Source organism: Pelophylax lessonae, assembly GCF_965119305.1.
Source record: "Pelophylax lessonae genome assembly, chromosome: 5".
NCBI classification, from domain to species: Eukaryota; Metazoa; Chordata; class Amphibia; order Anura; family Ranidae; genus Pelophylax; species Pelophylax lessonae.
The window spans coordinates 151,899,024-151,971,112 of record NC_138772.1 but is presented as its reverse complement, the minus strand read 5'-3'; the positions used below and the strand labels follow the sequence as shown (position 1 = coordinate 151,971,112).

Sequence of the window (72,089 nt, the reverse complement as noted above, 5' to 3'; positions counted from 1 at the left end):
GTGCAAACAAATGTAGGTCTTTAATGACCTCAAATTTGTTTGTGTTGGATGTAGGGCAGAAACTGAGGCCCATTTTAAGGATCTCATTTTCTGCTTGAGAGAGAGGATAATTGGAAAGATTAATAATAGAGAAATCCTGCACCAAAGAAGAAATGTGATCTAAGGTAGTGGTATTGGGTCTGGGGGTGAGGGTGTTGTGTTTGTCATGGGTGTGAGTTGAAATGCTCGTTGGTATATTAGGTCTAAAAAAGTGGAATCCTGTAGTTCAAGATTAGTTGAAGTAGTGATTGGAGGGGGTGGTGGAATAGTTGAGTCCTGGTTTAATTGTGATGGTGGCAATGAGGGTGTCTTTTGTGATGGGGTGTGTGCAGGAAATAAAGAAATATTGTCTTTTTTGGAAGAAGGTAAATTTGACTTCTTAGTTGTTTTTTGGGGTGCTAGATCCTCCTGATAGGGACGTTTTATGCGATCGTTGATTTTGATTATTTTGCCCTTGGGAATATCCCTTTGGACAGGGGCAGATGGATTGTCCCTTCTAAACATATTAATAGGGTTTTTATTCTGTGCCCATGAATACGCTTTACCCTGTTGGGTAACAATTCTACTTCTATTTAGGATTTTTTGTTTTTTCATTAGGATGTCTTTGTTGAAAGCATCCAAATGATCTTTAAGTTTTTTCTCGCGCTCAGTGTAAGTTTTGTGAGACTTGAATTTTTGAATTTTTTCACATATAAGGGCAATGTCCCTGTCCAGTTGTTTAGCTCTTAAAGAGTATTCCTCAATGAGAAGCCTCATGAGAGATCCTGAACAAGCCTGGAGGGCATTTTCCCATCCGGTCCTGAAGGCAGGCGTTATGTCCTCAATAGAGGGGAACACCTGTATTCTTAGGCCAAATGGGCTAATGCCCTCCAGGATGTGATCTTGAAAGGATTTGCAATGCCAAAATAGCGTTGACTTTTTTTCAAGTAACTTGGAGAGATGGAACAACAAAGAGGCCAATTCAGTTTCGATGAACTCCTTGTGTTCATATTCAGCTAAATAGTTTGACATGAGAGTGTTCCAATCATCCCCAACAAACCCAGACATTCTGTAGGATTGTGATAGTAAAGAAAACACTATATATCGAATGTCTATTTTCCACAATAAAAATTTTTTTTATATATGAAAAAGTTATTTAACAAAAATTTTTTACCATATAGTAACAATGGACAATAAAGTTAGAATTTACAAGGATGACTAGTCACGAGCTTCGGGGAAAGGTATTTTCTACCTAATTATACAAGAAAGGGTTTGCTCGTGGCTAGTGATCCAAAATCTGTGCCACATCCCTAATATAGATACACAGGAAGAGGTCCCCTGGATTCGGGATTTTTTAGGCACACAAATATGAATACAGAGGTTATGCAAAAATGATATAGTTTATTAATGTGCGAAACATATAAGTGTAAAAAAGGCATAAAAACATTACAGGCATTTGAATATTATCAAGAACATGACCGTAACCATGAGATGGCAGGAACCAATACCCAATATATTTCGGAAAGTCAGATTTCCTTCTTCAGGGGAGGTTCAAACAATAAGAAGTGTTCTAACAATAGAAAATAACAGGAATATAATTATATCTTTGCACAATGTAACAAAGTATATATATAGGTACACTATACAGTATTGTCATTAGTATAGCACTATACAGGTATATTAAATGTTGATTTATCTATTGAAACATAAGATGGAACACTTACATGGTTAGTCTTGAGATAGATATAAAGCCTGTAGGGTAGCTAAAAGCATAGCTGGTTCACCTCAGATGTGGATTCACTGTTATAGGCAGGTCTATCCCATAGGTTAAACCAAACCCGTATATTGGAGTAACAACGCAGGATGATTCTATATGTGGGCCCCCTATCCTCAAATACAGTGTAGCCACCTGAAGTCCCAATAGAGGCCGTGGTGCCAGGAGACTGACCGTGTGGACCAACTGGAGGGAGAGATATATAATGAATGAGGAATATATTGTTTGCCAAAACAGTTTTTAAAGACTCTAAGGTCAGACAATCGGATCATCAGAGGGATGAGTTCCAATATATCTTAGGGAAAAAAGTATGGAAAGATAATGGTTACCTGTGCGGTGATGGAATAGCGGATACCACACCTGGGGATCAGCCAGCACCATTCAAATGATAAAGAAATACAAAATGAAGTGGGTGGATTTAAATAGTACCTTCAATTAGATCCAGTTGTCATCAGCTGGCATCAGGCTGTGGGGCTTCCCGGATCGCGGACGCCAGGACCGCCCCGCCGTATGAATGGCGCATGATCAAAGCATCACAGCGCCGGCGGAACCGGAAATGGCGTCCGCGTTCCACCGGCACGGGTCACGAAACCGGAAGTGGAAGTCCACATCCGGTTTTCGCTTAGTTAGCCCAGCCTCGATCTGCAACAAGTTGCAGTGGGCAGGGCCAGCCAAAGACAGCAAGCGCCAATAAGGCGCCCTGTCTTCCCGTGCCGGGGGGGCCACAGGGGATAGGAAAGAAGGGGACGAAAATAGAAAAAACATCCAATATTGTGTACATTGTGGTCATAAAGTGTTGTCATGTTTGTTGAGTAAAAAACTTTTTGAAAAATGGTCCCAAGGTTATCTGGAACCACCAATAAATGAATGAATAAATATTCCAGTAAAAAGAACTGGCTAAGGATAATTAACAGTGAATACACATATGCAGTGAAAAACAGCCAGTGATTAGCCACTCCTTTGACAATATTAAGTAAGAAATTATACATACTAATTTATATGATTCATATAATAGACAATTCGATATTTAGAAACGGTATGAATGAAGACTATGAGGGAATAATGGAAGAGAAGAAATGACATAAAGAATACATTAAGGTGGAAATAGAGCTAAATCTCCATTCCCCCTGAGGCAAAACCCTCCAAGAATGGCTTGAAGGACATTGCTCCATTTAAGCCAGGGGGTTCAGTGGCTTTTAATGAATGTATCCATCTCAGCTCAAGCTGGAGGAGACTTTTGTTCCAGTCTCCTCCCCTGGAGCTGGGATGGACACGATCCAAAATAAGGAATTTAATTTTGGGGAATTTGCCCCCATGGACACATGCAACGTGACGTCCTAGTGGAAGCTCAGGGTCTGGTTTGCGCATACTGAGGATGTGACGGTATGCGCGTCGCCAGAACTCCTGTTTAGTTTTTCCTATGTAGAAGCATCCGCATGTACATAGGAGTAAATAGACAACACCGATCGTGCGACAGTTCGCAAAATGTCGTGCCTTGAAGATTTGGCCATTAGGTAGGTTAGGAAATTTTTTGGTTAGCATATAGCCACAATGGTGGCATGAACCACATATATAGGTGCCCTTGTATTTGCAACACATTAGCTCGCTGTTGTTGTATTCACTTCGGACAAGCTTATCACGGAGAGCTGGAGCTCTTTTATAGGTAAATTCTGGTGTGCTAGGTAAGTATTGTCCTAAAATAGGATCCGAGGTTAATAGGTGCCAATGTTTGGTCACCAATTTTTTTATTTTATTGTGTTGGTACATGTATGGAGTGATTATCCTAATGTAGTTGCTATCCTTGTTGTTATTGTGATTGGAAGGATTTAAGAGTTCCTGTCTATCACTGAGAAGGGCCCTTTTATATGCTTTTTTAAGAGACATTTTGGAGTATCCTCTTCGTGTTAATCTATCGCGCAAGTCATTAGCAGCGACTTGGCCAGTTCTTTTTACTGGAATATTTATTCATTCATTTATTGGTGGTTCCAGATAACCTTGGGACCATTTTTCAAAAAGTTTTTTACTCAACAAACATGACAACACTTTATGACCACAATGTACACAATATTGGATGTTTTTTCTATTTTCGTCCCCTTCTTTCCTATCCCCTGTGGCCCCCCCGGCACGGGAAGACAGGGCGCCTTATTGGCGCTTGCTGTCTTTGGCTGGCCCTGCCCACTGCAACTTGTTGCAGATCGAGGCTGGGCTAACTAAGCGAAAACCGGATGTGGACTTCCACTTCCGGTTTCGTGACCCGTGCCGGTGGAACGCGGACGCCATTTCCGGTTCCGCCGGCGCTGTGATGCTTTGATCATGCGCCATTCATACGGCGGGGCGGTCCTGGCGTCCGCGATCCGGGAAGCCCCACAGCCTGATGCCAGCTGATGACAACTGGATCTAATTGAAGGTACTATTTAAATCCACCCACTTCATTTTGTATTTCTTTATCATTTGAATGGTGCTGGCTGATCCCCAGGTGTGGTATCCGCTATTCCATCACCGCACAGGTAACCATTATCTTTCCATACTTTTTTCCCTAAGATATATTGGAACTCATCCCTCTGATGATCCGATTGTCTGACCTTAGAGTCTTCAAAAAAAAAAAAACTGTTTTGGCAAACAATATATTCCTCATTCATTATATATCTCTCCCTCCAGTTGGTCCACACGGTCAGTCTCCTGGCACCACGGCCTCTATTGGGACTTCAGGTGGCTACACTGTATTTGAGGATAGGGGGCCCACATATAGAATCATCCTGCGTTGTTACTCCAATATACGGGTTTGGTTTAACCTATGGGATAGACCTGCCTATAACAGTGAATCCACATCTGAGGTGAACCAGCTATGCTTTTAGCTACCCTACAGGCTTTATATCTATCTCAAGACTAACCATGTAAGTGTTCCATCTTATGTTTCAATAGATAAATCAACATTTAATATACCTGTATAGTGCTATACTAATGACAATACTGTATAGTGTACCTATATATATACTTTGTTACATTGTGCAAAGATATAATTATATTCCTGTTATTTTCTATTGTTAGAACACTTCTTATTGTTTGAACCTCCCCTGAAGAAGGAAATCTGACTTTCCGAAATATATTGGGTATTGGTTCCTGCCATCTCATGGTTACGGTCATGTTCTTGATAATATTCAAATGCCTGTAATGTTTTTATGCCTTTTTTACACTTATATGTTTCGCACATTAATAAACTATATCATTTTTGCATAACCTCTGTATTCATATTTGTGTGCCTAAAAAATCCCGAATCCAGGGGACCTCTTCCTGTGTATCTATATTAGGGATGTGGCACAGATTTTGGATCACTAGCCACGAGCAAACCCTTTCTTGTATAATTAGGTAGAAAATACCTTTCCCCGAAGCTCGTGACTAGTCATCCTTGTAAATTCTAACTTTATTGTCCATTGTTACTATATGGTAAAAAATTTTTGTTAAATAACTTTTTCATATATAAAAAAAATTTTTATTGTGGAAAATAGACATTCGATATATAGTGTTTTCTTTACTATCACAATCCTACAGAATGTCTGGGTTTGTTGGGGATGATTGGAACACTCTCATGTCAAACTATTTAGCTGAATATGAACACAAGGAGTTCATCGAAACTGAATTGGCCTCTTTGTTGTTCCATCTCTCCAAGTTACTTGAAAAAAAGTCAACGCTATTTTGGCATTGCAAATCCTTTCAAGATCACATCCTGGAGGGCATTAGCCCATTTGGCCTAAGAATACAGGTGTTCCCCTCTATTGAGGACATAACGCCTGCCTTCAGGACCGGATGGGAAAATGCCCTCCAGGCTTGTTCAGGATCTCTCATGAGGCTTCTCATTGAGGAATACTCTTTAAGAGCTAAACAACTGGACAGGGACATTGCCCTTATATGTGAAAAAATTCAAAAATTCAAGTCTCACAAAACTTACACTGAGCGCGAGAAAAAACTTAAAGATCATTTGGATGCTTTCAACAAAGACATCCTAATGAAAAAACAAAAAATCCTAAATAGAAGTAGAATTGTTACCCAACAGGGTAAAGCGTATTCATGGGCACAGAATAAAAACCCTATTAATATGTTTAGAAGGGACAATCCATCTGCCCCTGTCCAAAGGGATATTCCCAAGGGCAAAATAATCAAAATCAACGATCGCATAAAACGTCCCTATCAGGAGGATCTAGCACCCCAACAAACAACTAAGAAGTCAAATTTACCTTCTTCCAAAAAAGACAATATTTCTTTATTTCCTGCACACACCCCATCACAAAAGACACCCTCATTGCCACCATCACAATTAAACCAGGACTCAACTATTCCACCACCCCCTCCAATCACTACTTCAACTAATCTTGAACTACAGGATTCCACTTTTTTAGACCTAATATACCAACGAGCATTTCAACTCACACCCATGACAAACACAACACCCTCACCCCCAGACCCAATACCACTACCTTAGATCACATTTCTTCTTTGGTGCAGGATTTCTCTATTATTAATCTTTCCAATTATCCTCTCTCTCAAGCAGAAAATGAGATCCTTAAAATGGGCCTCAGTTTCTGCCCTACATCCAACACAAACAAATTTGAGGTCATTAAAGACCTACATTTGTTTGCACGAAAATTGAATTTAAAATGTATGTTCCACAAGGATAATACACAAGGCGTGAAAAAAGATCCTGCCCTAGATATCCTATTATCCCTCTTGGAGGAAAATGAGAATCTAATCGATCGCGTTGACATTGACTCTCTATTAGCAGGCGTAACGTCGGACAAAACTGAGGACAACAAAAATACCACAATACTTAAGAAGAAGTCTGATATGTATCCGCCCATTCAAAACCAAAACATCAGTACATTCTTAAGGATTGTTATTAGGGAAATTGAGAAGATGAAAATAGATTCCACTCCCCATGCAAACATCTCGGTCCAGCATCGAGAAGCTATAAACAAATTGTCCAACAACAAAAAAAACGGAATTTTTGTAAAATCTTACCTGTAAAATTCCTTTCTCTGAGTCCTCCGACAGTCGCCGCCTCTTCATATTCGTCACATATGGGGTATTAGACTTTGCTCCGAAGGAGTAGCTAGGCAACAGAATATGTTAACAATAAAGCTTTAACATATCCCACCCTCAAGGGGTGGTCCCCTCAGTCAATACCCTCCTACTTCCTGCAACCATATCTCAGTTTTAGTGGAATAGCAGTAGAGTATACATTCAAACCCCAAAAGAGGGGTGGGGGCGGCGACTGTCGGAGGACTCAGAGAAAGGAATTTTACAGGTAAGATTTTACAAAAATTCCGTTTTCTCTTACGTCCTCCGACAGTCGCCGCCTCTTCATATTCGTCACATATGGGGACGTCCCAAAGCAGTGCAAACATGAGGGGTGGGAAACGCATCCGCGCCGAAAGGCAACGCAGTCTCCACATCAAAGAAAGGAACCTTACCAAAGGAAGGAAACCAGCTGGGCAACGGCAAAAATAAGTGCTCAACAGGAGCAACAACCCAGGAAAAGACAAAAAAACCAGGGGATACAAAAAAACTATCCCAACAGCCAGGAGTCCCCAATAAGGGACCCTATGGAACAGCCGCACTAAGAACCTTGCGGCCAAAGGAAGCATCCGCCGATGCCTGAACATCTACTTTGTAGAATTTTGTGAAAGTGTGTACGGTCGACCAAGTCGCCGCCTTACACACCTGGGCTACAGAAGCCCCATGACGGCAGGCCCAAGACGTACTCAGTGATCTAGTAGAGTGCGCCTTCACAGGCACAGGGGGAACCTTCCCCTGCAAGGCATAGGCCTGTTCAATGGTCTGCCTGATCCATTTGGCAATGGTAGAGGCGGAAGCCGCCATGCCCTTCCGAGGACCCTCTGGAAGAACAAACAAGGAGTCAGTCTTACGAAAAGACTCAGTCGATTTAAGGTAAACCCTTATCGCCCGAACAACATCCAGAGAGTGCAATCTCACCCCTTTGGATGTTTAGGCTTCGTGCACAACGAAGGCAAAACAATATCCTCGTTAAGATGGAATTCCGAAACTCGTTTCGGTAGAAAAGAAGGATTAGGTCGCAAGACCACCTTATCCAAATGAACAACCAGGTACGGAGACTTGCAGGACAAAGCCGCCAGTTCCGACACTCTGCGAGCCGAAGTGATCGCCACCAAAAAGGCGACCTTTTTGGACAACATAGACAACGAGATCTCCCTGATCTGTTCAAAAGGAGCACGTTGTAACACAGACAGAACTAGATTCAAGTCCCAAGGGGGCAAAGGATCCCTCCTAGGAGGAACCAGATGCCGCACACCCTGAATAAAAGTGCCAACCAAGGAGTTGGAAGCCACGGGACGTTGAAATAGAACGGCCAGCGCCGACACCTGACCCTTAATCGTAGCCAGCGCCAAACGCTGATCGACACCCGTCTGAAGGAAAGACAGCACACGGGAAACCGAGTACGTGCGGGGTGAAAACCCCCTGGACTCACACCAGGCAAAATAGGCCTTCCAAGTACGGTAATAAACCTTCCCCGAGGAAGACTTCCTCGCGTTGATCAAAGTATGAACGACCTCTGGAGAGAGACCCTTCTCCTTCAGGACCTCGGTCTCAACAGCCAGGCCGTCAAAGCCAGCGACTGTAAAGCAGGATGGTAAATCGGTCCTTGAGACAGTAGATCGTCTCGAAGAGGCAGACGCCAAGGAGCGTCGACCGCCAGATTCACGAGGTCTGCGTACCAGGACCGGCGAGGCCAGTCCGGTGCCACAAGAATCACCGTGCTGCGTTCCGAGTGCAACCTGCGAAGGAACCTGGACAGCAACTGAATCGGTGGAAAAGCGTACATCAGCCTGTACTGATGCCACGGGGCCACTAACGCGTCCGACGCGTCTGCCCGAGGGTCGCGCGTCCTTGCCACGAACCTCTTCACCTTGTAGTTGAGGCGAGACGCGAACAGGTCCACATCTGGAAGACCCCACTTCGCGCACAACATCTGGAAGACAGCCGGGTGGAGAGACCATTCCCCATGATCCAGGGTCTGGCGACTCAGATAGTCCGCCTGCCAGTTCTCCACTCCCGGAATGTGAACCGCCGTTATCGCCGGGACATGAGTCTCGGCCCAAGACAGAATGTCGGCCACTTCTCGAGCCGCTCGGGCACTCCTGGTGCCCCCTTGGTGGTTGATGTAGGCCACCGCCGTGGCATTGTCCGTCTGCACCCGAACCGGGCAGCCCTGCAGCCGGTCCGTCCAGCGATGAAGACAGAGCCTTATCGCACGCAATTCCAGAATGTTGATCGGAAGGGAAGACTCCCCCTCCGACCAGGTCCCCTGGGCGGACAGAACGCCCAGAACACCACCCCAGCCCGACAGGCTGGCATCCGTGGTGATTATCGTCCACGAGATCGGACGAAACGACTTGCCCCCGGACACCAACGGGGACTGGAGCCACCACAGAAGGTTTTCCCTGGTGCGATGACTCAACGAGATCTGAAGATCCAGAGATTGAGGTCGCCCGTCCCACCTGGACAGGATCTCCGCTTGGAGACCCCGCGTGTGAAACTGCGCGAAAGGAATCGCCTCGAAGGCCGAGACCATCAATCCCAGACATCTCATACCCGTCCGCAGAGACGAGTGTGGAACGTCCCTGAGGGACCTGACTTCCTCCTGAAGAGTCCTGAGTTTGTCTTCCGGCAGGAAGACCTTCGCCTGCACCGAGTCCAGTATCATTCCCAGATAGGGGAGACGAACCGACGGACTCAGTGTCGACTTTGGAACATTTATCGTCCAACCGAACTCCTGCAGAGTTTGCATTGTGACAGACAGGTCCTTCTCCAGACCCTGTCTGGTCGCAGACCGAACCAGAATGTCGTCCAGATACCCCAGGACAGAAATGCCCTGGGCTCTCAATAATGCCAGAACCGGTGCAAGCACCTTGGTGAAGACCCGCGGAGCCGAGGCGAGCCCAAAGGGCAACGCCACAAACTGGTAGTGATCCTCCGCAATGGCAAATCGAAGGTACTTCTGATGACCCTCGAATATGGGGATGTGAAGGTACGCATCCTTCAAATCGATGGAGGCCATGAATTCCCCCGGAACCAGGGCAGCCACCACCGAGCGCAGGGATTCCATGCGGAACTTGCGAACTCGCACAGAGCGGTTCAGAGCTTTCAAGTCCAGAATCGGACGAACCTTGCCCTCCTTTCTGGGCACGGTGAACAGATTGGAATAAAACCCCCGAAATCTGTCCCGATGAGGCACCGGAACCACCACTCCCTGAGCCCTCAGGTCCCGCACCGCCAGGTGCAGATCCCGCAGGCGCTCTGGAGACAGTTGAAGATTTGAGGGAAAAAATCTGCTCTCCGGCCGAGAGAGAAACTCGATCTTGTAACCAGATCGAACGATTTCCAGAACCCATCTGTCCCTCACACGGGCCAACCAGGGCTGAAGAAAACCGAGCAAGCGTCCCCCCACCCCAAAACTGGGTGAGGGCGCCCCTTCAGGCCGAACTGTTATGGGCCGCAGGTCCGGATTGACCGGACTTCTGTTTCCCAGACCAGGGCTTCTTCTGAGAGCCTTGGCCCTTGAACGGTTTGCCCTTGTAGTGCGGCCGAAAGGCACGAAAGGACCCCTGAGGGGGCCGAAACTGAGCATGCTTCTTCCCAGAAGCCCCCTTAGCCTTGGGGAAATGGGGCAAGAGAGTGCTCTTACCCCCGGTAATCCCCTTAATCAACACATCCAGGGACTCCCCAAAAAGGCGAGACCCATCATAAGGCAGATTGGCTAAGGTTTTACGTGAAGATTGGTCCACCGACCAACATTTCAACCAAACCAGGCGGCGAGACAACACCGCCACGCTGTGCACACGCGCGGCCAACGGAATCAGGTCCAGGTCCGCATCACACAGATACATGACACCCTGGTGGATCTGATCCACCATATCCAGGGTCGCCGCCGAGGCCGAATCGGCCACTAGGACGCGCCTAAGCATCTGCGTCCAACTTGCGATCGCCTGGGCCGCCATGAGAGAAGCAAACAGAGCCTTAAGCATAGAACCCGTAACAGAATAAGTATGACGGGCAAGAGACTCCAGTCTCCTATCCGTGGCATCACGGAAAACAGGGGATCCCTCTGCAGGGATCGCAGTGGCTTTGTTCAAAACCGCAATAGCATGATCCACTGGCGGAGGCACACACCACCGTTCATCAGTGGCAGGCGAGAAAGGATAACGCAGCTTAAATTTACTTGGCACCGCAAAAGGCTTGCGCAAATCGCGCCATTGGTCCTTAACAGCGCGCTGAAAATCAGCATTGCAGGGAAAAACCTGCGGCGTCCTGCGTTTTCTCTGCGTCCCATAAGCCGCCAAGGCAGCTGGGGGACACACCTCGTCCTGCAAACGTAGCGTCTGCTTAATGGAAGCAATCAACTCATCCATGATTGCAAGCTCTTCAGGCGAGCCAGGGGGAGAATTATCAACCCCCTCAACTTCAGCCTCTACCTCAGACCCCACTAGATCAAGAGAGGAGCGGGACCCCGATAGGGAGGTCCCCGCCAGAACAGCCCCATCACCTTCACCCTCAGAATCAGAGGACAGAGCAACTCTGGGCCGTTTAGTAGATTGAGCAGCCACCAGCATTTGCACCTGTGCAGCAAGGCCAGCCACAATAGTGGCTAAATCCCCCCCTGGGGGGGAAACAGCGGTCCCCTGGCTTTCCACCAATACTGTGGGAAACTTGCCCTCCTGAGAATCCATTGCCCCTGTATGCCAGACAACCAAGGGTTAACTGCCCCCTTACAGCAAGCGCGGCAAGCGCAGCCCACCGCACCACACTCAGGCACAATGAGACCCCCACAGGGAATATACAGACTGAATACAGGCAATGGAACACAGGAATAGAAGGATAAAACCTGAGGAGACTCCGCTGCTGCTGCTGCCTCGATCGGTGCTTCCAGGAGAGAGGAAGTGATGCTGCCAGGGCGCTCTATGTAAGCCTATGGAGGCTACAAGAAAATGGCCGCCGTGCATGTAAACCATGCGGCCGGAGCGGGCGCCGGTAAAATGGCGTCGTTTGGCGCCGAAATCGCCGCTCCACAGTGCATAAAATCACACACAATATTAACCCATTATATGGATACATGTTAGATCGCCGCAGCGATCGCTGTATATGCCCCAACATGCCATTAAAAACATGCCCCACAGCACACAGCTCCTCACACTGCCCAGCCTGACATACTCAGTGTCATACAGCTCCCCCCCCCCCTTGCAGCCCACAGCATGCAGCCGAGAGATAGGGAGACAAGCAGTGTGATTAAAGGCAGGTTACACAGTCCCAGACTGAGACCCCCCCCAGACAGACAGGTCCCCACATAGATACACTTACCTCACATGGCGTGGGGAACCCGCACAGGCGAACAAGCCGCTGCACATGAGGCAGGGAGAGTCGCAATTCAAGACGCACACAATGGCGGTTCAGAAACCGCACAGCGTCCGGTGAGGTAGCCACCTCACCAATCATCCCTGCACCGAACAGGGATGGGTCGTTCACTGTGCCAGGAGCGATACCTGGCTGAACGCTCGATGGCAGACTGGGAAGCCACTGACCCACGACCTGCGACCAGGGGGATCAGCCCGAGACCCAGTCCGCATGATCCTCTTCGTCCGAAGAACTAACTAATGCTGACAAAAATAACAGCTAAGTAAAGGTAGAGAGAAAACTCAAACAAAATATCAAAAAGAAGAAAGAGTCTGGGACAAAAAGTCCCAGCACAGAGAGAGCCAGCCACTCCTGACAAGCTAGACATTAAAACTGAGATATGGTTGCAGGAAGTAGGAGGGTATTGACTGAGGGGACCACCCCTTGAGGGTGGGATATGTTAAAGCTTTATTGTTAACATATTCTGTTGCCTAGCTACTCCTTCGGAGCAAAGTCTAATACCCCATATGTGACGAATATGAAGAGGCGGCGACTGTCGGAGGACGTAAGAGAAATAGTTATTAAGCAAGCTGATAAGGGGGGCAATATCGTTATAATGGACAATACACAATATGTCCAGATGTGCACCCAGATTCTCAATAATATCAACTGGTACAGACGCATCACCCCAACGATCGTGGCCAAATTTGATCAGGAGTTTTACCATTTGATTGACCAAACTTACCTTAATAATATCATAACCAAGCAAACGTGGGAGTTCATTCGAATAAAATTTCCTAAAATTCCAACTTTTTATGGACTTCCAAAAGTCCACAAAAACCCCATCAACCCCCCTGGTAGACCCATCATATCAGGGAGAGGATCTATATCTGAAAATGCCAGCCGCCTGGTTGATAATTTCTTGCAACCCTTTGTACAGGAGTTACCCTCCTTTACAAAGGATACAATACATTTTTTAAACAAGGTTGAGGGCGTTCCGATTTCTTCCATGGCAATACTCGTGACAATTGACGTAGAAGCCTTATACAGCTCTATACCCCATGACAAAGGTATAGCTGCAATCCAACACATTATTTCACAAAAAGGACCAAACAATGCCTACAGTGAATTTATAGTTAGTCTCTTACGTTTCATTCTCACACACAATATCTTTATGTTCAATGGCTCCCACTACCTCCAGGTGCAAGGTGTAGCGATGGGCACATGTTGTGCCCCATCCTACGCCAACCTGTACCTGGGGGAGTGGGAGGCATCCTTCCTAGATGATGAGACCTTATCTTTGTACACGGACCACATTCATATGTGGACGCGTTACATCGATGACGTGTTCCTCATCTGGGAAGGCCCCCTCGAACTACTTTATACCTGCCTGGAAAGAATGAATAGGAACGATTTCAACCTATCGTTTACTATGAACTGGGATGCCAATCGCATCACGTTCCTAGATGTCGAGATCTTCAGAGGTGAGGATGGCACCCTACACAGTAGCCTGTATCGTAAGCCTACTGCGGGGAATACCATCCTCCATGGTTCAAGTTTTCATCCTGAACCACTAATCCGATCGATTCCCATCAGTCAATACTTGCGCTTAAGACGCAATTGCAGCGACTTGCAATCTTTCCAAGTCGCTGCTAATGACTTGCGCGATAGATTAACACGAAGAGGATACTCCAAAATGTCTCTTAAAAAAGCATATAAAAGGGCCCTTCTCAGTGATAGACAGGAACTCTTAAATCCTTCCAAACACAATAACAACAAGGATAGCAACTACATTAGGATAATCACTCCATACATGTACCAACACAATAAAATAAAAAAATTGGTGACCAAACATTGGCACCTATTAACCTCGGATCCTATTTTAGGACAATACTTACCTAGCACACCAGAATTTACCTATAAAAGAGCTCCAGCTCTCCGTGATAAGCTTGTCCGAAGTGAATACAACAACAGCGAGCTAATGTGTTGCAAATACAAGGGCACCTATATATGTGGTTCATGCCACTATTGTGGCTATATGCTAACCAAAAAATTTCCTAACCTACCTAATGGCCAAATCTTCAAGGCACGACATTTTGCGAACTGTCGCACGATCGGTGTTGTCTATTTACTCCTATGTACATGCGGATGCTTCTACATAGGAAAAACTAAACAGGAGTTCTGGCGACGCGCATACCGTCACATCCTCAGTATGCGCAAACCAGACCCTGAGCTTCCACTAGGACGTCACGTTGCATGTGTCCATGGGGGCAAATTCCCCAAAATTAAATTCCTTATTTTGGATCGTGTCCATCCCAGCTCCAGGGGAGGAGACTGGAACAAAAGTCTCCTCCAGCTTGAGCTGAGATGGATACATTCATTAAAAGCCACTGAACCCCCTGGCTTAAATGGAGCAATGTCCTTCAAGCCATTCTTGGAGGGTTTTGCCTCAGGGGGAATGGAGATTTAGCTCTATTTCCACCTTAATGTATTCTTTATGTCATTTCTTCTCTTCCATTATTCCCTCATAGTCTTCATTCATACCGTTTCTAAATATCGAATTGTCTATTATATGAATCATATAAATTAGTATGTATAATTTCTTACTTAATATTGTCAAAGGAGTGGCTAATCACTGGCTGTTTTTCGCTGCATATGTGTATTCACTGTTAATTATCCTTAGCCAGTTCTTTTTACTGGAATATTTATTCATTCATTTATTGGTGGTTCCAGATAACCTTGGGACCATTTTTCAAAAAGTTTTTTACTCAACAAACATGACAACACTTTATGACCACAATGTACACAATATTGGATGTTTTTTCTATTTTCGTCCCCTTCTTTCCTATCCCCTGTGGCCCCCCCGGCACGGGAAGACAGGGCGCCTTATTGGCGCTTGCTGTCTTTGGCTGGCCCTGCCCACTGCAACTTGTTGCAGATCGAGGCTGGGCTAACTAAGCGAAAACCGGATGTGGACTTCCACTTCCGGTTTCGTGACCCGTGCCGGTGGAACGCGGACGCCATTTCCGGTTCCGCCGGCGCTGTGATGCTTTGATCATGCGCCATTCATACGGCGGGGCGGTCCTGGCGTCCGCGATCCGGGAAGCCCCACAGCCTGATGCCAGCTGATGACAACTGGATCTAATTGAAGGTACTATTTAAATCCACCCACTTCATTTTGTATTTCTTTATCATTTGAATGGTGCTGGCTGATCCCCAGGTGTGGTATCCGCTATTCCATCACCGCACAGGTAACCATTATCTTTCCATACTTTTTTCCCTAAGATATATTGGAACTCATCCCTCTGATGATCCGATTGTCTGACCTTAGAGTCTTTAAAAACTGTTTTGGCAAACAATATATTCCTCATTCATTATATATCTCTCCCTCCAGTTGGTCCACACGGTCAGTCTCCTGGCACCACGGCCTCTATTGGGACTTCAGGTGGCTACACTGTATTTGAGGATAGGGGGCCCACATATAGAATCATCCTGCGTTGTTACTCCAATATACGGGTTTGGTTTAACCTATGGGATAGACCTGCCTATAACAGTGAATCCACATCTGAGGTGAACCAGCTATGCTTTTAGCTACCCTACAGGCTTTATATCTATCTCAAGACTAACCATGTAAGTGTTCCATCTTATGTTTCAATAGATAAATCAACATTTAATATACCTGTATAGTGCTATACTAATGACAATACTGTATAGTGTACCTATATATATACTTTGTTACATTGTGCAAAGATATAATTATATTCCTGTTATTTTCTATCGTTAGAACACTTCTTATTGTTTGAACCTCCCCTGAAGAAGGAAATCTGACTTTCCGAAATATATTGGGTATTGGTTCCTGCCATCTCATGGTTACGGTCATGTTCTTGATAATATTCAAATGCCTGTAATGTTTTTATGCCTTTTTTACACTTATATGTTTCGCACATTAATAAACTATATCATTTTTGCATAACCTCTGTATTCATATTTGTGTGCCTAAAAAATCCCGAATCCAGGGGACCTCTTCCTGTGTGGGCCTGCCTGATTGCATCCAAATTGAAAGTGTTGAGGTTTGAGCTTCTATTATATGGTTTGGTTAAGTCTACAGGAAAAAGTCTAGACAAATTGTTAGTGTATGGCCCATTAAGCTGCCAAGGCCGGAGTTTTGCACTTTGCATGCTGCTTGTACTGGTGATGTGAGGGGTTGTAATGTAGAGTAGGGATGTGACAGTGTTGTGTTGAGGTGTGAGGCAAATGTAGTGTTGGACTATGAGGGTCTGTGTTGTTGAAATATGGAGAGTGTCCAATATCAGACACCTATGTTTATTGGTCAAGAAATTGTAAGAACCATGGTAAATATGTAAAGAATTGCATCTCGATAAAACTAGGACCACACTCATAAAATCAAAATTGTGTTGTTTCCATTGATGTGCTTGAAATTTGGGTAGGACACCCCCCTCCCCCCCCAAATTCAAGATAGTTTAAAAAAACTGTTTAAAAAAATGAGAGTGAAAAGAGATCCCAAGTGTAGTGATGTGATTTGAACCCATGACGTTGTGAACTGCAGTGAAGTTGCAAAGCACTTAGCTATTGTGCAGAATAAAGCTGTATGGTGGAAAAAAAGGAGTGTGTTAAGGCTAAAAAGCACATATAGCTAAAGAACTAAACATTGTATGGAATGTGGGAAGAAGACCATGGTAAAATTGTGAGGTTTCATCTTGCCCTGAAGTAGGGTAGGGGTTTGGTCACTTGCCTTTGGTACTTTCCTTCATAAGATCGATTCGACACACAGACAAGATCAAAAAAACACTTAAAATGGTGTAAGCTTGCAAGCGCTTCTGAGTGTAACATTATTTAGCAATATATATGATGTAATCCGTTACATTTTAGCAATATAAACAAAAAAAGAAAATAAAAAAAGTAGGTGGAGATGGTAAGCCTCGAACCTACAGCAGAGGGAGATGAATTACAGACATGTGATGTGTGCACTAATCCACTAGCCCACATCACTATGTGAAACTGCTATAAGCACGAAGACATAAGTTTGCGAATTGGCGAAGCCGCGATCGTAAGTGAATCCCGCTGACGGCGGAATTCATTATTGCTGTTTTACTCGCCAATTCGCCGCAGCGCCAGTTAATTGATTTGAACGCGGCGAAACTGAAACACGTCATAGATGTTTGAAGCTGCAGTTTCTTTAAATCCGGCCCCCCATGTGGTGAATCCTTAAAAAGTGTAAATATGTCTAAAAGAAATTAATAAAAAATATATATATTATCGTGATAAGTGTGTAAATAAATTATTAAAAATCCATTCAGTGTGTGATCCTAAAGGTATAAATATGATTTCATACAAATTACATTAAATCAATAAATAAAGTGATATATTAGATAACCTCAATAAATAATTAAAGTGCTAATTAATCAAATGTAAATTGTGCTAGTGGACCAAGCAATATATAGCTATGTATAAATTTGTGCACAAAATCAATTCATAAATAGTGTCCCAGCAATTTAAATAACATAAATAAATAAATAAATGTAAAAAGAATATATAGAAAAATTGTCCATATAAATAACCAAAATTAACTGGTGCTACAAATATAATTAAGTCCCAAGATGTAACACGAAGCAGAGATTTAACAGGAAAAAAATGGATTCCAGGAGTTCCAGAATGATGGGGGTGCTCAATACAGGAATAAGTGCTCCCCTCCTATTACTCCTGCACTCACCAGATGGTGGTACCCCCACAGGGGTAATCAGCGTTTGGGGTGACTCTCAGAGGTCCCTCCGAAGGCTGGCTAGTTTTTTTTTTTTTTTTTTTTAAGCCCGTAGCGTGTGAAACACACTCAAAAGACTTCACCCGGTGCATAAAAAAGTGCACACACACAAACGTGAGGAACACAAAAAGTGCACAGGGTGTGCGAACAAATGGTCTTCCCTCCGAAGAGGTAGGACCCGAACCTCGATCCCCCGGGGCGCAAGACTCCTGACAGGGATTTGAGGTACTCATGGTCTGTCTGGCCGGAACCAGACTGACCCCGTTCTTCAGGGGGACTGCCGAAACAGCCCCCACCGAGTACTAAGTGGGGCTCCCCCGAAGGGAGACCCCATGAGAGAGGGCGGACCAAGCCAAAAGGCCATATCCACCCCCTCCCAAGACTCAAGGTAGGGCCCAAGGACCCACACCCTACAAGTCGTGCCAAGTGAAAAAAGGTGATAGAAAAGTGACAAACCACAAAGAAAAGGCACACACAAACAAAAAGGTGGGGGAGGGGAAGTGGAGAGGTGAATTAGTGCCTAAGTGAAAAACAAAGGCAGGCCTTCCGGCCGGAATAAAAATTCCTCTGGTCAAAGCCAAAAGGCCTTGCCCAAGAGGCAGGTGCTTAAAAAAGTGTGCGTAGGTGCAGTGACCATGGTGCCGAAAAACTCAAGGCGAGCTGCCCCTCACCAGTGAGAATTAAGGCACCCCTGGGCTGCCACCCCAGGGGCACATACACTACGGGCTTTTTCTACCCCGGCCCAAAGGCCAGACCAAGTGTAGCCCTATCCTACCAGGAGGCATCAGAACTTTGGACAGCTTAGGGAGAACCTGCCTTCAACTGGGGACAAGCCTTTTGCAAGGCCAGATTCAACCCAGGAGGAAAGGCTCCCCCACCGCCACCGCCGTTCCTTACTAATCACATCCAGGAGCAGTACTAACTGGCCGCAGATCCAGTTTTCTCACTCCCTTCAAACTGGTAGGGGCGGACCCATTCAAATCAGGAAGGCATTGGAACCCTCCGGCTTTCTCTGGGTTGGCCTACTCCGGTCCTCCAGTTACGCCCAGAGCGCCCCGGTATACTTCGGCCACCACCGATACTAACCTTCAGGTTCCATTCCAACACTGATAAGAACAGATACTACAGTTAGGGGGCGTGGCTTGGACATGGCGGTGTGAGGACGTTTTAACTTGGTGCTCCCGCTCTCCGGCCACCCTAGTCGACCATTACCTGCTTTTTTTCGCTGCTATGAGCGTCCGCAGGAAGAGGAGAACTAAGCCCGCTACAGCCTCTTCCTTGAGGACCCCCTCGGTAACCCCGATCCGAGCCTTCTTCCCGGAGTCCGCCAGCTCTACACCGCGGGTCCTGACTCTGACGCCACGTGGGGGACCTGGCCCGATGGCTGCATCCTCGCCTACACGCAGTTCCCCTGTGCTCCCTGCCGCCTCCCCCGTGGCTGCCTCCAACATGCCGTCTCAACTGGGGGATATACAGGACATCTGGACTCTCCTCAGGGCCCTTCCCACGAAGGCGGACATGGAGGCAATAGTGGCACAGGTGGCGGACCAACACCGGCGGGACTTCCAACAGCTGGGGGGCGAGGTGGCCTCCCTGGAGGGACGAGTGACGGCGGGAGAGTCTGTGATCGGCTCGCTGCAGACCAGGATATCCCGGCTGGAACAGACCCAGGTCGGACACACTGAAGTCCTTGCCGCTCATCAACTGAGGATGGAGGACATTGAGAACCGGAGCCGTCGCAACAACTTACGGCTTCGGGGCTTACCTGAAGCCACTGGCCCGGAAGACCTTGCAGAAACTGTGAGAGCTGTGCTGTCCCGTGTCCTCCCGCCGGATCCTCCGGTCACCCTGGAGTTTGATCGGGTCCATCGAGCCTTGGGAGCGCGACCCACTGATCCAGCTAGACCCAGGGACGTTATCTGCCGCCTGCATCGGTACTCATTGAAGGAACGGGTGCTCCGGGAGGCTTGGTCCAAGGGCCCCATTGACTTTGATGGCGCTACCATTCAGATATTCCCGGATGTGGCACGGGGCACACTGCAACGCCGAGCGATGCTTAAACCGCTGCTGGAGAGGCTCCGGGCGCCTGAGATCACCTATCGATGGGGATTCCCCCTACAGCTGACGGTGCGGAAGAATGGATCGATCTTTGTGCTTCGCAAGCACGCAGACCTGCCGTCTCTCTGTGACTTCCTCGGCATCGAACGGGTGGAGCTCCCGGACTGGCTGGCCCTGCTTCCGGACCGTGACCAACGCCGGGATCCCCGTGGCTTGGGCTCTCCGCTCCCCCGCAGGCAGCGTCGGCAGTATCGGGGTCCGCCTCCGCAAAGTTCGGGAGTCGCTGCACCGGAGACTTAGGACGAGGTGTGTGAGTATGGCCCCCTCCTTCCCTGATTCTTGCCCTTACCTTGGTCCCGATCCCTGACGTCTCCAGCTAGCCCATTATCCATCGCACCCCGCACGCTACTGTCTCTGGTGCGTACTCTGAGGTCCGGCACCCCATCGGCTTTGAATGGTCTGTTGAGGCATGGCCCCCCTTTCATCTCCCGCTGGACTGCTGCTTCCTTGGTGAACCTCACGCTCGCACCCCCTGCATGCTGCTGTCCCCCTTTCGCTGACTGCTTTTGCGGACTGCCCTGCTTGACTGTGCCTCCCGGCTGCCCTCTCCCTGTCCTGGGTTTCACCTGCTGGGGGTTTATCTGGCAGACTGGGAGAGCGGGGAGGGATATGCTGGGCCGGCTCTAGGGGTCTTGTGCTGGGATGGGATATGGCGACCTAGCACCTGCAGGCCCTGGACTGTGGCCTCATGCTGGCTGCATGTGGGGATATTTGTTGCGGGGGGTCATGGCAAGCATGTGGGGGGGGGGGGACCTGGCTCTCACAGGGGATCCTCTTCGGGGGTCCCGCGGGGCCCCGTGCTGCTCTGCCGGTGTTGCCACAGTCGGGGACATGCCTACCGCTTGGACAGACCTATATAGTAACTGGTATGGTAACTGTAAGGATCTTGTCGATCTCATGTGTTAGGGGTTTGTGTAGAAAGTCAGGCTGCCCTTCACCTCTGCTATCACTGACAGCTCCGTGTCTCTTTAACAGCCTTTTGATAGGTGTGCTGGGCTGGAGGCAGTGTTGGGGTTCCTCAATCCCCTCCCCCTCCCCCTCCCCCTCCCCTTTCCCCTCCCCCCTCCCCCCTCCCCCCTCCCCTCTCCCCTCTCCCCTCTCCCCTCCCCCTCCCCCTTTCCATCCCCCTTCCCTCCCCCTCCCCTTTCCCTCTCCCTTCCTTTCCCTCCCCCTCTCCCTCCATTCCTCCCCCTCTCTTCCTTCCTCCCTATCTTCCCCCTCCCCCCTCTTCCTTCCTTCCTTGCCCTTCCTTCTTGGCCACATTCCCCCTCCCACCTCGCCCCCTTCCCTTTTCCCCTCCTCCCCCCCGTTTTTTCCCTGCCCGGGGCCTTGCTATTTGCTGCGACCCTTGATATTTTTTGTCCTTTTTTGGGGGGGGGGTCCCTTGCGGGGGCTTGTGGGGCTGCGGTCCCTGGGGCCCTTGTGGTCTGTCGGGGGGTGCGGCCCTGGGAGCCGGCGCTCTGGACCGTCCTTCCTTGCTCTTGGCTGTTTAGTTAATTTCTGTTATTGTTTTTTTTTTTTTTTTTTTTTATGGCTCAATGTTCAGATCACTATGTTCCCCGCCTCGGACTGGCGGTGCTTCCTCCGATGTTCCTCAATGTTTATATTCCTTGTATGATGCTCACATATCACCTTTTCCTAGGTCGACATGGGATGGGAGGGGAGCGGTCACCATCCTCTTTTCGGTGTGGCCTTCCCCGTTCCCCCATAGGATTTTGTTTTTCCGGGGTTCCCCACGCCCCACTCGGTCTTTGGGTGGTGGGTCTGGAACCCTAGGCGATTTGAGACTAGCTCTCACTGTGCCGCTGGCACTGTAGTTTCGTGGTTCTTCGTTTCTCTCTGTGCTTTTCCCCTCCTACTCCCTCTTTCTTGCCCTTCTCTTCTCATTTCCCCCTCCCCCCCCCCTTTTTTTTTTTTTTTTTTTTTTTTTTCTTTTCTCCCCCCCCCTTTACCTCTTCCTCCCCCCTCCCCTTCGGTGGTGATGGCTGCCCGCCCGGCTGATCCCATCCGCCTGGCATCGCTCAACGTGAAGGGGCTCAATACCCCCGAAAAGCGCTCCATGGTTCTGACTGACCTTCATCGCCTTCGGGCCCACGTTGGCTTCCTGCAGGAGACCCATTTCAGAATTGCCAAAATCCCTTCATTGGGGGGCAGACGGTTTCCCACTGTCTACCACAGTTGCTCGCCTGATTCCAGATCAAGAGGGGTTAGCATTTTGATAGGTAGCCAAACCCCGTGGACGTGCTTAGACTCGTGGAGCGACGAGATGGGCAGAGCTCTATTTGTGAAGGGTCGTCTGGGCTCTGTATTGGTCACCCTGGTCAACTTATACCTGCCCAATACGGAACAGGTCCCGTTCCTAGAATCATTGCTCTCCAAACTCCACGATTTTATGGAAGGTCAGGTTCTCCTTGGAGGCGACCTCAATTTTGTCCTGGATCCGATCCTGGACGCTTCTCGCGGAACTTCCCACATATCCTACGCGGCGCTAAAGCGACTTAAGAAGGGCTTTCACGCCTTTCATCTAGTTGATGCGTGGAGGGTCCTCCATCCGACCACTAGAGACTACACTTTTTACTCTTCTCCCCATGACTCCTACTCGCGCATCGATTATTTTCTGGTTCCCCAAGCCCTGCTGGGACGTGTAGTGTCGGCGTCTATTGGCTCCATCACTGTCTCCGACCATGCGCCGGTGATCCTTGAGATGGACCTGCGCACCCCGGAGACACGTCAATGGCAGTGGCGGCTCAATGACGGTCTCCTCCAGGATCCTAGCCTCCTAGAAGAACTTAGGACCGAACTTAGGGGGTTCTTTGCGACTAATGCTCTTCCGGAAAGTTCGCCGCTAATGGTATGGGAGGCTCATAAGTCTTACATGCGGGGGGTCCTGATTAAATTAGGGTCTCAACGCAAACGTGCACGGACACAACAGGTACAGGATCTTCTGAAGCGTATAGCTTCGCTAGAGGCCACCCACAAGAGAACGCTGGCACAATCGGCCCTTCAGGAGCTGACTGTTCTTCGGGATCAACTGCGCTCCTCGGCCCTTTTCAAAGCGAAGGCTTTGTTAGCCAAATGCAGACGCGTGTTCTATGAGCATGGGAATAAATGTGGCAGGATCCTTGCACGAGCCTTACGAAAACAGCGGGCACAGACGTTTATCCCAGAAATTCTCTCCTCGTCGCGACGAAAGGTCCACACCACGGAGGATATTGCTGAGGCCTTCCGCAGGTACTATTCCTCATTATACAATCTGGCTCCAGATTCATCTTCGCCGGCCCGGGCAGCGCTCCGCTCTCGGATCAGGACGTACTTGCAGACCTCCGGGCTCCCCGGTCTTCCCACAGAGGCTCTAGAACGATTGGATGAGCCCCTCCTCTCGGCCGAACTCTCGGGGGCCGTGGCGGGAGCTCAGAGTGGCAAGGCGCCAGGGCCAGATGGCTTCTCTCTGGCCTACTATAAAAGTTTTGAGGACATTCTGGCTCCCCACTTTCTTGCCGCATACAACGCAGCGGGTTCAGGGGCGGAGTTCCCAGTGGACTCCCTCCGCGCTCACATCACGGTGATAGCGAAGGAGGGTAAGGACCCCCTCCTTTGCCAGAGCTACAGGCCTATTTCGCTCCTTAATGTGGACTTGAAATTGTTCACCAAGATCCTGGCCTCTCGTTTGGCCCCCCTGCTCCCGCAACTGGTGGACGATGATCAAGTGGGCTTTGTACCCTCCCGGGAAGCAAGGGACAACACCACGAAGGCTATTGATCTGCTGCACTTGGCGTGCGCCCGGAGGATCCCCATGCTGCTCCTCTCGACGGACGCCGAAAAGGCGTTTGATCGGGTGAATTGGGTCTTCCTTATGGAGACCATGAGACATATTGGGCTGGGACAACGCATGTTGTCCTGGATTGGTGCGATTTACTCTCGCCCGTCGGCCTGCGTTAAGATCAACGGCTTGCTCTCCGGCCCTTTGGAAATATCCAATGGGACAAGGCAGGGATGCCCTCTTTCCCCGCTGATTTTTGTTCTGACCCTTGAGCCTTTCTTGAGATTGGTTAGGGCGAATACTGATATAAGTGGAATCTGGGTCTCTACGTCGCTCGCCCCAAAGGTGGCGGCTTATGCAGACGACCTCCTCTTCTTCTTATCCAAGCCCCTTCTCTCCCTGCCTAATCTTATGAAGGAGTTCCGCAACTATGAAGAGCTATCTTCATATAAAATCAACCATCAGAAATCTGAAGCCCTCCCGGTCTCCGTGCCTCCGGCCTTACTGACCCTTCTCCAGAGGGATTTTCCCTTTAAATGGAGTTCTTCGCATATTAAATATCTGGGCGTTTTTCTCCCTAACCGTCCTGATCGCATCTTCGAATGCAACTTCCCTCCTCTACTAGTGCATATCCGGAAGGATTTGGAGGGCTGGCAGAAGGGAATGTTCTCATGGTTCGGGCGCTGTAACATCATAAAAATGAATGTCATGCCCCGTCTGCTTTATGTGTTGCAAGCCCTTCCTATCTCTGTCCCCCAGACCTTCCTTCGGAAGATCAATGAGGTGTTCCGCAGGTTTCTGTGGCTTCGGAGCTCCCCCCGCCTGGCGCTCAGGGTTCTTCGTATGCCCAAACTGAGTGGCGGCATGGCCTTCCCAGACGCATCGCTATATTATGCCTCGTGCCACCTAGCCAGGATTCTGGACTGGCATGTACATGGTTCACTGAAACAATGGGTGCGCATTGAACGGAGCTTTGGTGACTCTTCGCCGGAGTCTCTGTTCTGGGGAGCCTCTGCCCTACCGCGCGGGACCTCGGCTCACCCGACCATAGGGGCCACCCTGGCGGTGGGTCGCAGGCTGTGTAGAGAGGGCTCCATCGCGACCTTTCCTTCACCTCTGTTCCCGGTGCTCGATAACCAGGACTTCACCCCAGGCCTGACTGACCCAGGTTTTCGCGCCTTGAAGACCAACGGTCGTCACCAAGCTAGACACTTCATTGTCCGTGGTCGTTGGATCTCTCGGCAAACTCTCTTCTCGGATCACACCTATGCCACATTGTCGTTCTGGCAAAAGATACAGCTGGCTCACTTCCTGCAATCCCTGCCACCGGCAACCTCGTTCACGAGACGCCTTACTCCTTTTGAGGAACTTTGTGCATCGGACTCTCCCTTGCGCCATACTATATCTCTGCTCTACCGCCTTTTATCAGGCTCCGATCCATCCTTCAGACCCCTGTACCTGACTCACTGGGAAAGGGACCTAGGGCTCTCTCTCTCGGACCACCAGGTTGAGCGCATTTTCTTTTTCACCTATAAGACTTCCACGTGCTCCAAGTATCAGGAGGCGGGCTATAAGCTCTTAACCAGATGGTACTACACCCCAGCCAGACTGCATAAGATGTTCCCTTCATGTTCGAACCTCTGCTGGCGATGTGGGGAGGAGGTGGGATCCCTCCTCCACGTCTTCTGGTCTTGCAACAGACTGCAACCCTTCTGGCAGGAAGTGATGCGTATTTCGCAGAAGTTCACAGATCATACCCTCACTTTGAGCCCTGCTCTCTTCCTTCTCCACCACAATAGCTTTCCACGGTCTTCTTATCGGAAATCAATTTTGCCGCTCCTGCTTACGGCGGCAAAGAGCTGTATCCCTCTTCTCTGGAAACAGGCACAATCTCCCACGGTGGCGTTGTGGCTGCGTAAAGTGGCACATATCAATGAAATGGAGGACCTTGTTGCGACTGACAGGGGCATTAGGGAGAAATTTCTCAAACGATGGTACTATTGGCATGAATTCAGCTTCTCCGATGAATATAAAACTTTGATCGCCTAGCTGGCTGTCGGCGGACCGGGGGGCCGCCACCGCCCCCCCCCCCCTTTTTTTTTTTTTTTCTCTTCTCCTCCTTTCCATTTTTAGTCTCCTCCCTCCCTTCTCTGCTCTATGGCTTCCTTTTCTTTTGAGATTGTATTTTCTTTAGGCATACGTAACCTACCTGCCTCTCGGAATTTATAAGTGAGGCGGGCCGCCGGATCGGTCCCTCCCTGCCCCCATAGGCCGGCCATTTGATGGATGTCGGCGGGGATAGGGATTGAGACCTTTTCGGAGGGCCAACGCCCTGTTGTCGACTCTTGGTTCTTACCTCTCGCATTTATCTATGTTGGACCATATGTCCTGAGATGTGTTTTCACTTATTACCTTGTACATTTTCTTCTGTTTGCCTACTGTTTTTGGACATGTACCACTGCTCTTACATATGCTGTATGCCTATTCCTTTTTCAATAAACAGTGAATTTATAAAAAAAAGAACAGATACTACACTTGATCTTAGCCAAAAGGCCGAGAAGCTGGCTAGTAATCCACTTAATCCCGACTTCGTATACTGTATTTTTCTCCAGGGGAAAATTAATGGGAAATACCTCCTCTTTAAGTACTCCAATATAGGTTTGAGAGATCCGGATGAGGAAAGAAAAAAGGGGCTCCAATAGTGAAGTATTGCAATGAAAAAGTGCTTTATTCACATAAAATTACAATACTCACATTCATTAAAAGAGAAAAAGTGCACGTATGTCCTAGGGACCGCAACACCCTCGTGTAGCGGTAGTTCCGGGACGCGGTGCGTTCCACCGGCCGGATGTGCGTCTCAGTCAACAGGAAGCGGAACTGACGTAACCACGCTCAAGGGTACCTCCCTTTACCCCACACTATATGGAGAGAGGCCGCTGCCTGAATGAACTTTTCACGTTAACCAGTCCTAGCAACCAATCACCAGCTTGCTAATATGAAAAGTTAACCCTGCAGCTCCCACACCCCATCCAGTGCTGCTGTGCCTCTGCCTTCAGTTCAGGATTGTCCCACCTCCTGCTCTCTGCTCTTTGTAAGGTAGGAGAGTGAAGGTAAGAAAGGACATGACTGTGACCTTGTGACGGATGGGGAGCGGGGGTCATGTACAAGGGAGCAGTGCTGTGTGTAGGGATTCATGTAAAGGGGAGCAATGCTGTGGGGGTGATTTGAAGAGGGCAGTGCTGTGGGAGGGAGGTGAAGGGGGCAGTGCTTTGGGAGGGATGTCAAGGGGGCAGTGCTGTGGGGGGAGGTGAAGGGGGCAGTGCTATGAGGGTGATATGTTAAGAGGGCAGTGCTGTGTATGTGTGTGGGGGTGATGTAAGGGCGGACAGTGCTGTGGGGGGGATGTCAAGGGGGCAGTGCTGTGGGGGTGTGTGTTAAGAGGGCAGTGCTGTGTATGTGTGTGGGGTGATGTAAAGGGGGACAGTGCTGTAGGGGGGAGGGATGTGAAAGGGGCAGTGCTGTGGGGGTGATTTGTTAAGGGGACAGTGGTGCGTGTGTGTAAAATCCATTTCTCTTATGTTCATTGACAAACACAGCTCCTTAACTTCTTGACAGTTGGGTTATACCACCCCCTACAGGAGTAGGACACAAGCCAGGAAAAAACCTGACTACGCTTATGGGGCAGTCCCAGGGGGTATACTCCCACTCTCAGCTATAGGCATTCAGTTTAGTTTCAAGAATGGTCAGAAGATAAACCAACTCATCCAAGGGGTGGGTGCTGTCTCCGTCAATGAACATCAGAGAAATGGATTTAACGATAAGTCAAAAACCCCATTTTCTCTTTCGTTCATTGACAGACACAGCTCCTTAACTTCTTGACAGTTGGGATGTCCGAAAGCAGTGTCAAACATGAGGGGTAGGAACAGCAAGAAAAAATTCCCAAGGCTAAAAACCGTAGCCAACCAGGTAATATGAAGCTTAACCATAAACAACTGGGGCTCACCTGAAAAAAAAAAAAAAAAAACAATACACCCTCAAAGAGGACCAGGTCCTCTAAACAGCAGCCTGCAAAACCTTACGGCCAAAAGAAACATCCACAGATGCCAACACATCTACCTTCTAAAACTTTTTGAAAGTGTGCACAGACAACCAAGTGGCCACCTTGCAAACCTGCAGCACTGACGCCTGACGACAGAAGGCCCTGGAGGCACTAATCGCCAGAGTAGAGTGCCCCTTAACAGGGAAAGGAGAACCTGACCCTTAAGTAAATAGGACTCAATCACCGTCTGTCTGATCCATCTGGAAATGGTCGCAGCAGAAGCAGCCAACCCTTTTCAAGGTTCATCAGTGAGTACAAATAGTGAGTCTGACTTCTGAAAAGGCTCCGTAGCTGGCAGGTATACCCTGATTGCTCGAACCACATCTAAGGAATGCAAGGCAATTTCCTTAGGACGTTTAGGCCTGGGACATAGGGAAGGCAACACAATGTCATTATTTAAATGGAAATCAGAAACGACCTTTGGAAGGAACGATGGCCAGGAACAAAGAACCACCTCATCTCTGTGGACTACCAGGTAAGGTGAATGACAAGACAACACCGACAGCGCCGACACCCTGCACGCAGAAGTAATAGCCACCAAAAAGGCCACCTTCTGAGACAACGCAAGCAGGGGGAACCTCCCGAAAACTTTCAAAGGGAGGCTAAGAATAGACAGCAGCAAATTGAGGTCCCAAGGTGGCAATGGAGACCACACTGGAGAAGCCAAGTGTCAAACTCCCAAGATAAAGGTGCGCACCAAGGAATGTGTGGCCAATGGAAGTTGAAAGAAAACTGCTAAAGCGGAAACCTGGCTCTTGATGGTACTCAAGGCAAGATGCTGCTCAACCCCTCGTTGAAGGAAAGCCAATAGCCGAGCCACTGAAAAGGAGTGAGGGTGAACCCCAATAGACTCACACCACTCAATGTACGTCTTACAAGTATGATGGTAGATCTTCCTAGAGGTAGATTTTCTAGCATTTAACAGCGTAGGAATCACTGATTCAGACAAACCTCTATCCTTCAGAACCTGGCTTTCAACAGCCAAACTGTTAAAGCCATCGACCGTAAAGCAGGTTGGAAGATTGACCCTTCGGATAGCAGGTCTTCCCTGAGAGGAAGTCTCCAAGGAGCATCGGCGACCAGCCGTACCAGAGCGGCATACCAAGTCTGGTGAGGCTAATCTGGAGCCACTAGAATGCCTGGAATCACTTCTGCCTCAATCCTGCGCAGGAGTCTTGGCAGAAGTTTGGGAGCGAGGGGAGGGGGGAGGCGTAAATCAGACAATAATGGCTCCAGGGAGCCACTAAGGTGTCGGCTAGCGGATCCAGGGACTGTGCCACAAACCTCTTTACCTTCCTGTTGAGGTGAGAGGCCAACAGTTCCACCTCGGGAGTACCCAAACGGAAGCACAACTGATGAAACACCTCCGGTTTAAGGGAACATTCCCCTCGTTGACTGAGATAATCCGCTTGGCAGTTTTCCACCCCTGGAATGTGTACGACGGAGAGGGCTGGAACAAATCGTTATGCCCACCTTAGCATACCAGCTACCTCCCGAGCACTTTTTGGGCATTGTCTGATTGAATGCATACTGGACACCCCTGAAGACGAACTGTCCAATGATCCAGACAAAGTCTGATCGATCGGAGTTCCAGTACATTGATCGTCAGCCTGGACAGAAAACCTGCTTTGTGCGGAACTTCTGTACCCACACAAAGCAGTTCAGTGCCTTGAGGTCCAGAATTGGACGACTTTCCTTCGTTCCTGGGAACTGTAAACACGTTTGAGTAAAACCCCTGAAAACGTTGCGAAGTCGGAGCCAGGACAATCACCCCTTGAAGTAGCAAATATTGCACCGCCCCAAAGAGACCCTGTAAGCGATCTGGGGACAAGCTCAGGTTGGATGGGAAGAACCTTTTCGGAGGATAAGACCAAAACTCGATCTTGTAGCTGGACCGAATACTTAGTGGATCCACTTGTCTTTTACCAGGGAGGTCCAAGGAACCGGAAACCAGTGAAGACGTCCCCCCACCCCAGATACGGGTGAGGGTGCCCCTTCATGCAGAGGAAGCCTTGTCCACAGGTCTGGAAGAACCCGCTCGTGACTTGCCAGACCAGGTCCTCCTGGAACCTCCGGAGAAGGCTCTGAAGGGCTTAGAACCCTTGTCTTAAGACCCTGAGGAACGAAAAGGCCTCTTACGAGCCTAGAAGAATGCCCCCCGTCTAAGACAGGGCTCATTGCCCTTGGAAGCCTGCGGAAGAAGAGTACTCTTCCCCCCTGTGAGGCTCTTGCTGATGTCATCTAAGGAAGCTCCAAACAGGTGATCCCCACAAATGGGACATCAGCTAAGGCCTTTATAGAAGTATGATCTGCAGACCAGCATTTTAGCCAGATAATACCCTGTAGGACCACTGCTGAAATAGTATGGAAAACAAAGGAGCCGCATCCATAGAGGCATCACATAAACTGTAGCTCCTGGACCAATTGATCTGCCAGCTCCACAAAAGCAGGGGGAAGGTGTTCCCCCTCCAGGTCCCAGCGTAAAAGTTTAGCCCACTCGGTCAGTTTGCGACACCAGGGCAATAGTAAATACCGGCCCGAACCAGCCACAGTGAACATATGGCGGGTCAGAGCCTCCGACCTACTATCAGCCGGATCCTTAAAGGTCGGGGACTCCTCAACCGGAATTATGGTGGCTTTATTTAACCTGGAAACCGGCGAGTTCACTACAGGTGGAACCGTCACCTTTTTAAGCAAGGAATCCCCATAAGGATACCTCATAGCAAAACGCTTAAGGACAGCAAAGGTGCATTTTGGACAACCCCACTGTTTAGTGACAATATTATCGAAGTAAGCGGGAAAGGTGAACACCCTCACTGCCTTGGAGGGCCTATGGGTGCCAAAAGGGATCGGCGTCTCCGACGCAGTCAAGGTCGCATCCTCTATCTTTAAAGTTTCACACTGACACAATCAGCATGTAAACCAGTGCCTTTTCATGTGCGGCTAGAGGGGCAGAGGAATCATCTTCACTATCGGAGCACGCAGGGTGCGTGGTCGCAGACCCAGAGCGGTTACTCGCATCCGCATCGGCCAAATCAGATTCAGGATCTGATAAGACAGATGAAGCAGGGGAAACCTGGGGAACGCTTTTTGCTAGCCTGTTTCCCCAGAACCAAATCCACCTTGGACAATAAGGACTCTAGGACCGCCGTCAGTGCAGTCAGGGATTGGTGGGGCCCGGCAGTCTCTGAGAGGGGATCAGGTGGTGAAATGTGCTCCAGGGACTCCATTAGAGAAGATGGGGACCCACACAAAAAAAAGTGTATAACACTACTAGAGGCACCCCCACCGCACTGGCGGTATTACAGGGTCCAGCACAGAGCACTACTGCTGCTATAGCGGAGAGGGAGAGAAAACCCCACCAAGACTCACCACCACCGATCAGGCACTTACAGCACCAGACAAACTGCACACCATGCGGCGATCAGAAAGAAAAAATCCAGGAGTCAGCACTAGGGGATGAGGAGGGGCTCCCTCTACCAAAATCACCGCCCCTATAGCTTCAAACACATGGCCACCGCTCTTTCTAATGTGAAAATACATTAAAATGGCCACCGAGGCTACATAAACATGGCCACTGATCACAGCACATAAAGGCCCAAAGAAAATGGTGGCGCCACACGGCTCCCAGGAGCACCGAACACAAGCCCAGCAGGAAGGGGGGACCTGGCAGGAGCCCTCACCAGGTACAGCCCCCTCCCATATCGATCTTCCAGTCGCCGGTGGCGAGCTTCCCCCCATTCCCAGCTCAACACCCCAGACCGACCTAGAAGGTAAGTTCACCCCATTGGGGATGGAAAAGGGTGTAGGCAGATGGGGGGGGTGACAAGTCCACAGAGGTTAACCTAGAAGCGGGAGAAACACTGCATGGGAAGGAGAGGAACCCCGGGGTACGACCATCCCAGGGAGGGGCCCACGTCCACCCCAAAAACCTCCAGGGTTAGGAGGAGGGACAGCTACCTACCATACCAGGAACAGGGTGGGCGCTTCTCCAGACAGACCACCACTCCTTTGGAATAGGGGAGGCTGTCGGCCAGAAGGAACGCTGTGACTCAGGCCGAGGCCAGGTCGTATGTGCCCTCGCGAGACGTTTAACTTGCAGGCCAGCCCCCGTCCAGTGGGGCTATGTTGCGGCCAACCTAGTGCGGAGCTGCCGTCTGCGCTCACTTGCTGGCCAGACTGGGGGGACCCTCTGGATCTAGATTATCCAGTCCGTCGCCCAGTCCGACAGTTGATAGTAGATTCTCACAGGAACAAAACAAAGATAGGAAAAAAATTATATTTAAAAGTAAAAAAAGTGCCAGGACCAGAAATCCCAGCAAGGAACTAGGTCCTTACTCTTGACTAGGCAGAAAAAAAGCTGAATGCCTATAGCTGAGAGTGGGAGTATACCCCCTGGGACTGCCCTATAGGCGTAGTCAAGTTTTTTCCTGCCTAGTGTCCTACTCCTGGGGCAGTATAACCCAATGGTTAAGAAGATAAAGAGCTGTGTCTGTCATTGAACGAAAGAGAATTTTTTTTGATATTTTGCTTTTAAAGGGATGTTTACATTCGTTCTATTAGGAATAAAAGTGATCAAAAAAAAAATTGAAAGCAACCCAACACTTCCGTGCTCATGCACAGAAGCGAACGCATACGTAAGTCACGCACACATGAGAGGGAGGCTGAAGGAGCTCACTTTACACAACAATCTTCAATAATTAATGTCCCTTTAAAGCAGTTTAAAAAACCTAAATCAAAAAATGTGATGTACTGCAGCTTACCAATCTTTAGATTTGGTGGCTGCATTTGTTTTTTTTAGGCTTTGTCTCACCTCAGTTTTCACCTGGTGATCTGGCCAATAACACGCCACATGTACTAGAGTGTCTCCACTCTGAATGAAGGAGCACAGGGGGCAGCTTTGAACAGAAGCATAGTCAGTCAAGGGGGAGGGGAGTGTTAGATGTACTAGCAGATTTAGAGTAAAATTGAAGTTAAACTCCAGCTCACACTGCTGGGATAAAGGTTTCACAAGAATAAATAAAATGACAATTGTAGGCACCCGTCAGTGGAAAATGGTTTGTCGCAACGCTAACTGCTACATTTGCAAGAGAGTATTATTTTGTTGAGGAAAAAAAAACTATTAGCTGGATTCACCAGGTAAAAAGGAAAGCCTAAAACAGAAAAAAAAAACAATGCAGCAATCACATCTAAGAAATGGTAAGCTGCTATATATATATATATATATATAAACACACACAGTATTTCACAAAAGTAAGTACGCCCCTAACATTTTTGTAAATATTTTATTATATCTTTTCATGCGACACTGAAGAAATAACACTTTGCTAGAATGTAAAGTAGTCAGTGTACAGCTTGTTTACCAGCGTAAATTTGCTGTACCCTCAAAATTACTCAACACACCATTATTGTCTGAACCGCTGGCAACAAGTGAAAATTTCCAAATTGGACCCAAAGTGTCAATATTTTGTGTGGCCACCATTATTTTCCAGCACTGCCTTAACCCTCTTGGGCATGGAGTTTACCAGAGCTTTACAGTTTGCCACTGGAGTCCTCTTCCACTCCTTCATGACGACATCACGGAACGGGTGGATGTAAGAGACCTTTCACTCCTCCACCTTCCATTTGAGGATGCCCCACAGATGCTCAATAGGGTTTAGGCCTGGAGACAAGCTTGGCCAGTCCATCACCTTTATCCTCAGGTTCTTTAGAAAGGCAGTGGTCATCTTGGAGATGTGTTTGGGGTCGTTATGTTGGAGTACTGCCCTGCGGCCCAGTCTCCGAAGGGAGGGTACATGTTGGCATTCATGGTTCCTTCAATGAACTGTAGCTCCCCAGTGCTGGCAGCACTCATGCATCCCCAGACCATGACACTCCCACCACCATGCTTGACTGTAGGGAAGACACACTTGTCTTTGTATTCCTCACCTGGTTGCTGCCACACACGCTTGACACCATCTGAACCAAATAAGTTTATCTTGGTCTCATCAGACCACAGGACATGGTTCCAGTAATCCCATGTCCTTAGTCTGCTTGTCTTCAGCAAACTGTTTGCGGGCTTTTTTGTGCATTATATTTGGAAGAGGCTTCCTTCTGGGACAACAGCCATGCAGACTAATTTGATGCAGTGTGTGGCGTATGATCTGAGCACTGACAGGCTGACCCCCCACCCCTTCAACCTCTGCAGCAATGCTGGCAGCACTCATACGTCTATTTCCCAAAGACAACCGCTGGATATGACGCTGAGCAAATGCACTCAACGCCTTTGGTCGACCATGGCGAGGCCTGTTCCGAGTGGAACCTGTCCTGTTAAACCGCTGTATGGTCTTGGCCACCATGCTGAAGCTCAGTTTTAGGGTCTTGGCAATCTTCTTATAGCCTATGCCCTCTTTATGTAGAGCAAGAATTTTTTTTTTCAGATCCTCAGAGAGTTCTTTGCCATGTTGAACTTCCAGTGGCCAGTATGAGAGAGTGAGAGCGATAACACCAAATTTAACGCAACTGCTCCCCGTTCACACCTGGGACCTTGTAACACTAATGAGTCACATGACACCAGGGAGGGAAAATTGCTAATTGGGCCAAATTTAGACATTATCACTTAGGGGTGTACTCGCTTTTGTTGCCAGCAGTTTAGACATTAATGGTTGTGTTGAGTTATTTTGAAGGGACAGCAAATTTACACTGTTATACAAGCTGTACACTTACTACTTTACATAAGCTTTACAAGAAGCTTTATGAATGAATATAAGGCTTCCTCTGATTGGCTGAGGCGAAGCCAGGGATTGTGATATTATCTGCCAATTTTAGCCAATCACGGGAAGCCTTGCGTTCATTCGTAGACTATAAAGCTGTCAATGGCTGAGCAGCACTCAGCACAACTCAATATTGTTCCAGGAGTGGGACAGAAAATTCTGATCCCACTGCTGGAATACCACGGAGGCTACATACAGGTAATACAGCAAGCACCCCTGTTCCTGCAGTAAATAGCTCAGGCCAGTTTGGCACAAACTATTTAAGGAGGATATTAAAACATGGAGTTGGGTTTTAAGCAGATCAGAGTTCAGGACACATTATCTGGACTCACACTGATCAATAAATCTCATGCAGAAAAAAATGAACCTACAGTACAGAGTGCTTGTGTGTCAAGGATCAGTGTGCCAGCACAAGACCTACATCCTTTGACACTAAAGGTTACAGCAGGGGTTTGCCAACGTCTGAAGTAAAAATTTAACAGTAGCTCAAAGTTTTGAAGTAATCTTTGATGCATCTTTAAAGCCTGCATTATCAAAAAGGGTTTTGACCTATTTTCAGTATCATAGGGGGACATATCATGGTATATTGTTTACGTTCCTTGTCCTCCTGCTTGATTGGTCTGTTAGGTATCATACAATGGAGGATACATAGGTCATGGGACTTTATATGAGGCAACTCGCGAGGTAAGCATAATTGTACATTTATTACAAGATAGCAAAAATAAGTACAATGGTACAATAAAATGACAGGCATATGAGAAATAATAAGCTGATCCACAATCAATCCAGTATAAAAATAGAATTCATAATTGTCCCTATGTTGTAATCAATCATTCGCAGAAGGAAAAAATTGTATGATAGCATAATAAATATTTACCAGATTGATTCTGGTCATCCTAAAACTCTTCACATTTCATGGAACTGGTCCACTCATCAGGAGTAGATGACAGAATTTGTAGCTAAGCTCGAAGGAAAATGTAAGAAAGATGAAAATGAGTCCAGCAGCCGTGGAACAAGGGGTTCAGGGAGAACACCTATCCCGGGGGACTGTGGTGAAGTAACCCACCTGGACCTTGAAGCAAAGAGGGCAGACCAGGTGACATGGATAAAGAATATAGATGAGAATGTATGATAATACCTCCAGGTAGTATCGATCTGCAAAAAATATTCATATATATATATATATATATATATATATAAACCTCGCGATTTGCCTCATATAAAGTCCCACGACCTATGTATCCTCCATTGTATTGCATTTAGGGTTGGAGGCATCTCTGTTGATGCATCGGACCATTATTATCCTTGTTCATGTTACATTGGGTGGAACACACCTTGGTCCTCAATGATCAGCTGCATCTATATATTCTTTACCATACAGCAATACACACAAGATTTTAGTTAAATATTCATATATGTCTTTTCTTGCTATTTCTCCAGCAGCCGCCATGGGTGTGTAAGGGGTTTTGGGTCTGTCTTTGGCTTCGGGGGCTGCGAGGCGCTTGATGAGCTCCTCCCTCCCCTCTCAGCACCTCCAGGATGTGGGCGATTTCCCCCAGCGCGTCGGCGCCGTGCATCTGTGCTTGGCGTGCTGCGTCATCATTGCTTTGCGGTGGGAAGTGGATATCTCCATCTTCCCCGCCATATGGAATCAGTTGGCCTTTGTCCCTCTGCTCAACAGGGAGCGGCTGCCCCTGTGCTCCACTACACTCAGCTATTGCGTGGCGTTTGGCGAGTACCCACCCACAGCCTTCCGGCACTTCAGGGGAAGATCTACCATGATAGTGGGACTTTCAGGGACCTCTTTGTGTGGATAGCTTCTTTTTTTCACTCACACTACAGGTCTCTACACCAATAGCTCCCAGGGGAATACCTTTAGCACTTGAGCAGGCTACTATCTAGCCCAGGCATGTCCAAAGTCCGGCCTGGGGGCCAATTACAGCCCACGGGCCACTTTTACATGGCCCCATAGGGAATTTGAAAAAAACTGAATTTTTGTAAAATCTTACCTGTAAAATTCCTTTCTCTGAGTCCTCCGACAGTCGCCGCCTCTTCATATTCGTCACATATGGGGTATTAGACTTTGCTCCGAAGGAGTAGCTAGGCAACAGAATATGTTAACATTAAAGCTTTTAACATATCCCACCCTCAAGGGGTGGTCCCCTCAGTCAATACCCTCCTACTTCCTGCAACCATATCTCAGTTTTAGTGGAATAGCAGTAGAGTATACAACCAAACCCCAAAAGAGGGGCGGGGGCGGCGACTGTCGGAGGACTCAGAGAAAGGAATTTTACAGGTAAGATTTTACAAAAATTCCGTTTTCTCTTACGTCCTCCGACAGTCGCCGCCTCTTCATATTCGTCACATATGGGGACGTCCCAAAGCAGTGCAAACATGAGGGGTGGGAAACGCATCCGCGCCGAAAAGGCAACGCAGTCTCCGCATCAAAGAAAGGAACCTTACCAAAGGAAGGAAACCAGCTGGGCAACAGGAAAAAACAAGTGCTCAACAGGAGCAACAACCCAGGAAAAGACAAATAACCATGGGATAAAAAACTCATCCCAACAGCCAGAGGTCCCCAACAAGGGACCCTAGGGAATTGCCGCACTAAGAACCTTGCGGCCAAAGGAAGCATCCGCCGATGCCTGAACATCTACTTTGTAGAATTTTGTAAAAGTGTGTACGGTCGACCAAGTCGCCGCCTTACACACCTGGGCTACAGAAGCCCCATGACGACAGGCCCAAGACGTACTCAGAGATCTAGTAGAGTGCGCCTTCACAGGCACAGGGGGAACCTTCCCCTGCAAGGCATAGGCCTGTTCAATGGTCTGCCTGATCCATTTGGCGATGGTAGAGGCCAACGCCGCCATGCCCTTCCGAGGACCCTCTGGAAGAACAAACAAGGAATCCGTCTTTCGAAAAGACTCAGTCGATTTAAGTGTCAAAAAGGGGAGTGATTGGCGCTGCCAGGAAGTTAGGTTAATGGGAAATCTGGGTTAGGCTCCTATAGTTCAAGACCAAGTTCAACACATGCAAATGCACATAGAATGTATGTGGGAATGAGAACTATATAAGTAATAGGATATAAAAACACAATGGGTGTGTAATATGTGTGTAAAATTAACACTATGTGCTGATACCAAATCAATAAATAAATAAATGTGTTCAATACCTAAACGGCTTATTGAGACTCAACATAAATATGCAAATATATGTAAATGTAGGTATAAAAATATAAAAGCATATAAAGATAGTATTAATAAATTATGGTGATATAGAGAGTTAGTGTGCAAAGGTGCTAAAAAATAAATATAGTGCACTAATCAAACTAAATAAGGTGCATTCCGAATAGTCATAACCATCTATTCAATAAAGTGCAACTGCATACTCATAAGCAATGAAAATAAATAAGTGGGTGAACTATGTGCAAAAAACGAAACGAAATGGATTTTCCAATTGGAATCACTCCAACCTGGAGGGTTGAACCTTGATATAGATCTGAATTGCTTCATTTCCAACCACTAAATTAATTATGCTTGAATTGCTATGTCAGGTTTTACCAATTTTATACTGCAACCAAGTTATGCCATAATTTTATCTATTTTTATTTATTTAAATTTTTACAATATCTATATAATTCTACACCTTCTATATTTAATCTTTTAAGCACATTTTTAGTCTTTAGTATATACACTACTGTTCACCTTTAATTTTAGTTCTATAAGGGTCACATCTATTTTTTCCACTTATTTTCATTTTTGGGCCCTCTAGCACATATTACACATATAATTCGACTTTCACTTCTTAGTGTCTTTCATGATCTTGACCTAGAGAGGGCTGCTATATTTATTATATTTTTTTATTCATCTAAATTTATTTTTATTATTTGTATTTATATATGTATATATATATTTTTCATATATTATTCCTGTATTGGTAATTGTGATTAACATATTAATTATAGTATTGAGAGTTTACCAGTCCACTGGTGCCAAAGTTTATCTGATTATACATAGATTATATAAAAAATCTGTTCCTTGGATAGCATTAATTGAATGATTTTTTAAGATTTTTTAAGTATTTTTATACAATAATTTTTAACCTATTTTGAGATAGAACTACCCTGACTTAAATTAATCCCCCTATGATGACCATTAAGCAAAGTCCAATTAACATAATAACATTGTATCAGATTAAATAGTTCCATCATTATACTATACATATAATATGCCTTCTCTGGACCTCATCCAAATAATTATACAAAATACCCCCCGAATTCCATATTACATAATGCCTGATCAATTATTTTTATTATTTGTAATATAAAATAACCCCGTTTTTAATTAATTCTTTTTATCGGTATTTGCATAGACTAGTCCTTATTGACATATATTATATATGAATCCCCCTTGAGATTAATTACATATACGCCGCCAACAAATATGCTACTTATGTGAGTAAGTGAGCATTGGGAGACGGAACTTGAGCACACAGGTTTCCTGTCTCTTTGTTTACCATCCATTAGCCCGTTTTTCAGTAATACAATTCTGCCTAGCAACAGATGATATTCAGATATCCCCTCTTTTTCTATTTGCCAAATAGCGAGTAGATTTTTAATGTTATTTTTAATGTTAATATGTTTGCCTAGCAATAGATGACATTACATGACCCCTTGCGATGATTGGCCGGAGAATTTACATTTGCACATTCCCCCACTAAGTTGCCTGGTAACCGCTTAATACTTAAACAGACGGAATAGACGTGGTCAACGCTTCTCCAGATGACGTCAGTGTGACGAAACGCGTCGAGAACGTGACCACATCACTTCCGTCTGAACGATCCCGAGGCTAGGAACGCACGCTGATCCCAGGCGAGCACCGCGAACGAGGTAGTTGCGGACCCTATGCCATACGGATGCGCTGCATGTTGATTTTATGTGAGTACATGTCTTTTTTGGAATCTAAATAAAAGTTTTAAAGGCAATCCTGCACTATCGGAGGCTTCTGTTTTTCCCCTTTTTCATATACCCGGGAATTGTACTGGAGCTCTCTCCCTGATGCTTTAACCCCTATGTGTACCGGAGCAAGGAGTGGATACGAGTGGTAATAGGAAGGATAGGACGGAACCAGATTGCCGGTGTATGGGAGCGATCCCTGTTATCGACCCGCCATTTACCCCTGTAGGGGTACGGACATCCGGTAAGCACAGGACCCCAGGAGAGGGGGAGCACCCTATCTTCCAATCACTCACTGCACTCCCGGCTTCATAGAAAAAAAGAGCACCTTACTCCATCCTTATATGGACTATAGAACTTTATGATTTCTGTACCAACTCTGATTGCACTATTTTTGGACAATTTTAAAATACACAGAACCTGCTTTTTGAGCCTTTGAATTTATATGGTTCTCACTTTCATAATTTATATAGTTATTTGCACGGCTGCACTTATTTATTTACTAGTGTTTATATTGTCACCAGTGTGGGATGCACATAGTTCACCCACTTATTTATTTTCATTGCTTATGAGTATGCAGTTGCACTTTATTGAATAGATGGTTATGACTATTCGGAATGCACCTTATTTAGTTTGATTAGTGCACTATATTTATTTTTTAGCACCTTTGCACACTAACTCTCTATATCACCATAATTTATTAATACTATCTTTATATGCTTTTATATTTTTTATACCTACATTTACATATATTTGCATATTTATGTTGAGTCTCAATAAGGTATTGAACACATTTATTTATTTATTGATTTGGTATCAGCACATAGTGTTAATTTTACACACATATTACACACCCATTGTGTTTTTATATCCTATTACTTATATAGTTCTCATTCCCACATACATTCTATGTGCATTTGCATGTGTTGAACTTGGTCTTGAACTATAGGAGCCTAACCCAGATTTCCCATTAACCTAACTTCCTGGCAGCGCCAATCACTCCCCTTTTTGACATTTACACCTGACGCTCCCCCATTGGGGGTGCATCTTTTGGAGTGGGCAGCAGCCATTAGTGTTTTATTTATAGAAATTTTACGCACTATTTTATAGATAGTTTATCCTAAGCGCGGATCTTTCTTCTTTTCAGTCGATTTAAGGTAAACCCTTATCGCCCGAACAACATCCAGAGAGTGTAATCTCACCTCCTTTGGATGTTTAGGCTTCTCGCACAGCGAAGGCAAGACAATATCCTCATTAAGATGGAATTCCGAAACTCTTTTCGGAAGAAAAGAAGGATTAGGTCGCAAGACCACCTTATCCAAATGAACAACCAGATACGGAGACTTGCAGGACAAAGCTGCTAGCTCCGACACTCTGCGAGCCGAAGTGATCGCCACCAAAAAAGCGACCTTTTTGGACAACATAAGACAACGAGATCTCCCTGATCTGTTCAAAAGGAGCACGTTGCAACACAGACAGAACGAGATTCAAGTCCCAAGGGGGCAAAGGATCCCTCCTAGGAGGAACCAGATGCCGCACACCCTGAACAAAAGTGCCAACCAAGGAGTTGGAAGCCACGGGACGTTGAAACAGAACGGCCAGCGCAGACACCTGACCCTTGATCGTAGCCAGCGCCAAACACTGATCGACACCCGTTTGAAGGAAGGACAGCACTCGGGAAACCGAGTAAGTGCGGGGAGAAAATCCCCTGGACTCACACCAAGCAAAATAGGGCCACTAACGCGTCCGACGCGTCTGTCCGAGGGTCGCGCGTCCTTGCCACGAATCTTCTCACCTTGTTGTTGAGACGAGACGCGAACAGGTCCACATCTGGAAGACCCCACTTCGCGCACAACATCTGGAAGACAGTCGGGTGGAGAGACCACTCCCCCTGATCCAGGGTCTGGCGACTCAGATAGTCCGCCTGCCAGTTCTCCACCCCCGGAATGTGAACCGCCGTTATCGCCGGGACATGAGTCTCGGCCCAAGTCAGAATGTCGGCCACTTCTCGAGCCGCTCGGGCACTCCTGGTGCCCCCTTGGTGGTTGATGTAGGCCACCGCCGTGGCATTGTCCGTCTGCACCCGAACCGGGCAGCCCTGCAGCTGGTCCGTCCAGCGATGAAGACAGAGATTGATCGCACGCAATTCCAGAATGTTGATCGGAAGGGAGGACTCCCCCTCCGACCAAGTCCCCTGGGCGGACAGAACGCCCAGAACACCACCCCAGCCCGACAGGCTGGCATCCGTGGTGATTACCGTCCACGAGATAGGACGAAACGACTTGCCCCCGGACACCATCGGGGACTGGAGCCACCACAGAAGGGCCCTTCTGGTGCGATGACTCAACGAGATTGGAAGATCCAGAGACTGAGGTCGCCCGTCCCACATGGACAGGATCTCCGCCTGGAGACCCCGCGTGTGAAACTGGGCGAAGGGAATCGCCTCGAAAGCCGAGACCATCAATCCCAGACATCTCATGCACGTCCTTAGAGACGAGTGCGGAACGTCCCTGAGGGACCTGACTTCCTCCTGGAGAGTCCTGAGTTTGTCTTCCGGCAGGAAGACCTTCGCCTGTACCGAGTCCAGAATCATTCCCAGGTAGGGAAGACGAACCGACGGACTCAGCGTCGACTTTGGATAATTTATCGTCCAACCAAACTCCTGCAGAGTTTGCATCGTGACAGACAGGTCCTCCTCCAGACCCTGGCTGGTCGCAGACCGAACCAGAATGTCGTCCAGATACCCCAGGACGGAAATGCCCTGGGCTCTCAACAATGCCAGAACCGGTGCAAGCACCTTGGTGAAGACCCGCGGAGCCGAGGCGAGACCAAAAGGCAACGCCACGAACTGGTAGTGATCCTCCGCAATGGCAAATCGAAGGTACCTCTGGTGACCCTCGAAAATGGGGATGTGAAGATACGCATCCTTCAAATCGATGGAGGCCATGAATTCCCCCGGAACCAGGGCAGCCACCACCGACCGCAGGGATTCCATGCGGAACTTGCGAACCCGCACAGAGCGGTTCAGAGCCTTCAAGTCCAGAATTGGACGAACCTTGCCCTCCTTTCTGGGCACGGTGAACAGATTGGAATAAAACCCCCGAAATCTGTCCCGATGAGGCACCGGAACCACCACTCCCTGAGCCCTCAGGTCCCGCACCGCCAGGTGTAGGTCCCGAAAACGCTCTGGAGACAGTTGAAGATTTGAGGGAAAAAATCTGCTCTCCGGCCGAGAGAGAAACTCGATCTTGTAACCAGATCGAACGATCTCCTGAACCCATCTGTCCCGCACACGGGCCAACCAGGGCTGAAGAAAACCGAGCAAGCGTCCCCCCACCCCAAAACTGGGTGAGGGCGCCCCTTCAGGCCGCACTGTTATGGGCTGCAGATCCGGATTGACCGGACTTCTGTTTACCAGACCAGGGCTTCTTCTGAGAGCCTTGACCTTTGAACGGCTTGCCCTTGTAGTGCGGCCGAAAGGCACGAAAGGACCCCTGAGGGGGCCGAAAATTAGCATGCTTCTTCCCAGAAGCCCCCTTAGCCTTGGGGAAATGGGGCAAGAGAGTGCTCTTACCCCCTGTGATCCCCTTAATCAACACATCCAAGGACTCCCCAAAAAGGCGAGACCCATCATAAGGCAGATTGGCTAAGGTCTTACGTGAGGACTGGTCCACCGACCAACATTTCAACCAAACCAGGCGGCGAGACAACACCGCCACGCTGTGCACACGTGCAGCCAACGGAACTAGGTCCAAGTCCGCATCACACAGATACATGACACCCTGGTGGATTTGATCCACCATATCCAGGGTCGCCGGCGAGGCCGAATCGGCCACTAGGACGCGCCTAAGCATCTGCGTCCAACTTGCGATCGCCTGGGCCGCCATGAGAGAAGCAAACAGAGCCTTAAGCATAGAACCCGTAACAGAATAAGTATGACGGGCAAGAGACTCCAATCTCCTATCCGTGGCATCACGGAACACAGGGGAATCCTCTGCAGGAATCGCAGTGGCTTTGTTTAAAACCGCAATTGCGTGATCCACTGGGGGAGGCACACACCACCTTTCATCAGTGGAAGGCGAGAAAGGATAACGCAGCTTGAACCTACTTGGTACAGCAAAAGGTTTGCGCAGATTGCGCCATTGTTCCTTAACAGCGCGCTGAAAATCATCATTGCAGGGAAAAACCTGCGGCGTCCTGCGTTTTCTCTGCGTCCCATAGGCCGCCAAGGCAGCGGGGGGACACACTTCATCCTGCAAACGCAGCGTTTGCTTTATGGAAGCAATCAATTCATCCATGATTGCAAGCTCTTCAGGCGAGCCAGGGGGAGAATTATCAACCCCTTCAACTTCAGCCTCCACCTCGGACCCCACTAGATCCAGGGAGGAGCGGGACCCCGATAAGGAGGCCCCCACCATAACAGCCCCATCACCTTCACCCTCAGAATCAGAGGAAAGAGCAACTCTGGGTCTCTTAGTAGATTGAGCAGCCACTAGCATCTGCACCTGAGCAGCAAGGCCAGCCACAATAGTGGCTAAATCCCCCCCTGGGGGGGAAACAGCGGTCCCCTGGCTTTCCACCAAGGCGGTAGGAAATTTGCCCTCCTGAGAATCCATTGCCCCTATAATGCCGGATAATAAAGGGTTAACTGCCCCTTTAAGCCAGCGCAGCCCACCGCACCACACACAAGCACAATGAGACCCCCACAGGGAATATTTAAACTTAACACAGGCAATGGATAGCAAGAACAGAAGGATAAAACCTGAGGAGACCCTCGCCGCTGCTGCTGCCTCGATCGGTGTTCCTGGAGAAGAGGAAGTGATGCTGCCAGGGCTCTCTATGAAAGCCTATGGGAGGCTACAAGAAAATGGCCGCCATGCATGTAGAACATGCGGCCGGAGCGAGTGTAGGCAAAATGGCGCCGTTTGGCGCCGAAACCGCCGCTCCACAGTGCAGTAATGCACACGTCATCCATGTATAAGAACACATGTCAGATCGCCGCAGCGATCGCTGTATAATGCCCAAACATGGCACAAAACATGCCCCACAGCACACAGCTTCTCACACTGACCAGGCTGACACACACAGTGTCACACAGCTCCCCCCCCCCCCCCCCCCTGCAGCCCACAGCATGCAGCCGAGAGATAGGGAGACAAACAGTGTGAATAGAGGCAGGTTACACAGTCCCAGACTGACACCCGTCCCAGACAGACAGGTCCCCACATAAATACACTTACCTCACATGGCGTGGGGGACCCGCACAGGCGAACAAGCCGCTGCACATGAGGCAGGGAGAGTCGCATACAAGACGCACAGAATGGGGGTTAAGAAACCGCACAGCGTCCAATGAGGTAGCCACCTCACCAATCATCCCTGCACCGAACAGGGATGGGTCGTTCACTGTGCCAGGAGCGTTACCTGGCTGAACGCTCGATGGCAGACTGGGAAGCCACTGACCCACGACCTGCGACCAGGGGGATCAGCCCGAGACCCAGCCCGCATGATCCTCTTCATCAGAAGAACTAACTAACGCTGACAAAAAGAACAGCTAAGTAAAGGTAGAGAGAAAACTCAAACAAAAATTCAAAAAAGAAGAAAGTCTGGGGCAGAAAGCCCCAGCACAGAGAAAGCCAGCCACTCCTGACAAGCTAGACATTAAAACTGAGATATGGTTGCAGGAAGTAGGAGGGTATTGACTGAGGGGACCACCCCTTGAGGGTGGGATATGTTAAAAGCTTTAATGTTAACATATTCTGTTGCCTAGCTACTCCTTCGGAGCAAAGTCTAATACCCCATATGTGACGAATATGAAGAGGCGGCGACTGTCGGAGGACGTAAGAGAAATATATTGTTGTGGCCCCTGTGAATCCCCGAAGGCTGCTCAGGACCCCTGGGATCTCTGGATCTTTCAACGCCGCAGGACTGCACGTATGCCATATAAGTTTTTTTACCATTCATTTTATACATCCTCATATATGCTACTGTTTTGAATGACATACTCAAAATGATGGTCCATCCCGACCCGCTGCAGCATCCAATTCCGTTTTTTCCTGTTACTTGTGAATACACTATTGTTAACACCCACCAGCTTTATATCCCTTGCCCAATAAGGCCCCAAACTTAGCTGGAGCAGGGAGCACTAAAAAACACAAATAATTCCAGTGCTAGTATGACAGGACCAGCGCCTTCTCCATGATAACTGGCATAACACCTGGGTGGCAAGTAGCAGCTGTGTGGGAACAAGACACAACAGGAGGGATGTTCAAAAGTGTCAGTCACACAAGGGTTAACCACATAAGCGCTATATGAACATACCGATAATTATTAATGATGGCAGCAATAATAGTCATGAAGGATGCCAATGTAGTAAACAGAACATTGAAAAGTTGTCAGGACAACCATACGAAAAGCACTCACTCCTCACGCTCCCCTGCATTGGGTCACCGCACATGCCGCTCACCACCAGCGGTTAAAGCCTCGTTTTGGTCCTCCTCCAACGGCACCCCCCCCCCCCCAGAGTCTGATGTCACGTCCGGGTCACCTTCCCGGTCAGCACTCAACGTGGGTGATCAGAGCAGCCACAGATGGCGATACTCCTTGCCTCCTATACCGGGCATTGTGGTGACCCCTTTTTCACCCTTCCCTGTCCAGGATTGAGGCATTCCATTATCTCCTCACAGCCTGAGAAAGGCACAACTGTCCACACTGCGGCATTGTTCCTGGTTGGTTTTATGCCTCCACACACACACTGGATGGTCACCAAGCTGAGAGTTTAACCCCTATTTTGGCTTCACCATTGCAGATCCAACAGGGGTCATTGTACAAGGTGTACTGCTGTTTTATACATACATGGAACGGATTTTGAATAAAACTTTTCAATGTTCCATTTACTACATTGGCATCATTCATAACTATTATTGCAGCCACCATTAATTATCGGTGGGTTCAAATAGCGCTCATCTGTGGTTAACCCTTGTGTGACTGATTAGGGAGCACACATGCTCCAAATTGAGATGAATAAAATCTCAGTCAGTTGGTCTAAATCAGTTATAAATATATTTGGACACGTATACTTGGTGTGATGTTCCGGTTCATATTTTTTTAACTTAAAATTGAAAGACAACCTTTATTACCAATAATATGTAATGTACTTTACAATGTTCCTGATATATTTCAGCTTCCTGGATTTTTTTCTGGCCTTCAGATATGAAAGGCAGAGTGATTTACTGGTTTAGATTCATCATACATGTGACAAAATTAAAAGTATGCCATTTGCAATAAACTTTGGATAAAATAGTTAATTTGCATTTAATTTTAATGATCCAAAGGGCAGGCAAAATGGTTGGCCCTCACCCATGTTCACTTAATTAAATCTGGCCCTTTTTGAAAAAAGTTTGGACACCCCTGATCTAGCCTTTGTTTAAAGTATTTATATGAACGTTTATCATTCACTTTTTAGTTCATATTTGTCAAAAAAAAAAAACCCTCTGTGTTTTTATTACTTACACAGGTTTCACCCATGCCATTCACCTGCACTTTTTATTATACAATTTAACTTATTCACATTATTACAGATGCACTGATCGTATGTAATTCGGAGCGCACTGCTCCTTCATTACATGCAATCTCCTCCTCCACACTTTGTATGGCTGAATTGCATTGCAGCGCATCCGCAGCAAAAACACAAACATGAGGCATTTTTTGAGCCTCCTCAGAATCGGACCGCACAGTGGTTCACACTTGTGCGATCCGATTCTGTGCGTACTTGCAGATCAAACTGGGGGTGTCGTTAACATTTAATTGACACCCCCTGCGTATCGCATATGGCAGTGTGAACTGCCAGCTGTGCGGATGCGATGCAGGATCACGCTGCATATTCGCAGCGTTCTCGCATCGCACAAGTGCGAACCGAGCCTCATCCAGTGCTTTTTGCCACAATCCGTATTTTTTTTCTCTTTCGATGCCCCTACGTTCTATACACCCACATGCTTCCACCATAGGTCAAACACCAGATTAACACAATTTTTCCTCCCCCATTTGTTTTGGGGTTTAGTTGTCCCCTTATGTTTAAATACATTTTTCAATGCTATTAATTTCTCAATTTCCTTGCGCCTCCAGGTATATTTACACATTACATGTGTATTTTTTTATATAGGTAATCTAGATCTATATTTTTGCAGATTGATACCTGGAGGTATTATACATTCTCATCTATATTCTTTATCCAGGTCACCTGGTCCACCCTCGGGTTGGGTTACTTCCCCACAGTCCCCAGGATAGGCGTTCTCCCTGAACCCCTTGTTCCAAGGATGCTGGTCTCATTTTCATCTTTTACATTTTCCTTCGAGCTTATCTACAACTTCTTGCATCTACTCCTGATGAGTGGACCAGTTCCACGAAACGTGTAGAGTTTTAGGATGACAAGAATCAATCTGGTTTATTTATTATGCTATCATACAATTTGTTCCTTCTGCGAATGATTATGACAATTATGAATTATATTTTTATACTCTGATTGTGGATCAGCTTATTTCTTATTTGCCTGTCATTTTATTGTACCATTTTTGCCATTTTGTAATAAATACACAATTATGCTTACTGCGCGAGTTGCCTCATGTAAAGTCCCATGACCTATGTATCCTCCATTGTATTTAGGGATGGAGGCATCTCACTGTTGATACATCGGACTATCTTTGTCTGTTAGCTATCTGTTACATTTAGATAGCCTAACTTAAAAATGCAACAGTATTAGTTTAGAAAACAGATTTACAAAAATCAAGGATTTGTAGGTGTAAAAATAGGAAATGGTTTTAACCAAATGGACTGCCCATTTATACTGGTAAGGATTACATTTATCATGGTGGATTTGTTAAAGCATAGGCCAACTGACTTAAAGCCACATTTCTTGCTTTTTCTACACCTGCTAAATTATGCTCCAAAATTGGCAATTAACTAGTGAAACTGTATACTTTGTGATCCTCCCTTCGAATCCACTCCACAAAATAGTTTAACTTTGTTTATAATTGTATGCGAGGCTTGAGAGATTAAAACAGTTCTGTGCAATAGTGTTCCATAGAGTGGCCCCGATCCTCCTTTTCTGCAGTCCCCTGCTGGTGCTCTAGTGCCCCCTTTCTGTGCACTGCCATAGGAAGCAGATTCCTATGCTGTTGCACCTGCAGTCTTGCTCCCAAACCAGGCTGTTTATAGACGCACAGGGAACGATTTACTAAAACTGGAGTGTGCAAAATCTGGTGTAGTTCTGCATAGTAACCAGTTTCTAGTTTTTTTTTTTAAAGCTTAATTGAATAAGCTGAAGTTAGAAGCAGATTGGCTACCACTGCACAGCCATACTGGATTTTGCACTTTCCAGTTTTAGTATATTACCCCAGTGTGGCTAGGCTCCACCCCTCCCCCGCCAAGCCCTCCTCTCACTGCTGTCTATCAGTCCTGTGAGGGGAGAGCTGGAAGCGCTGCTGCAGACAAGCACAGCATTTGATTGAAATAGGGCTCACTTAAGTATAAAGAGCAGGGAATGCACTAAAGTAAAAAATGTCCTGCCTTTACAACTTTAAAGTGGAGTTCCTAGACTGATATTAGCAAAAATGCTTTGACCACCCAATATTACCAACAAAATAATGCTGCCGAAACAAACTGACAAGATATTGTCCAAAAACAACTTTATTTTAATGTCAAATTTACAAGTACGATCCATGTTAGCGGTAACGGTGGAGCTGAAGAGTGTTGCGTCTTCTCCAGGCAGCACGACGAGAACCACCAATGGTGAGATGGAACTTGTGACCTTTGCCAAGACCACGACTCTTTTTGCCAGCGGATGTCAGCCCACGCATCTCCCTGTGTTTGTGCACAGCTTTTGTGATCCATTGGGTGTCTGGATTGCGTCTGATGGCCTTGTGGAAAGTGTCAATGAGGATGATCTCAAAGAACTTATAAGTGGAGTCTTCACCCACCCAGTAGGAGTTAAGAACTCTCAGTCCTCCACAATGACGGCCAGCACGCTCCTAGAAAAGAAGAGGGGAAAGTCAGAATGTGCACTATGCTTACTGGGCTAAGAGGGGGGGGGGGGGGGGGGGGGGAACAAAACACCTACTTCCATCATGCGAACTACGTTTAATAAGTTACTGTGCGCAACACATTACTTTGGGTTGGATTCAGAAATGTTTTGTACAGCACTCAAGAACTCATTATTAACCCATTTTGTATGTTCGATTACCAGCCCTGAAAATCATTTCTGTCTAAAATCTACTGGAAAGAATTAAGTAAACCATTATTGATCCTAAAGCTGTATGAAGGCATTCCTGTATATCAGTCACGTACCATTTCAGGTCACCCTTCTGCTCACATAATACAAAGCCTCGAGAATTTTCTATTTTGAGCTATTAATTTCATTGCCTGTATTAAGTTGTAAACTACCCTCAAACTATCCATGAGTAAGGTAAAGGGAAAAAAAACAGTCCAAACACTGGAAAAAACAGTATCTGAAAGATACAAAAAAACTACATTATAAATAAAAAACCACCTGCCCAGTACAGATCAGATACAACTAGAGATGGGCAATGCTATCAAGGCCAAATGCCTAGAGTGTAACAAGGCCAATGCTCACAATACAATGACCTGCTGCTACACAGAACAAAGGTTACCAAAAAAAGGTTTGGGGCAGATTTACATTCTATTTCAGTAATCAGTAAAACAAGTTCCAAAAACACGCCTTTACACAAGGCTGTATACATATTGCTATTTTGCATCTACACAGAAAAACTGCAGGCATGTTAAATCCTGTGATGCAGAATGTTGTCTGTCCATTCAAAAAGAATGAGTGAATTGCAGCAACACAACGCCTGTTAACAAAACCCACAGTATAAATTTGCTCTTAAAGTGAACCCGTGTCCAGACTATGCACATTAGAGTTTTGAGATAATCTGAACAGTGAAAGCACTTAATTTACCTCTATAGCTGTAGGCATTTGAGAAATCCATCTTCACAATGTCAAACGCTAAAATTTAAGCTTCTCGTTTATTTTTTCTAAAGCAAAAACTGAGCAGTATTCTATTGCAAAGTATTTCTCATCTGTTGGAAACTGACTAAAACCCAAGTTGCTGTTACGTTCTATGACAGTGGTCTCCAAACTGCAGCCCCGGGGGCCTGATGTGGCCCTTTGCTTACCTATATCTTGCCCTTGGGATCCTATTCCTCCCACTAAAGTAAGACTATTCTTTCTACACCAAGGAATGGGGGCATAATTCCCGTCATTGATCGCAAAAATAGGGCACAATTCATACCACTGGCCCAAACAATAAGTCTATTCTTCCCACCTACACTAACGATTGGACATTATTCCTCCTGCTAACAACTAAGGGACCCATTCTTCCCACTGACACAAATGGGCACTATTCCTTCCACTAACACCAATGACAGGACACTATTCTTTCCCAATTCCCAATAACAACGCAGCACTATTTCTCCCACTGACATCAATGATGGGGCATTCTTAACTCCAATTGACACCAGGACATTATACTCACTGGCCCCCTAAAAAGTCTGAAGGGCTTAGACAGCCCGCGGTAACAGCCTTTTTTCAGGACATCTCCCTCCCCAGACTTTCCTCCCCCCATTCGGAGATCATGGATAGAGAGTTCTCTGCCACTGAAATATTGGCAGCCATTAAATCCATCAACCCTAATAAAGCGCCGGGCCCGGACGGTTTCTCTGGCCATTACTATAAAAAATTTGACGAGATTCTGACCCCCCCATCTCTGCTCCTACTTTAATTCCATTAGAACAGGAACCCCTATCCCGACGTATGAAAACCACGCGTATATCCATGTGCTGCCGAAACCGGGCAAAGACCATGGGGACTGTCTTAATTACAGGCCAATATCGCTCATCAATGTCGATCTCAAAATCATGGCAAAGGTGCTGGCAACTAGGCTCAACACCTTCTTAGCAGAATACATACATCCGGACCAGGCCGGCTTTGTGCAGGGTCGGCAGGCGCCCGACCAGACCCGACGTGCAATAGACGTGATCTCAGCTCTCCAATCTAATTGGGATAGCATGGGTCCCAGGAAGGGTATGCTGTTATCCCTTGACCTACACAAGGCCTTTGACTCCCTGTCCTGGGAATATCTTCTGCTGACATTGGAGCGCTTTGGACAACGCTTTCTATCCCTCGTCCGTACACTATACAGCGACCCGGTTGCGAAATTGTCTCTCAAGGGTTACGGATCCCCTTTTCTGAACATTAGGAGGGGTACCAGACAGGGGTGTCCCCTATCCCCGCTTTTATTTATTTTAGCCCTGGAACCATTAGCCATTAAATAGCGCTCTAACCCAGACATCAAGGGCATACAATGTGGGGGGGTGGAGCATAAGTGCGCCCTGTTTGCGGACGACATCCTGATGTATCTCTCGGCCCCACTGATTTCTATTCCCAATTTGCTTAAGGACATGGAAGTATTTGCGTCCATCTCTGGTCTTCAAATTAACCCCTCTAAGTCTCGGGCCCTGAACCTAACACTGGACAACACTACCCTGTCTGCCCTCAGAGACAACTTTCCGTTCGCATGGCAGGAAAGGTCACTGCCATATCTTGGGATCCATCTCACGGCTTCGATAACTACACTTTATACATGCAACTACCCGCCTCTATACAAAAAACTACGGGAAGATCTTGCTGCTTGGTCTGTTAGCCCCCCGTCGTGGTTCGGTAGGTTGAATTCGGTAAAAATGAACATATTGCCTAGATTATTGTACCCGTTTCGCACAATACCCATAATGCTTAATATGACTGATCTTAAAGATTTTCAGGGGACGGTTATTAGGTTTATTTGGGGGGACAAGAGGCCCAGAGTCAACAGACGGACTCTTTTTACCCCTAAACTCAGGGGGGGATTGGGGGTCCCGGAGCTGGGAAAATATTACTACGCAGCCCAACTGGCCCATCTGGTACGCTTCCACTCCCGGGACCCTCTCCCGATCTGGATGCACATGGAGGCGACCCACCTGGGGGTTTCGGTCCACCACGCGTTGTGGTTAAGGGCCAGGGACAGGCCGGGAGTGCTCTGTCCTGCCCTCTCCCTTTCCCTGGGGGTTTGGGATAGGCTGTCGGGCAGACACTCCTTTAAGTCCCTCCATGCTCCGCTAGCACCCCTGCTGGGCAACCCTTTGTTCCCGCCGGGCCTAACCCCTGTGACATTTGAATGGTGGACGAATAAGGGGCTTCTCAGGTTGGCAGATTTATGCGACCACCGGGGACTACTTACCAAGTCCCAATTGCAGGAGAAGTATTCCCTCCCTGAGGGGGGGGTACTTTCGCTACGCCCAGATCTCCCATTTCGTGGCCTCCCTCAAGCGTAAGAGCGACATCTCTACCTCCACACCTATGGAGTACCTTTGCCGCACACTTGACAAACAAAAAAACTATATATCAACAATTTATAATATACTCCATGGAGACGATAGTAAATTAACGTACAGGATCTGGGAGAATCTCTGGACCGGGCAGAATGGAACACTTTAGCGCAGTTTAATTCTAGATCCATACTCAACACTTCCTTGATAGAAGCAAACTTCAAGGTATTTTTGCGTTGGTACATGGTTCCGGTCAGGCTGGCGGCGGCGGTGAGCACCGCATCCCCCAACTGTTTTCGGGGATGCGGACAGGCGGGCACGGTGCTCCACACATGGTTGACTTGTCCAAAAGTCCGACGGTTTTGGATCCGGGTCTATAATTTTGTTTACTCCTTGACCCAAGTCAACTTGATAAAGGATCCCCAAAATGCCCTTTTGGGTAAACCGGTGGAGGGGGCTACTAAACCCGCCAAGCGCCTTATTGCCTTCGTGCTCACGGCCGCCAAAATAGCAATAGCCCGTTCATGGCGAACCCCAGTAGTGCCTTTCGAGCTTTTAAAAGCCAAACTGACCTGGATCATGATAAACGAACGGATGGTGGCGTTGTTGAATGACAGGATGCGTATGTTTGACAAAACATGGGACCCCTGGATAAGGTACCTGGCGAGCCCCTCATAGGGGCGGTTGGGAGCATGGGTAGCCTTGGACGAGATGTTGGGGAAATCTCCCCCTTAGGGAGTGAGCGGGATCTGGGTGTCGACCCTCTATTTTTCCACTGACCGCTGATGTTTCTTTCCCAAGGGCGCAGTATGTTCCCGTAGGGGGTGGGGGGGTCGGGCCCAGACCTCCAGCCCTTCAGCATGCAATGGAGGGGGCACTGTCTCTATGACTATGTTTTTTGCTCCATTAGCTGGATGCCCAACCTGAGCTTACCGTTCCTGTTACTGATTTATTGGTTTCTCATTTTTGATATTGTAATTTTCTGAATTGGCACCATTGTATTTCGTGTATTATGTGATATTTAATGCCCTCAAAGACAATGATTGAGCCATGTTGGCTCCTTGTGCGCTGTTATATCTTTTTCTTACAAAAAATCGAATAAAAAACATTGAAACATAAAAAGTCTGAAGGACAGCAAAATAGCCCTTTGTTCAGAAGGTTGGGAGACCCCTGGTCTACAGGTTTTAGTTACTTTAATACATGCAGCTATAGGGCTCAATGAAACTTGTTTGAAACCCATTTCACAATTAAAGTGGTGTCCCAGTCGTTTTTGTGTTATTAAAGTGTAGCTGCTGACTTAACACACTCACCTGCCCCACAATCCAGCCGCCAAAAGCTTGTGGCTTCACACCTGGGTGCGCACGGGCGAGTCGCACCGTGCCTCAATGGCAGGGCAGTCTTTTGGGACCTGTGACATGTCTCAGAAAATTGGAGGGAGGGAGGGGAGAGCAGAACTTCCGCTTGGGGTGCCGCGGTGCCCAGAGCGAAAGTGGACGCCGGGTACCTGTCAACTAGGTACCCGTTGAAAGCAAGGGGGCGAGGAGGGTAATGAGTCCTTAAAGCGGAACTTCCCACTTTTGGGTGGAACTCCGCTTTAAAGTATAACTGTAGGCCAAACTTAGTTTTAGAGTTAAGTATTAGAACGGTCAGAATTTTACTGTCATGTGTCAGGGAGGGGTTAGCCTTTCCTTGCGCTAACCAAAACGAAGGAAAAAAGATTTGCCATGTGTCCTAACTTAAATTCTCAATATCCCAGACAAATTCATCAAGCCAAGCAGTTCAATACAATTTGTTCTGCTTACCTGAGAGTCTCATCAGGCCTTACAGGTTTTCAGCTATCCCTGCTAAGCCAAATAAAACCAAAAACCATACAGGCTACTTTTCTTAAAATAGAATCACATGCAAAATAAAAAAGTATAAATCAGAATCTATAGCACCAATTAATGCAGGCCAACACTCATTTATATGTCTAAAGGCTGGCAAACAATCTTTAACAGATCCTCTGCTCCTGCAAGATTCGCTGCTGCTATAACAAACCCTGCAGTCTCTTCTCCCCTGCATGCAAATGGTCAAATTCCATCTGGAGTGAGGATGCCAAGATTAGTCCAACATCCAAGGAGGATGTGGTTGGGGAGGATTGGTAAATTAACCATTTGCCGACCACCCCACGCAGATTTACTGCGTCAGGGCAGCTCAGCTGCGCATAATCACAGAGCTGCAATTATGTGCACGCTGTTTCAGCAGCGCGCGCCGCTGAAGCCGCGCTCCCACTGATTGGACACAGGAGGAGCGGGCTCGATCGCCGCCAGCCTCCTGCGATCTTTGGCAATACTGACAGAAGAGCCGTCTGGAATGTAGACAATGCAAGACTGCTGCCAGAGAGGGTTGATACAAGCTCCCTGTGCCTGCTGTCACTTATGCTGGCCATACACAAACAAATTTTTCCGTAAAAATTTTTTTTTACAACATTTATCCAATATTCTAACCATTAGTGGGGTCTTTTTCGGTGCTCCTTTTCAACCACAGTGACAGGAAAATTCAAAGGAGCAGAATAGAAAACTTCTTGAACTAATTTTCAAATACGGTTCGTGGTTTTTGCTCAGAAGTTATATCCATTTAAAAATTGAATGTTAAAAGCAAGTAGAATTTCTGAACACTCGTCCATTCAACGAATATACATATAATTTCTGTGCAAATATTCTTGTCCAAAATCAAAACATGTACGGGCAGGGCAGCATAAGCATGCTTTTCTCATCACCTGTCAGCAGATAATCAATACTATAATTCTAATTTCTACTGTGAAACATTGAAAGTATTATATCTTTTATACATTATCGTACTAAAAGTTGAGCCTTTTTTCATGGCTATAATTTTAAATATAATGCACAATACTGGTAAACTTACTTTAAAATATAATGCCTTATATCACCTCTAGTCTGTCAGCCTCCACCTTCTTTGGGTTCAGATGCTGAGCTTTCCTGCACAGAGCCCTTTAAGGGCTTGTAAACTTTGGACCCCCCCCCCCCCCCACGAACTTGTCGTCATTTACCTGCTCTGTGTAATGGTTTTGCACAGAGCAGCACCGATTCTCCTCTTCAACAAGCTTATGGCCTTTCAGCTGGCTTCCAACTGCACTGCACTTTGCGATTGGTCCCACAGGCTTCTGGGACCTGTGATGTGCACCAGAAGACTGGAGAAAGAAGAGGGGGCCGAACTTCCTCTCAGATCGCCAATGTCAAAATCAGGTACCTGCTCACAAAGGTTTTCTAGTTTGTCTAATCACAAATCACGTTCAAGCACCACACAGTCTGCATGGGACTTCAAGCACAAACCGCATTTATTTTGTTATAGTTTACTGTTCTGGGAAAACAATTAAGTACCATTTCACCATATGTAAATACACATGGCATTAACACAGTTAAATAGTTTGGTGTTCCAGTTCCGTCTGCTGTACAAATAAAATTCGGCCTCCCAACCTAGGCCATCCGCATATTTAAAAAAATATTCATAGACAAATTTGATATAAAGAATTGTCTTAGCTGCAGCGATAAAGAAACTAAACGACCATCCCATCAACCTGCTAGCCTTGTATGCTCAAAATTTTTTTTTGCACATTTAATGAGAAGGAATCTGGTACTTGACAAAATTTGAACTGAACCTACAAAATAAAAACCATCAGTGCTGGCGTGTTTTTGAACATGTCCCAAGACAGTCATCCTTCATTCACTACTTCGGTCACTTTCCTAAAATCATATGTATATTGTTGGTTGGGACCCTAATATACAATTACTTGTTCTGGGTCAGAGACATTCTATTAAGCAGAAAGGGACTGATACAGAACCTTTAATTACAGGCCAGTAATCACATCCGTTTAAAAAAAAAATGCAATAAACTTTTTTCTAATTCCACTTCTGTCACCGGTCTATTAAGTGACAGAAAAACCTTAAAATGTTGAGAAATCAGGCACGGCTTGTCCAAGTTAAGAGTGTTTTATTCTGTAGCATGCTATATTGCAATTTCACATGCATACATAGTACAAGGCAAAGCATGACCCATTTACACCCAATTTAACGCAAACTTGGGACAGCAAGTATTCTCCATCGCCTGTCAGGATTGTTTTGGAATTCAGATTGCAGCAAGCCGAGTTAAAACAGCAAATAACGCACAGTCCTAGTGGGGGGAGGGGGGCGGGGAGAAACTACACTTGCCAATCGGACATATGCCAATTTACAAAGCAGTGTTTCAGCCCCCCCCACAAAATTGAAAGTCAGCAGCTACACATACTGTAGCTGCTGACTTATTAGGAAACTTACTTGTCCTGGAATCCAGCAATGTCGGCACTGCAGCCGATGCTGCCGGTAAGTTAACCCGGCAGTGAAGCCTTGAGGCTTCAAGGCCGGGTCCCTACTGCGCATGCGCGAAGCGTGCTACGCTCTTACTGGCCTGGGAGGAGAGGGCTGAACTTCTCATGTACCAAGCTGCGGTCCAATGGAGGGATAGGGTACCTGTCAAAAACAGGTACCCCCCCCCCCCCAAAAGGTGTCAAATGTGTCACGGGGGGGGGGGGGGATAGAGGAATCAGACAAGTTTGCTTGCAGTGGAACTCCGCTTTAATCCTTTCGGTCCAAAGAGATTAGGTCCGTAAAGCAGAGTTCCAGTCCCCAAATCAAATTTTTTTTTAAACTCCACTGTAATTTTATTACCTTTATATGCCATATTAAGCTAGTGCAGGGGTCTTCAAACTATGGCCCTCCAGTTCAGGAACTAAAATTCCCATCGTGCCTTGTCATGTCTGGGAATGTCAGAGTTTTACAATGCCTCATGGGATGAGTAGTTCCGCAACAGCTGGAGGGCCGCAGTTTGAGAATCCCTGAGCTAGTGTCTATGGTGTATTCCTTTTAGTTTCAGTTTAAAACTACCTTAATCTCAGAAGCTGGCAGGGTCCAACGGTGGGTATCTGAAGCCCTCTAGCCTTTTTCCTGGCATTAGGTGCAGCTGACTACCTAGCATGCACCTCCCTTTCTCGTGCCTGCGAAGTAATGTCACTGCACGGCGCTCCTTCCTGACACATTGCTATAGCAATGAAAGTGTTGGCAGAAGTTCCCACCCTATTTCTATAGCAACATGTCTATTATGACATCCCGTCCTCCCATGCTTGTCATTTCCAGTCTGGGAATAGCCATTTAGAAAAGCACTTGTATTTTGATTTTTAACTAGTATTGGCGGTGATCAGCGATTTTTTGCGGGTCTGCAACAGTGCGGCGGACACCTGACATTTTTGGGGGGGGGGGGGGACCAGTGACATTACTACAGTGATCAGTGCTAAAAATATGCACTGTTACTGTACTGACACTAGCAGGGAGGGGGTTAACACCATGGGCAAAGGGTTGTCTCCCTAGGGAGTGCTTTCTAATTTGGGGGGGGCTTTCTGCATGAACACAGATCTATGTTCCTAAATAAGAGAAACACAAGATCCCTGTGTTCATAACTGACAGGACAGCAGTCTGCAGTGTTTATAAAGGCAGACGGCCATTCTGTCTCAATGAGGAGCGATAGCGGGTGCCGGTGGCAATCGCAGCCGCCGGACCCGCTGATCAGCTTCCTCTGTGGTGAAGGCACACGCCCCTCCATGAAGCGATGTACAGTTACGTCGTTTTGCGAGAGAGCAGACCTGCCGCAGTTTTACTGCAGCGGGCGGTCCTTAAGTGGTTATGGTCAAAGTTACCAGGTTAAAAATAGTACAAAAAAGCAAAACTAAAGCAATGCTATCAAGTATGATCCATAACAATATAAAAAATATCCACATAAAGAGACATTTAAAAAACATCAGTGGAAAACAGGTTTTAAGCTCTGAAACAAAGGACTGTTTAAGTACCAACATACCTCAGCAACAGACTGCAGGCTGCGAGCAAACTTGATCTGGTTAACACCATGATGCACAGGTTTACCATAGGTTGCACCCTTGGGCACGGGGCGCTTACGTCCACCACGGCGAACTCTGACACGGTAGATGACATACCCTGTTGTAAAAGAAAATTTAAAAAGTTAAAAGACCAGCCTTTCACAAAGATGCAACATCTGATATTCAGGCAGGAAAATGCAATCCCTTTATGTGGTTGAACACTTGAACTTGCCTTTGTGTTGTACATCACTTGCCAGCAACATTCTAAACCAGGGGTGGCGAACACGCGGCTCTCGAGCCGCATGCGGCTCCCCGCCGAACTGATTGCGGCTCTTTGCCACTTATGGTATACTGTGGCTCGTGAAGAGATGAGATTTAAAAAAAAAAAAAAAAAATGTAAAATTTTCGCCCATTGGCAGGCGCCGTACTGTGTCCTGGGTATGGGGGGGGGGTGGAGTCAAAATCCAGCAGGGGCGCCGATTGGCGCTCTTCAGCGGGACACTCCCACTTTTATGATGTCCGGGCTGTGATTGGTCCAGACTCCAGCCTGGACCAATCACAGTAGGACATCATCTTCCGCCTTCCACCTTCCTTCCCGCCCGAGCACAGTGTGCGCAGCAGCGGAGAGAAGAAGACGTCGCGAGTCGACCAGGAGGACCGGAGCGGACGGAGACCAGGACTCGGCGTGAGTCTGCACTTCAGAGAGACCGGATCCAGACCAGGCCGTAGGCGCAGCGTGAGGAGGTCATCTGGAACCAGTCAGCAGCCCGGTAAGTGAGTCCTCCTCCTCCTCATGCCTATTCCATCACCTGTCCTGTGCCATTATTATACCACCTGTGCCATGCCTGTACCACCTGTGCCATGCCTGTACCACCTGTGCCATGCCTGTACCACCTGTGCCATGCCTGTACCACCTGTGCCATGCCGTACCACCTGTGCCATGCCTTTTCCCATCACTTGTGCCATGCCTATTCCCATCACTTGTGCCATGCCTATTCCCATCACTTGTGCCATGCCTATTCCCATCACTTGTGCCATGCCTATTCCCATCACTTGTGCCATGCCTATTCCATCACTTGTGCCATGCCTATTCCATCACTTGTGCCATGCCTATTCCATCACTTGTGCCATGCCTATTCCATCACTTGTGCCATGCCTATTCCATCACTTGTGCCATGCCTATTCCATCACTTGTGCCATGCCTATTCCATCACTTGTGCCATGCCTATTCCATCACTTGTGCCATGCCTATTCCATCACTTGTGCCATGCCTATTCCATCACTTGTGCCATGCCTATTCCATCACTTGTGCCATGCCTATTCCATCACTTGTGCCATGCCTATTCCATCACTTGTGCCATGCCTATTCCATCACTTGTGCCATGCCTATTCCATCACTTGTGCCATGCCTATTCCATCACTTGTGCCATGCCTATTCCATCACTTGTGCCATGCCTATTCCATCACTTGTGCCATGCCTATTCCATCACTTGTGCCATGCCTATTCCATCACTTGTGCCATGCCTATTCCATCACTTGTGCCATGCCTATTCCATCACTTGTGCCATGCCTATTCCATCACTTGTGCCATGCCTATTCCATCACTTGTGCCATGCCTATTCCATCACTTGTGCCATGCCTATTCCATCACTTGTGCCATGCCTATTCCATCACTTGTGCCATGCCTATTCCATCACTTGTGCCATGCCTATTCCATCACTTGTGCCATGGCTACAACTGAATACAAACCTGATTTGCAAAAGATTACTGGAAACAAAAGATGCCAGAAATCCCACTGAGATTATCATCCCATCATTTCAACAAGGTAACAAAAAACACCTGACTGAGCATGTTATATTATGTGTTTAATATATTATTGTTAAAGTTATATGCTTTTGTGTGAGTGTTTGTCTGTTTTGGCAGGTCACTGCGTGGTGTGGCTCTCTGACTCTCACAGTTTAAAATTTTGGCTCCATTTGTCGAACTTGTTCGCCACCCCTGTTCTAAACCATATTGCACTGAGGACTAGTACCCGCAAGAGTCAAGCCAGGCCTAGATGGATTGAACTTCAGTTTGTTCAGAAGGGACCGGTCGAGATTTGATCCCTCTATGGGCAGGCTGATTGGATAGTCTTGGGTACAACCAGCATGTCGGATTTTTACCATGCAATTATGGACAGTGGCTATAGCCGCTAGCACGAATCACTGTTCTGGCAGGGACGGCTCCCCACAACCCCGCTGCAACAATCAGCACTGTGTTGATGGGGGGAAATAGAGCAGTTTGCTTTCCTTCAACCCGTGGCTGCAGGAAAGAAAAACAAATCTATGGCTGGCTTTAAAGTATATAGCTACATTGAAAAAAACCTGGCTGAGAAGATATCTGGCCAAAAAGCCTTCATTGTAAAAGAGTAAATACTCTCCTGCTGCCTGCACTGCCAAACACTACTCTAGAACATTTTGTGAAAAGTCTGCTTGGAAACTAACAGGACACAGCAGTGAGGTAGAGGTCGGCAAGAGGAACCGAGTAAAGTAGTGGACACAGATCGACACTCCCAGAAATCAGTTTCTGAACAGACTTTAAACCTAGGTTCACACTGAGCTGGATTTGAAATTGTGCGAGTTCAGCAGAACTTGCACAATTTTAAAAACTGCATTTTCAGTCTGTTTTCGGGGGCGATTTCACAGACTTCTATTGAAATCACCACCCCGAAGCCACCAAAAATTGTGCAGAAACTTTACTTTTGGGAATCAGTGCGCCGCAACAATGTCTCCATTGCGCCAATTCAGCCAGTGCCATTTTCGGCAATGAGCTACAAATCGAAATGCGATTTGACATGTCAAATCGCATATCAAGTTGGACCAATGTGAAAGAGGGCTAAAGGAAGTATTCTCCGAGTTTGCAACGGGAGATCAGGACTTGCATAGGGATTTCTATTTATATTTTTGATAATTTAATTTTCTAACAAGGTTGCCTTAACCTACCACTAGAGAATACTACTCCAAAGGGGAAATGTCCCTTAAAGATTTGAGGAGTCTTACTCACTAGGTTTCTGTAATACAAAGCACCCGTTTACCTGGGGCACTGTCACCTGAATGGGCAAGTGACAGTCTTTAAACCATGAACCTATAACAACCGTGACCCTTTTGTGTACACTTCTTAATAATCCTGATAACTTGTATGAGGAAACACACCTTGCTTTGCCTTGTAGCCAAGTCTACGAGCTTTGTCTGGACGAGTGGGACGTGGTGCACGATGGAGAGAAGATAGTTGGCGATACTGCCAGCAGCGGACACGCAGGAGAAACCGCATCACATCTGACTGCTTCTTCCTCCATAGCTCTTGCATGTACTTGTAGGCACCCATGCTGGCTTATGCTGAAAAAAAGATGAACACTGACAGTCAGTTACAGTACAAACATGGATGTCCAAGATTTACAAACTACAGCAGCAAACTTTCAACACATTACAGATAGCCCTAGCCTGCCAGTAAGAGATTTGTATCTTCAATCTGACATTGACAGCTGATAAATAAGGCATAACTGAGCACAGGTTACTAATGGGAGCTAGACTTTATGGGGGAAAAAAATTTAACATATCTATACACACATTTTTAACCTTTTAAAAGAATAAGTGGGCATGGGTTACAAATGAAGAAAAACATAGCTTAGAGCTACACCACACAATAGCTTTAAAAATGACAAAGAAATATTCTGACAACTGCTGGTGATTGGTTCATATCATGGCAACAGTCACTTTTTCACTGACGTTTCCATTTTCACATTTACATGCAGACCAAGCCATCCAGAAAGATAGCCAAAACAGAAGTTAGGACAAACCCAACAAATGTCAGGGGCGCCGTTTTCCTTTAGGGCCAGTTCACATTATTGCGAGTGCGGCGATCGCATGTAATTCGGAGCGCACTGCTCCTTCATTACATGCGATCGGATGTGCGGATGCGAATTCAGCCATACACTTTGTATGGCTGAATTCGCACCAAACTCACACAGGACCCTTTTTTTCAGCTGCATCAGGATCGGATCGCACAGTGGTTCACACTTGTGCGATCCAATCCTGTGCGAACTGTCAGATTGCACTGCGATATGCGATCAAACTGGGGATGTCGTTAACATTTAATTGACACTCCCTGCGTATCGCATATGGCAGTATTGCAGCCTTCCCGCATCGCACAAGTGTGAACCGGGACTTACTCAAGATTGAACATTTCCATCAATCCATATACCCACAAATCCCATGTGACATCAGTATCCCCAGGATGAATTACTATCCTCCATTCGTAGAACAGATACAGCATTGAATCTCTCAGCATGTGTGAGGACTGATCACAGGGGTGCAAGCTGCAGGACCCAGAAGAGGCAGGCAGCTCCCTAGGGCATAAAGTAGATGGTGATGTAGGACAAGCCCTCCAGCAGGACAGTGTTGGTGACAAAGATGACAACACTGGATCTACTGGGCTTGTATTGCACTACAGCACAATAAGACATTTGGAACATATTTCCTTGATAAGGCCAGTTGCACTAGGACACCTACCCCCTGCACATGGGCATCTACCTCCTGTGCTTCCAATCACTTCAGCGCAACCAGGAGGCACAGAAACAGCACCCATCTCTGCTGCCTGTCAAAGTCTACTACAGGCTAAAATATGGCGCTTTTCCACTGCATGGAACCGAACAGTTTGGCTCGCTTTTGTGCTTTTCCACTGCATGGTACGTGTTAAAACGGTTCTGTATGGTAGTGCTTTTCCACTACATGGTACTGCTCACTTAAACAGTACCACCTCGGTTGGGGTTCCAAGTGGGCCCTATCTAGTTCCTCCCGTTTTGAACTGTATTGTAACTATTGTCTTCCCTCACATTGTAAAGCGCTGCGCAAACTGTTGGCGCTATATAAATCCTGTATAATAATAAAAAAATAATATCTATACCATATCCCACAATCCTTTGAATGCAGCATTGATTGTCACTACCAGCCACTGATTGGTCAGAGAATCATAATGCCACCCACTTAGTACTAAAACAGTGGAAAAGCAAAACCAAGCCGAGTAGAGCCTATACAGTGCTGAAAGGTGCCGACTCGTACCACGCAGTGGAAAAGCAAACTAAGCCAAGCAGTGCCGAGTGGAGCCGAGCCGGTACTTGCAGCGGAAAAGTGCCACCGCGCTTGAACCCTGGACCACGTAGCACTCACTTTAGAGCCCCCATGTGTTCTGGACATTCATTCCTTAGCACATTGGGCCCTAAACACAAGAACCACTGGGCACAAGTTTGGACAAGATGACTGACATCCTGTGAGCCTGGATACACTAAAATGCCAAGACTGGATGCAAAGGACCTCAAATGTATAGAATAGATCTCACAATGCAATGCGCTTGGCTCTACAGGACATCAGCATAAAAAGTTGTCCATTCTGTATGCAAAATACATGATTGGTTAAAGAATATCATTAGATGGATCAGGACTTCAGCATACACATCACACATACATTGCTGAGCGCCGTCACCCTGCGCGCAGCCACCAGCACCCCCCGGCCGTCACCCTGCGCGCAGCCACCAGCACCCCCCGGCCGTCACCCTGCGCGCAGCCACCAGCACCCCCCGGCCGTCACCCTGCGCCCAGCACCCCCCTGCCCGTCACCCTGCGCCCAGCACCCCCCTGCCCGTCACCCTGCGCCCAGCACCCCCTGGCCGTCACCCTGCGCCCAGCACCCCCCGGCCCGTCACCCTGCGCCCAGCACCCCCCGGCCCGTCACCCTGCGCCCAGCACCCCCCGGCCCGTCACCCTGCGCCCAGCACCCCCCGGCCCGTCACCCTGCGCCCAGCACCCCCCGGCCCGTCACCCTGCGCGCAGCCACCAGCCCCCCCGCCATCACCCTGCGCGCAACAACCAGTACACAATCACCCCATATACAGAGCCATCAGTGTAGTGCTCCAGCCTCCCCTATACACACTGTCTGCACCCTATATAGCACTTCTGTCCAGTCCTCGGTCTCCTCCATAACACAGCGCCGCACACACTGAGCTCTCCGCCAGGCCCTCAGAGGGGTGCCTGGTACACTGACACACATGGAGGGCCAGCATTGGAGGCAGAATGCGCACACATGGAGGATGTGGGGCTCCGCACACTGACAGGCCAGGAGCCGGCCTGAGGCCTCTAGCGGGCAGCCTGCACAAGTCCGGACACCCGGGCAGGAACCACCCAGCGGGAAGAGGCCGAGACTGGGAACATATTCCTACACTGACATAGCCGGAGCTCCGGGGGAGAAGGGAGGATGGACACAGATTGGGAAGCCTCGTTCCACCCCACACAGGAAACCTCCATTACCTGATAGCTCGGCAGCCGGAAAGGAAGGAGCGCGTTACCCAGAATGCCTTATGATGAGCCTGGCGCACAGAGCACTTCCGGCTCAGGAGGAGAGGCTGCTGGGAAATGTAGTACGGGGTAGGAGTGAGGAAGTGTATTTATAGGAATGGGGCTGTGAGATATAAGGAAGTTTCAGGCAATTTTGTTAGGAAAAATATGTTTAATTCGTATTTCCTAGCCTAGCACAGCAGCCTTTGTATGAGGAGATTACCTCACAAGGTCCTCGTGCATACGGGTGTTTGCGCCCATACAGTGGATTCAGTCACACTGGACTGTCAGACCTACATTTATACATATTTAGGGCTCACACAGATGGGCACTGAGACCCATCCTCCATACTGAGTCACTTTTTGCACCGTAGACTCTGTGGGGTTGATTTACTAAAAGCAAACAGACTGTGAACTTTGCAAAGTGCAGTTGCTCCAGAGCAAACGAGGGGGAGCTCTGCTGACTTCCATCATCCAATCATGTGCAAGCAAAAATGCCGTTTGTTTTTTTTAAATTTTCTATGCATGTGATTGGGTATTCTAAGTGAAGGTTTACCTCAATTAAAGTTTAATGTCAATTAAAAGTTAACGACACCCCCAGTTGAGATCTCATATCGCAGTGCGATCTGTAAGTTCGCACAGAATCGGATCGAACCACCATGCCATCCGATTCTGCTGTGGATTAAAAAAGGGTCCTGTGCGTGTTTAGTGCGATTGCGGTGCGGTATGGCTGAAATTTGCACCGCACAGAGATCGCATGTAATTTAGGAGCAGTGCGCTCTGAATTACATGCGATCTCTGTGATCGCACTAATGTGAACCGGCACTTACTAAGCTCTGGAGCAAATGCACTTAGCAAAACGCAGTCTGTTTGCCTTTAGTAAATCAACCCCTGTGCATCTGAATCCATGCATCCAAGTCCGCCCATATGTCAAATTTGGACGTAACTGTCCATGCATGCGCTGCTTCTTCATCCACCACTATAGGGAGTGTGCACACAGCTCTATAGGGAGGCGGATGCACACATAGTAAAGTGTGGCTCGGGTCTCTGTACCCATCTGAAGGAGCCCTCAGGATACAGTAATCCCCCGCTCCATCGCGGTTCAGTTTTTGCAGTCCCGGTAATTCGCGTTTTTTTTTTGTAATGTTATTTTACTATATAAATCATTAAAAATGAAATATTTTAGTGTTTTCCATAGCTCTTGCTATGTCTCTTAGTATCTTTTATGTGTTTAAATTAGTTTCTATTGTTTTAAAAGTGTGTTTAAAGACCTTAAAATGCTTTTACACGTACAGTGACAGTAAAATAAACATGCCTACAATGCACTTTAATAGGGTTTTTCTATTTCGCGGAATTTCACTTTTCCCGGCTGGGTCCGGAACGTAACCCCCGCAATGTATTTCTATACATATAAATGTGGGTCATGCTTTTTCAATAATGCCATTCACACTATACATTGGCCTGCGTTTAGGTGTGGTCAGTTTAGATCAGCCTTTTTCAACCAGGGAGGGTGCCCAGATACCATGTGGTGTCTTGAGGTTACTTCAGGGGTGCCTTGGCAAAAGGCCTAAAAATTTATCAAAAATTGTATACAAGCCGGCAGGTGGATGAAGCCCACCTTTTAGTTACACAGACACGGGTTTTCATTGTGCACCATTACGACTTTCTAGACACTGGCATCCTAACAACCAATGACATCATTAGTTATTAAAGCGGAGTTCTATCCAAAAGTGGAACTTCTGCTTATATGTTTCCTACCCCCCTCCAGTACCACATTTGGCACCTTTCAGGGGGGGAGGGGGGGAACAGGTACCTGTTTTTGACAGGTACCATTCCCCACTTCCGGGAGACAACGTCGTGGCGCTGTCCCTTGGAAGTTGGCCCCCCTCCTTTTTCCTTCGCCACCGGGCCAATTAGAAAGCGCAGCGCGCTTCACGCATGAGCAGTAGGGAACTAACTGTGAAGCTGAAAGGCTTCACTGCCAGGTCCTTTACCCTGCATGTTAATGGCAGAACCTGAGAGCCAATACGAAAATTGGCTTCGGATAAGAACATTGCGGGAACCCTGGACAGGTAAGTTATAATATTTAAAAGTCAACAGTATTTGTAGCTGCTGACTTTTGAATTTTTTTCCTTGGGGGTGGAACTCCTCTTTAAGGAGGATGTGTTCTGCCTCCACAGCATCCTTGTTTGACCCTCCTGTGCCCCTCTCCGTCAGCACTGGGGTGACATTAGCTGACTGAGGAAGAGAAATTGAGTGAGACGAGAAACATTGGAATACTAGTCAGTACCAGCAGTGTGAAAAACGTGTATTTGCTTTGGGAGAAAAAAAAATCACTTTTAACGTTGGGTGTCCTACGTGTTGATGTTGCTGCGTAATGTAAAACTATTAAAGGGATTGTAAGGTCTCAAAGTTTTTCACCTTAATGGAGTAATTAGTTAATTAATTGTTGCAGCGCCCCCCCCTCCCCAGACAACCCCTTTAGGTTAGCTTTTTAAATTTTAGAATGGGGTGGCTCAAGATTGTCCATGATTTTAAAGGGTGCTTTGGCTGAAAAAAGTTTGAGAATCACTGATTTAGATACATTTAGAGAAAATAGAATTCTGTGCATTTACGATCCAATCAAACACTCTGAAGGCACCTAAACCTGCTTTAGGCCTCTTTCACACAGGCGGACCGTTCAGATCCGCCTGTCAGTTTTTTAGGCGCATCTGATCGGATGCCCCATTCAGCCCTATGGAGCAGCGGATGTCAGCGGAGACATGTCCGCTGACACCTGCTGCCATCCGCATCCAATCCTGTCCGTGAAATCCGGACGGATGGAAACCCTATTTCCCATCCGTCCTGAGGATCGGATCGGATGAGAGCGGACAGGCTCTGACTAGGGTTGCAGCGGGGCTCTGACTAGGGTTGCCACCTCATCCCTTTAAACCAGGACACACATTAATTACACAGGTTCTGTGGCTGATTAAGGGGGTAATTAAACTCACTCGGTGCCTTATGTGCATTATATCAGCCTCAGAACCTGTGTAATTATTATGTGTCCTGGATTAAAGGGATGAGGTGGCAACCCTAGCTCTGACACCTCCCTCTCCGCACTGTGTGCCGAGACGGAGCTGTCATCCGCCGGCTCAGCGGGGATCGATCCCCGCTGAATAGAGCACGGTCCGCAACGGAATGCGGACCGTGTGAAAGAGTCCTTAAAGTGATAGTAAAGGCTCAGTTTTAAAAAAGAAACCTTATACTTACCTGCTTTGTGTAATGGTTTTGCACAGAGCAGCCCTGATTTTTGAGGTCCCCTCCCTTTTGCCAAGTGCTCCCATACATTCCCGCTCCCAAGCCTCCTCTGTGTGTCCATAGGATGGCTTGGCTTGGCTCAGCTCCCTCCTTATTGCCTGTGATTGACAGCAGCAGGAGTCAATGACTTCCACTGCTGTGTTTCAGCCAATGAGGAGGCAGAGACCCACGGGAGCCACTGCCCTCATGCACATCACTGGATCGTGATCAGGCTCGGGTAAGTATTAGGGAGGCTGCACCCAGAAGGTTTCTTACCTTTATGCATATAATCAGCCTTTACAAGCACTTTAAAGCTGAAATATTTGAACACAGGAGATCACTGCACTGTAGGTTGGCAATCACCACCAGGCCACACCCAGTTCTGCCCACTGTCTCCAGGATTGGCTGCACCACTTCAGTTACTGAAATCCTTCCACTGTGAGCTGCAGCATCTGGAAGGAGGAGGGTGTGAGACTCAAATGAAAGAGTAAATGGCTTAGGGAAGGTAAAATAGGTTTTTGGTCACTTTATGAGGCTTGTACATCACATAGTAACTAGATTTGGAACATGTAAAGAGCTGCGCAAACTGTTGGCGCTATATATATTCTGTATAATAATAATAATAATAATAATAATAATAATAAAGGATCCAAAATGAGCCAGCAATGCAAAACAGGATGCAAAACTCAGCTGTACCACACAAGCATCAATGAAAATTGGCACCACTAAGGCCACCCACACATGGATGAAAACCTAGGTTAAAGTGCACGCGCTGTATTAGCGGCAATTATTTTAACTGACAATTGTTTAATGCGACTGGAGTTGGTGCCTGCACACTGCAAGACTAAAGCCCCGTACACACGCACTGATTGTCGGCCGAACGATCGGCTGGCTTTTGTCCAGTGTTGTTGTGTTGGTTGAAATGTGCTCTAGACTGCACACAAATTTTTTCGGCCAACAACAACCAACTTCAGAAGTGATGTCATGTGATGGTTTACTTTCCGTGTGTTTTTTCTTCTCTTAGCATGCCCAGTCTTGCTCATCTGACTTTTGTCGGCCGAAATCTGTACTGACTGAGGAACAATCGGCCGTTCTAGTGACGGCCAACAAAAATTTTATAGCCTGCACACCAGATTTTGTTCGGCCGAACAATTCGCAGTCGGTTGTCGGAATCATCATACTAACAAGCCGACAATCGGCTGATCGGACGTTGGCCGAACATTTACGGCCGACAATCGGTGCGTGTGTACGAGGCTTTGGTTTAACCACTTCAATACAGGGCACTTTCACCCCTTTTCTGCCTAGGCTTAATTTTCAGCTTTTAGCACTGTTGCATTTTGAATGACAATTGTGCAGTCATGTAACACTGTACCTAAACCAAATATATGTCATTTTGTCCCCACAAATAGAGCTTTCTTTTGGTGGTATTTGATCACCGCAAGGTTTTTTATTTTTGCTAAACAATAAAAATGACCGAAAAGTTTGAAAAAAAAAAGTTTTTTGTTTATGTTATACAATTTTTTTAAATAAATACGTTTTTTCCTGCACTGACAAGCACTGATGAGGCCGCAGTCACAGGCACGGATGATGAGGCACTGATGATGAGGCACTAATATGCAGCACTGATAGGTAGCACTGATATGCAGAATTGATGGGCAATGATAAGCGGCACTGATGTGCACTGATAGGTGGCACTGATGGACACTAATAGGCGGCACTGATGGGCACTGATAGGTGACACTGATGGGCACTGATAGGCGGCACTGATGGGTAATGATGGGCACTGGTGGGCAGCACTCATAGATGGCAATGATGAGCACTGCTGGGCGGCTCTGATAGATGGCAATGATGGGCAGCACTGATGAGGAGGGCACTGAGAGGCTCCCTGAGCACTGATTGATATCCCTGGTGGCATGGGTGGGTATCTCTGGTGGCCATGGGTGGGCATCCCTAGTGACCATGGGTGGGCAATCCCTGGTGGCTCTAGTGGCAACCCCCAAGGGTCTGCACTGGTAATCAATGCTCATATTAACATCACAGACCCCCCCCCCCCCCGTCAGGAGAGACTCCGATCAGCTCTCCTCTACTCGCACCTGTCAATCGCGAACTGAAGAAAGCCGATCAAAGGCATTTCCTATTTACTATGTGACCAGCTGCGATTGGGCACAGCTGATCACATGGTAAAGAGCCTTCATCATAAGCTCTTTACCGGGATCCGAGATGCAGTGTGTCGGGATCGGGTGCGAGCAGAGCGGCCTATGCTGCTGGACGTCATATGATGCCCAGTCAGGATGGGGCAACCACTTTGCGGTCGTCATTTTGCTATATGACGGGCGGGAAGTGGTTAAACTGTCAGGCTCCTGGAATGCTCATTTTACAGGAACAGACCCCTCACAATGGGGGCTGTTTCTGGAAAATGGGGACTAATGGTAAGCTAAAGCCCCGTACACACGTACTGATCGTTGGCCGACCGATCGGCCGTCTTTTGTCCAGGGCTGTCGTGTCTGTTGAAAACTGCAAAAGACTGCACACGAATTTTGTCGGCCAACAACAGCCGACTGCAGAAGTGATGTCATGTGATGGTTAACTTTCCTTGTCTTTTTTCTTTTCTGAGCATGCCCAGTCTTGCAAATCTGCTGTCTGTCGGCCGAAATCTGTACTGACTGGCGAACAATCGGCCGTTCTGGTGTTGGCCAACAAAAATTTTAATGCCTGCACACCCGATTCTGTTCGGCCGAAAATGCGCTGTCGGTTGTCGGAAGCATCATACTAACAAGCCGACAATCGGCCGATCGTTCGGCGGCCGAATATTTACGGCCGACAATCGGTATGTGTGTACGGGGCTTTAGTTTACACTTTCACACAGGAGCCTTTGGTGGAATTTTGAATCTACTAGATTGGCTAGAACTAGCTCCTGTGATGTCTCAACTATTAACCACTTCCATACAGAGCAGTTAGACCCCCTTCCTTCCCAGACCAATTTTCAGCTTTCAGCACTGTCACACTTTGAATGACAATTGCTTAGTCATGCTACACTGTAACCAAACAAAATTTTTATCATTTTTTTCACACAAATAGAGCTTTCTTTTGGTGGTATTTGATCACAACTGGGTTTTTTTTTCTTCGTGATATAAGCAAAAAAAGAGCAAAAATTTTGAAAAAAAAACACTTTTTTTTAGTTTCTATTATACAATTTTGCAAAAAATTAATTTTTCTTCATACATTTGGGCCAAAATTTATACTGCTACATATCTCTGGTAAAATTAACCCAAATTAGTGTATATTATTTAGTCTGTGTAAAAGTTATTGAGTCTAGAAGCTATGGTACCAATTACTGAAAATTGATCACACCAGATGTACTGATGGCCTATCTCCTTTCTTGAGGCCCTGAAATGTCAGGACAGTACAAATACCCCCCAAATGACCCCTTTTTGTAAAGTAGACAGTCCAAGGTATTTAGTAAGAGGCATGGTGAGTTTTTTGAAGTTATAATTTTTTCCCACA

General features: G+C 47.2%; 1 protein-coding gene across 1 annotated transcript; it reads right to left on the bottom strand.

Moving 5' to 3' along the window:
* Window positions 1-49,344: 49,344 nt before the first annotated feature.
* On the bottom strand, window positions 49,345-62,362 carry RPL15 (ribosomal protein L15). Its single transcript, XM_082258822.1, has 3 exons — window positions 62,138-62,362; window positions 58,928-59,064; window positions 49,345-49,695 (listed from the first exon to the last, which is right to left on the bottom strand). The coding sequence occupies exons 1-3, from the start codon at window positions 62,307-62,309 to the stop codon at window positions 49,390-49,392; spliced, it is 615 nt and encodes a 204-aa protein (XP_082114948.1). The 5' UTR covers window positions 62,310-62,362; the 3' UTR covers window positions 49,345-49,389.
* Between the last annotated feature and the right edge of the window lie 9,727 nt (window positions 62,363-72,089).

Coding starts and splice junctions, on each gene's coding strand:
- RPL15 (XM_082258822.1), bottom strand. CDS start 62,309: ATGGGTGCCTACAAGTACATGCAAGAGCTATGGAGGAAGAAGCAGTCA. Junction 59,065..62,137: donor TGGCTACAAGGCAAAGCAAG/GTGTGTTTCCTC, acceptor CTTTTACAACAG/GGTATGTCATCTACCGTGTC. Junction 49,696..58,927: donor GCCTGCAGTCTGTTGCTGAG/GTATGTTGGTAC, acceptor CTTCTTTTCTAG/GAGCGTGCTGGCCGTCATTG.